At 38.7% G+C, this 72089-nt stretch overlaps 2 protein-coding genes and 1 long non-coding RNA gene across 3 annotated transcripts; 1 reads left to right on the forward strand and 2 right to left on the reverse strand.

Moving 5' to 3' along the window:
- Nucleotides 1–29771: 29771 nt before the first annotated feature.
- LOC141353178 (uncharacterized) lies at nucleotides 29772–36105 on the reverse strand. The gene is made up of 2 exons (XM_073859659.1): nucleotides 34811–36105; nucleotides 29772–32600 (listed from the first exon to the last, which is right to left on the reverse strand). Exons 1-2 carry the CDS (start codon nucleotides 35952–35954, stop codon nucleotides 31552–31554), a joined length of 2193 nt encoding a protein of 730 aa, XP_073715760.1. The 5' UTR covers nucleotides 35955–36105; the 3' UTR covers nucleotides 29772–31551.
- A 5510-nt stretch (nucleotides 36106–41615) lies between these two features.
- Nucleotides 41616–44543, forward strand: LOC141353292 (uncharacterized). The gene is made up of 2 exons (XM_073859765.1): nucleotides 41616–42330; nucleotides 44191–44543. Exons 1-2 carry the CDS (start codon nucleotides 41617–41619, stop codon nucleotides 44404–44406), a joined length of 930 nt encoding a protein of 309 aa, XP_073715866.1. The 5' UTR covers nucleotide 41616; the 3' UTR covers nucleotides 44407–44543.
- Nucleotides 44544–66819: 22276 nt separating this feature from the next.
- On the reverse strand, nucleotides 66820–67758 carry LOC141353160 (uncharacterized). Its single transcript, XR_012360184.1, has 3 exons — nucleotides 67377–67758; nucleotides 67246–67289; nucleotides 66820–67094 (listed from the first exon to the last, which is right to left on the reverse strand). It is a non-coding gene; the product is annotated as an uncharacterized lncRNA (long non-coding RNA).
- Nucleotides 67759–72089: the final 4331 nt, after the last annotated feature.

Below are 72089 nucleotides of genomic sequence, written 5' to 3' on the forward strand. Positions count from 1 at the left end.
AGCGGTGGCCAAGCATATGATTGGCTCAACGTACTGAATGAATACGCCCTTCACTGACCGAGCCGCTGTTTTGAGTCTGAACGAACGAGAGAGAGAGACAGGGATCGCGTTCTTAAACAAACTGAATGACTGTACAAGTTACAACCTAATGAATGAGATGAATGAGAGGGATCGTATAGAAAGCGAGAGCAACGTAAACAATCTTGTGAAAGAATCATGTGGTTTTATTTTAGTAAAGTTATAGTAACCATGTTTAGGCGGACTATTTACCTTAATACAAATGATAATCAAGGTAATTATTGTTGAAAATTTTGGTATTTCTGTTTAATATAGTTTTATATATCTATATAGTTTAATCCACCCTTTCACTGAACTTAAATCAGTCATCTGCGTCTGAACGAAGTCTTGAACGACATGACCCGAAATTATATGATTCGTGAACGAGGATCTGATGACTGACTGAACTAGAGGAGACATGCACGGGAGTCTTTATTTACAACAAATCCAGATTAGATGTACTGTAAATGTATGTGTGTCTTAATATATTCTGTGGCTTGATAAAATTATGCTTAGTGTTTCACAATTTGAGCTTTATTTAAAACTAATGAGTTTTTGCAAGTCTTTCATTGTCTTATAACACATAATGACACACATCTTCGCCACCTATTGGCGTATTTATGTAAAATTAAGAAATGGTCACTGAACGAATCAGTGAACGAGTCTGAACGAATCATTTTGGTGAACGAACTGAAAATGAACGAGTCACCTAAATGAACGAAAATTTCCATCACTAATAAACCTGAAAGTCAGGGAGGGTTTAAAACACATCCAGGGGGTTGTGACAAAAGTAAAAACTATTGTTGAGCACTTTCACAGGAGCACAACTGCATCAGAGCGTCTCAGAGCAACTCAGAGAGATGGGCCTTGAAGAGTTAAAGCTCAAGCAGGATGTAGTAACCAGGTGGAACTCTACCTTTTGGATGCTGCAAAGATTTTGGCAGCAAAAAGATTTATTGCATAAAATCCATCATTGCAACACTTGCCCTTGTCAGCCCCAGTTTGCTAACGCTGACCCCTAATAAGTGGAAGATTGTGAACAATGCCTGCAAGTTACTACAACCTTTTGAAGAAGTTATAGTTGAAATCAGTGCAGAAAGGTTAGTATATTTTATTAAAAATTCAGCTTAACATTTTATATATACACACACATATATATATATATATATATATATATATATATATATATATATATATATATATATATATATATAAGGGATGCCACAATTCTCAATATAATATTGAATTGTTCAGTTCAACCCCCACAGTCCAAAACGTGCATGAAAATTGCGGTTGTTCGGTTTATCTATCCAAATCTGTCTTTTTTATATTCCCTGCAATTCAGTTACTGTGTGCGCGCCCGCATGATCTGCGTGCTGTGATATAAAACTTAAAGCAACACTAAAGAACTCTGGCTCTTTGCTCCCCCTACTGGTTAGAAGCGTAATTGTTCATTACCACTGTCGTAAATACTGCAGCATAGCTGGCTCTGATTGGATTGTAGGTCTGCCGTAAAGCAAGTTTTTGTAGTTTTCACTCGAACTACAGGACCACTACCCGACGGTTGGAAACTTCTTTAGTGCGGTTTTGTCCTATAGAGGGCTGCAAAGCGAATGTGAAAGTGCCATTCACCCTGTTTTGTGTGGATGAACCACTGAAACTTTTTTGGAAACGTTATTTTAAGGTAAAAAAAACTCTTTGGTGTTGCTTTAAAGCCTACGGGTTGATCTTCAGTCACTATGCTCTAGTGTAACCCCACCGATCTGGTTCTTTAATTGTTCCGACCCCTCTGGAAAGGACCACTAGGAGACATAGGTTGAGCTCACTTATCTCATTTACTGGAATATATGAAATAACACCGCACAGGCGTGAATTATAACTCATCTACCAGCTAAACCTTTTTTTCAGCAGGGATTGCTGCCAAAATAAATATACAGTGAATAAAATATACATGAAATAAACAATGAGAAAATACAGACTGAAACACAACAAATACCATGTGCTCCTAAAGCACTCAATAGTGAGTTCAGTGCAGATTTTCATCAACTTTATCTCTTGTGACTTAACTATAATATGAAATACCCTTTTAAAGATAATATTGAACCTTAGCAGAAATAAAATAATCTCTGACAACATTTTACTTGTATTTGACCAGGAGAGAAATTTTAAACCTACCATCCTCCCAACAGCTTACTATGACTGAGGAGAAAATGGCAGACACAATTCACAAATTACTTTAGCCTCCTGGGGGTGTCATTATATCCCATCAGGTGCACTTAATACATTGTGTTTAATCAACATTTTAGACTTAATATACAAGATTAATAAACATTTTGGCACAATTCATCATACATTTATTTTCCCTGTTACATTCTCACCCACAGAATTTGCCAAAAATGTGGTAAACATAAGAAACAAAACACAAACCAAAACCTTTGCTCTTTCGAAAACACAGAAACAAACTAGAATTGCTATACTTAGCATAAGGTTTTGATCAGTAATAACTGTTCATCCAATGAATTGACAGGAAAAAGTGCTGCGCATATCACTCCTCTTTAATCATGACCCAAATGAAGTGCCTTTTACATTTCATCTCAGCAATTCTTACATAGACACACAGATTCACATCATAAACTGAATATGAAGAGTTTCATTGCAAGAGTTTTTTTTTTTACATTTTTGTCAAAACATGTTTATTATTATGTTATCATGTGATTATTTTGTTTTATGGTGCTACTTAGCTGTATTTTTTAAGTTATGAAGGTTTAAATCAAAACAAACTAACTGCAGTTGAATTGAAATTAATTGGAATGCACAACCTAAAAATGAGATTTCTGAACAATTAAAAAATGGTGGTTATCTCGTTTTGTAACGAAACTCTTCATATAATAAAACAATGTTTCAGGCTAAGAACTGAAATTTTTCTTCTCCAAAATGAATCGCATTTTTAAGGCCTAAATATGCTTGAAAACTCATGAAACTTTGCACAAGCGTCAGAAGTGACGAAAATGTACATGTGTTATAGGTATCAGAAGTGGGCGTATAGAAATGACTCAATAGCGCCACCTGCAAAATTTCAACAAAACAGCTCTACAGCTATGAAAAACGTACAGATATGAAATTTGGTAGGGTCATCTATCACCCCAAGACCTACAAAAAGTCCCTCGGAACCAAGCTCTAAGCCCTACAGGAAGTCTGCCATTTTTAATTTTCACTGTGATTTCTGTGCAAATTTTGGCATTTTTAGGCTTCGGACTTTAACAAACTCCTCCTAGAGATTTTATCAGATCATCATCATATTTGGTCAATCTCTGTTGTGTATGTAGTAGAAAACAAAACAGTCACAGTCCAGGTTAACTATACTCTCTTTACTCAACTTCCTCACACACGGTTCTCTTCATCTCTCTCATACATACGTATTCTGTTGAATAACATGGGCGCATAGCGCCACTAACTGGGCAGGAGGTGTATTGCACTATACCACATATTCCTCTCTTGTAAGAAATAAAACTCTGTACTGTAGCACCACAATATCAGTACTTCATGAACAATATATGTAAACTGAAACAACAAAAATTGTAGAAAATAATAATCTCACATGAAGAACAGAATCCACAGGTATTATCAGATCTAGCCTAGCATGTAAATGGAAAGTCTAATCAGTAAGTCAAAATTCAAACTTATGACAAATATACTAGTAAATGAACTGTAGATACAATCTTCAGGGAACAGAGACAAAATAAACATGTTCACATCACTTTTTTTTTTTTTTAAATCACATAGTCTCTGGACCATACCGGGGCATGTCGCATCCTTGGAACTCTTGGAGAGAGGGGAAGGGATTGCACAGTTTCGGGTGGTTCAGAGGTGCTTGGCAGCAAACAAGCATTATCAGGCTGTGATGTAGGAACACTTAAAGTGGTGGGGGGTGTAGGTGCAAGGTGGATGGCATTCCACACTTTTCCATCTGATAACAGATAAGTAGCAGGACCTTTCTGGGCTACCACTTTAAAAGGTTGGGTGAACTTAGAACAACCTTTCGCAATGAACCCAGGCTTGCGGACACGAACAGAAGAACCAACTTGGAAAGTGGATGGTTTTGCACTACGTCGTTTGTCTGTATACCGTTTTGTTTTCAGTTGCTTCATCTGGATGTTTTGTTTCAGGTTTGTATGCTCTGAAAGAGGCAATGTGGAGTGGAGACCTCTGATATGCAACTTTGTATTGAGTGGTCTACCATGCAGCAGCTCGGCAGGAGACACTGAGGTCATGGCATGAGGAGTGGCTCTGTATGTGTGCAAAAACTCAGTGACAAAGCCTTTCACAGGTTTACCTTCGATGTTGGCTGTCTGTAAGCAGTCCTTAAATACTCTGTTGAAGCGTTCTATTTCCCCATTTGCTTGTGGGTAATACACGGAGCTGCGGCAATGCTTGATATCTCTGTCAGCAAGGAAGGATTCAAACTGAGCTGAAACAAACTGAGGGCCATTGTCAGTGACCAGTTCGAGTGGATTTCCTTCTCTACTAAACACAGTGGCAAGAAAGTTCATAACAGTAATTGAGGTAATACCTGAGCTGAAGGCAATCTCAGGCCATCGGCTATAGTAGTCAATGAGAGTTATTGCAAATGGCAGTCAGAAGGTGCAGCTTGAATAGGTCCCACGATATCCACAGCTACCTTTTCCCAGGCTGCAGACGGAGTAGGCACAGGTTGTAGCGGGGCAGCACGGGTGATAGCAGTTTTGTCATGCTGCAGGCAGGTAGAGCATGACTTAATGGCAGACTCAACCTGTGAATCTATGCCAGGCCACCAATACAAGTCTCGCAGTCTTTGTTTTGTGCGAACAATCCCTTGGTGTGTGTCATGAGCTAACTGAATGAGCTTTGATTGCAGAGCTTGTGGTACAATCACACGATGAGTGCCGCGAATTATGTAACTATCCTGCACAGCCAGTTCATTCTGGATACGAAAGTAAGGTGTGATGACAGGGTCTAGGTTTTTTGCACTCCTAGGCCATCCTTTAGAAATGTAGAATCTCACCTTCTGTAGCACAGGGCATGCATCACAGGCTCTTGAGAGCTCTTCAGCAGTGACAGCTGCAAAGTCAGCTGACACAACAGCCACCATCTCCAGCTCAGGATCTTGATGTTCTTCTGTAATGGGAAGAGGCAGACGTGACAAGCAATCGGCTGTAACATTCTCTCGCCCTGGTTTGTATTCAATGTTGTAATTAAAACACAACAAGCGAGCAGACCATCGGGCTATTCTCATGCCTGCACGTCCAAGGCCTTTGGTTGAGAGTAAGGTAGTCAGAGGGCTGTGGTCCGTTCTTAAAGTAAAGTGACGACCCCACAAGTAAGTGCGCCACTTTTCAGTCGCCCAGACACACGCTAAGGCCTCTTTTTCAATTGTAGAGTACCTGCGTTCACACTCGGTCAGTGCTCTAGAAGCGAATGCAACTGTCTGTTCTGTATGGCCCTGGATCTGTGTCAGCACAGCACCAATGCCGTAATCTGATGCGTCGGTGGTGACGACTGTCGGCAAGGAAGGGATGAACAAGGCAAGAGCAGGGCTTGTAGCTATTATGTCTTTAACACGGGAGAAGTTTTCCTGAGCCTCATCAGTCCAATGGAAACCAGTAGACTTACGAAGTAGAGCACGAAGAGGTTCAACAAGTGTGGCATAATTGGGAATGAACTTTGAATACCACGCAGTCAGGCCAAGAAAAGAACGTAGTGACTGAGCGTCATGAGGAGGGGGAGCTTGAACCACAGCTTGGACATGGTCAGGGTCGGGTTGTAGGCCAGAGGCAGAAATGAGATGCCCCAGAAAGGACAACTCAGACTTTCTGAAGTGGCATTTAGCGGTGTTCAGCTTCAACCCACTCTCTTGTAGGCAGTGAAGGACAGCTTTCAGTCTCGTGTCATGAAGTTCAGGCGTCTCAGAATATACTATGATGTCGTCTAGATAGCATTGCACACCTTTTTTATCTGTCAGAATCTGAGACATCATCCGTTGGAAGGCACTAGGTGCTGAGGCCAAGCCGTATGGGACCCTTGTAAAACGAAAAAGTCCGTCATGCGTTATAAACGCTGTAAGGTCTCTGCTGCTTGGGTGTAACTGGACTTGATGGTAGGCATTTTGCAAATCGATTGTGGAGAACATTGTTGCACCACGGAGCTCAGTAAAGACTTCTTCGATGTGTGGCAAAGGGTGACTGTCTATCACCACCGCTCTGTTTGGCTCACGTAAATCCACACAAAGACGAATGCCACCAGTCTTTTTCTTCACAACCACCAGAGGAGACACCCAGGCAGACGAGTCAACTCTCTCTATGACGCCTTCTGCTTCGAGTCTTTTCAACTCCTCTGAAACAGCATTACGAACAGCAAATGGCAGTCTGCGAAGTTTCTGCTGAACTGGGGGCACATCAGAACGCATTTTAACTTTGTGGGTAAATCCAGTAGCAATGCCTAAAGCTTCAGTGTTGTTAACAGCAGTTCGATCCTCTGCTGGTGAGGCAGGTGGTTCAATATGTCCATCTTGAATTTGAAGGCGCAGAGCAGTGAAAAGATCCATTCCGAGCAAAGATGTCCCATCACGGACAATGTAGAAGTCTGTTTGTGTGCTATGGTTGCAGTATGTAACAGTAAGGTTAAGGCATCCAAGGACAGGAATAGGTTTCTTCATGTAGGTCACTAGACGTATTGTAGGCTTTTTAAGGGGCATATGCAGGAACGTCTGGCGGTAAACGTGCTCTGGAAGGATGGAAACTGCTGACCCTGTGTCTACAAGCAAATCTGTGTTAAGTAACTGTCCATCTTTTACATGAAGAGACACAGTACAGGTAAGGCGTTTTGTCTGTGACACAGTGGAAGTAGGAGTAATATTTAAGACCGTAAGATCTGGCACAGTAACTTCTTGCACATTGCATGTGGAAGCTGAACTGCGACACACTTTGGCAAAGTGTCCTATTTTTCCACAATGGTTGCATTTTGCATGTTTAGCAGGACATGTTGGGTTGTTGGCTAGATGTGAACTGGATCCACAACGGTAACAAGTCTTGCGTTGGGCAGTGTGAGTAGGGCCATTGTGTGTGCGTGTTGCATTTGATTTCGTTGTCGTTCTACGTTTATGTGTGGCAGCACCACCTCTTGATTGAACGAATTTGACTGTAGCCTCAGCTGCGGGAGCTATCGCTTTCGCTTCAGCCACTGCATTTTCAATTTGGGACGCAATTGTAATTGCTTTCTGCAGTGTGAGATCTGTTTCTAAAAGTAGACGTTCTCTAATACGTCCGGAGGACGTTTTTTCTATAATTTGATCCCTAATCATGTCATCAGCGAGAGCGCCAAAATCACAGTTCAGAAGCAAATCCCGTAATGCAGCAACGTATTGAATTGTAGATTCGCCGTGCATCTGCGCACGCTGACGAAATTTATTCCTCTCCACAACCACGTTCACTTTCGGAACAAAAAAGGCTTGTAAAGCATCACACGCAGACTTGTAAGTTGTACCGACATCCGGAAGTGTAAGAAAAATCCGCTGGCCTTCTGTGCCCAAACAATGAAGCAGCAGCGCACGTTTTCGCTTGTCTGGCATGTCGTTTGCAGTGAGCGCAAGGAGGTAATTCTCAAACATTTGTATCCAAGACTTATAGAAAATTGTCGGCTCACCAGGAGTGTCCAGGAAAGCTGGGGGTTGTGAAATTCCAAGAAAAGCCATTCCTCGTCGCCAATATGTTGTGTATGTAGTAGAAAACAAAGCAGTCACAGTCCAGGTTAACTATATTCTCTTTACTCAACTTCCTCACACACGGTTCTCTTCATCTCTCTCATACATACGTATTCTGTTGAATAACATGGGTGCATAGCGCCACTAACTGGGCAGGAGGTGTATTGCACTATACCACAATCTCATCTAAAGGTCTTTGCGATGTTAAATTGTGGATCTTTTGACTTTTCATTGGAGGGTGTGTCCGTGGCGGCCTGACAAATTTTGGCGTCTTCCCCATGAAACAGGATGTTGTTCTAAATCAGGCATACAATGTCCAATCTGACCCACGCTTCACATGTTTGATAAGGGTCTTGGCCTGAACACATTTCAATGCCAATATTCAGCTTCAGTCATAGCGCCACCTAGAGGTAGCAAAAAAATGCCATGTTTTACGCTGTGACTTACTGCTCTTAGACATTTAATCAAATCATCATTATATTTGGTCAGACTGATCTTAAGCCCTTTGCGATGATAAATAGCGAAGATCTTGACTTTTCGTTGAAGGGTATGTCTGTGGCAGCCTGGCAAAGTGTGATGTTTCGCCATGAAACAGGAAGCTGTTGTAATTCAGGCATACATTGTCCGATCTGCCCCAGACTTCACACGTTTGATAAGGGGTCTGGCCTGAACACATCAACATGGCATAATTCAGTAACAGTCATAGCGCCACCTAGAGGCAGCAGGAAATACCATGTTTAACGGTGTGACTTACTGCTCTTAGAGATTTAACCATATCAACATCATATTTCATCAGTCTAATCTCAAGACCTTGTGTGACGATAAATAGCGACGACCTTGACTTTTCATTAAAGGGCTTGTCCGTGGCGACCTTGCAAAGTATCGCTAAATGAATCACATTTTTGACAGCCTAAACAAGCTCAAAAAGTCATGAAACTTTGCACACGTGTCAAATGTGGCAATTTTTTTTGTTTGTTGGAATAGGCTTCAGAACTGGGGGTGTAAAATTCAATTCAATTTTATTTATATAGCGCTTTTCACAATTGTTAATTGTTGCAAAGCAGCTTTACATGAGTAGATGTAGAGGAGAACACAGAAAACCAATAGATAATATAAGAAGTAGAATATAGCGTCTAAGGTTAAACCGTACAAGCGAGCGTATTAATAATGTAATTTATACAGTAAAGTGCTAAGTTAAACCAAAGTTGGCTAACTCTCCCTGGGGCAAAAAAAAACCCTAGGAGAAAACCCGGTGGGAAAAACTCCTAGAAGGACAAAAACCCTTGGGAGAAATTAATATATATTTATAGATACGGTAGGGATAGGAAGCAGGTAAGTGGATTAAACTGGTTCAGTCGTTGATCGCCAATCGGCTGGGCATCACGTTGAAGGACAGCCAGTAGATCAGTGGTGCGATGACCTTCACAGCAACAGGAACTGGGTCCGTTTGTCTCATTGTCCTCGGGGTCGAGGACGAGACAGGGAGACAAAAACAAAGTTCTATTAGCGTAGGGGCCGTTTGCGTGTAATGCAAGTGTCATACATTATAGTGGTTTAAGTCAGCTCGGTTCCAGACAGGCTAACTATTGCGGCAATAGTATATTACCCATATGAGGTATGGCAGTGCTTTGTTCTAGACAAAATAACTACTGCGGGAAAAGTACATTTACTGGACATTTTATGTGAATGCTTTGTTAAAGAAGAATGTCTTAAGTTTAGATTTAAATTGATCGACTGTGTCTGATACTTGAACGTTATTTGGTAAATCATTCCAGAGCATAGGGGCCAAGTAGGAAAAAGATCTACCACCTTTAGACACTTTTGATATTCTAGGGATAATTAAGTGAAAAGAATTTTGTGATCGCAGCTTACGTGGTGGATTGTATTCTGATAGTAGTTCATTAATATACGAGGGCGCTAGGCCATTAAAGGCTTTGTAGGTGATTAGTAATATTTTAAATTGTATGCGATATTTAACTGGTAGCCAGTGTAAAGATGCCAGAATTGGACTATTGGACTAATGTGGTAATACTTTTTAGAACGAGTAAGCACTCTTGCGGCAGCGTTTTGATCCAGCTGTAGCTTGTTTACCTGATTTAAATGGCATCCCCCGAGTAACGAGTTACAATAGTCTATTCTAGATAGTCGTGTGTCGTTCATGAACGATTCGTTCATTTTGACCAAATCTTTAATATGACTCGGGACTACCGAGTTGTTTCAGAGAGTGATTCGTTCATTTTGTGTTGACCGCGCATGCGCATTGTGCAACATATGGGTTCTGAATCTGAAACAGAAATGATTAGTTCATCATTCTCTTGAGTCTCGAGTTCGGGACAGGTTCGAGTCTTTTGTTCTTCCTGTCAGTCCCATAGAGGCATGCTACCAGTACCGGAAAGAGAAATGATTAGTTCACCTTTCGAGTTCGGGTTCGGTCGGGTCCGAGTCTTTCGTTCTTCAATAAGATGGAACTTTTATTTTTCAAATAATGTTTTTGCACATATTTTGTATTTTAATTACTAAATATAAAACAATATAGGATACATTCAGACGCAATCAATAATACGAATCTAATGTTGTATTGTGATATACCAGCGGTCACGTGACATAAGGACTCGAACCCGGCCGAACCCGAACTCAAGACTTGAATGAACTAATCATTTCTTTTTCCGGTACTGACAGCATAGCCTCTATGGGACTGACAGGAAGAACAAAAGACACGGAACCGAAAGATGAACTAATCATTTATCTTTCCGGTCCTGAAAGCATAGCCAGACTGACAGGAAGAACGAAAGACTCGAACCCGTCCCGAACTCGAGAGAATGATGAACTAATCATTTCTCTTTCCGGTCCTGTGCTGTATATCACACGGCACAGCCTGGCCGAACACAGAGAGTCAGTAAGACAGTGACGAGTTGACAACTAACGTCTGTAGACACGAGAGGAGGCGTACAAATGTGATAAATATGAAGTTCAGTTTCTTTTAATTTGGCTTTGGCTGCATTACCCTGACTTGTACACGAGGACTGACAGGAGGTAAGCTAATCATTTCTATCTCTTGTGCAGGTTTCAGAGCTTGTGTCAAAAAATAATGAAATAAGGATTTTTTATTTCTCATAACTTGTTAGAAATGTCATAGTTGTTTGCATAAGTGGATATTTTGGAGTAATTTGTGAAATTATAGGTATGAACGAAAAGACTCAAAAAAAGATTCGTTCATTTTGTTAGATCTGGTCTCCACACCACAGAAAAAATATAACGATCCAGCCCCGGACACCAGATCACGTCAGAAAATATAAGTTTACTTTGTTAAAGTATCTGTCAGATACAAGGCTGATCAATTGTTGCTAGAAAAGAGCATAAACAGAGTCGTAAACAGAGGCGTGAGACGGAGGTTTTAGATGATAAAATAGAACAGAGTTTTATTGATGGACAATAGTTTCAGTTGCATATGCCTCAATGTTCAAACCTCGTCCACCCCCGTCTATCCAGGAATACAGCATGCACTTGTTATATCCAAAATTGCTCAGCTGCATCATCCCTTAGACCTTGGGCTTTCATAAACATTCTCTTTATCTATCTTGTTTACACACAGACAGAACCAGCTCTATGAAACTTCCCAAATGTGAAACTGAACCACCAAGAGACATATAAAATATAGAAATACAATGAATTAATGAATGATATAATAAAATACAGAAATATAATAATGAATAAATGAATAAAAACAATAATGAATAAATGAATTAATAAACAATAATGTAATAATAAAAATGATAATAATGAAATTGATAATGATAAAATAATATAAAATAATTAAATAAACAATTATATGGATAACTAATGATTATAAAATGATTATGTAAATAAATGATTAGGAATAAACTAAAAAAAACCCAATAAAAACATTCTGCACGTGAGGATCTAAGGTAGGATCCTTCACTCCCCCCTCTTAATCATATATGACAAAATTAAATGATTATAGATAGCAAACTTTCATAATCTTTATCAAAACACATCTTTAAAAAGCTTAGATGGCCAGTCCTCACTTTTCCTTTCTACATGCTCTTAAAAGAACAGGTAATTTCTGTGTTTCCGCGTACCAGCGTCGGATGGGGGAGTATGTCTTATACTGAACAATAGCCTTGATGGGCCTGTCACAGTCAAGTGTCTAATAAGACAAAACAACACTTTTATGGCAATGTACAAGAGCAAGATGACAAACACTTTTGAAATTGCGACTAAGATGGTTTTTAAATGTTTCCAAAGTGGTCCTAATATTGATGTATCCCAGTCAGATGAGAAAAGACCATGGTTTTTCATTAAGTTTAGCTATTTGTTCGTGTAAAACTTTAGCCAGATTATCAACCACTTTCCCAGAATCATCTGGAATGTATAGGCAACATAACATTCGGTCGCAATTACAATTACATGTGCCCTCCTTGAGAAGCCAACAGCATGTCAAGCGACATTTGATTTTGCAAAACAACTTTTCTAATTGCATTTACTTCATCCGAAATATTAGCAATAAAAATGAAAGTGACATTCGCTGTAACCTCAAATGCTTCGTGCAATGCTTGTACTTCGTTTTGTAAATCAGTTACTTCTCAGAATGGAATTTGTCTTCCTAACCATTTCTTAGTATCAGAAATCAAACGTTAAGTATGTCTTATGATTAAGTGCATAATCCTCTGACACTAATCACATCGCTGATAAAAGGTACAAATATCAGGTAACCTTTCAGCCCATAGGAAGTAATGGATAAGCTTTTTTACCACAAACGAAGTGTGTACCATTAGGAGCAAATAGTATTTCATTTGTCATTATCAGAAGAGCTTTGTCACATCTGGAAAACTGGAAACGCATTTCTAGTTTGTAATGTTTACCCCGTTTCCTTCAATATCATAAAGAATTCCCTTCAAATTTACTTTTATAGCAAATCGATGGTTTGATTCAGTACTGTTGTACGCAGGCAAATACTAGGTATTACTTGGATAAGATAACTTTTTGTAGTGGCAAACACTGCTTGTGAATAGCAGACTACTTTCCCATGAATAATCGACAACCTTAAAAACACATCTGTAAGGATTTGACATTATCAGTGGTTCAATAATAATACACTTGACCAATGTTCCCTCTAAGCTGCGCGCGCGCGCAATCGCGCAGGCCAGTCAAAGTGGTCGCGCAATAGATTTGTCAGACCGCGCACATTTTTCAGACCGCACATAAACATTGATGCATTTGCTGTTGTAAAAGAATTAAGAGAGAGAGAAAGCGAGTGTTCTAGAAGGAGAAGAAACTTTCAACCAATCGCTGATCTTGCTACGGTGACAGACACTTTTATGAGCCAATGGTAGCAGCGCACTCAGTTCACACAGGTGCCAGCACGAGCACAGAGTGAGAGCGAGTCAGATGAGCAGCTGCACGGGGCGATCTCAAGAAACTAAAATATTTATTAAGAGGAAAAAATGATTCAAAACAGTGATTTAAAACAAATTATTGGATTCCTGAAGTGATGCGATAACGTGGAAAAGATGTCGCTAGAGTGAGAAGAGAGCAAAATAGAGAATTAGAACGGAGGCAGATGCAGAATCACAGAGCATCAAAACACTGCGAATGAACTTCTTCTTTTAAATAAGAAGTTAAAATTTATGCTTTGGTGAGTTATATTCTAAATATTAACTTGACATTATGGCATAAGTGTTGCAAATTTGGCAGCAAACAATGAGTTTTATTAGTTTGTTTACATTGGCCGTTGGTATATAACGAACGAGCCGAAGCTAACTTATTTACATTTGAAAGTTAACAGTCAAGTAACGTAAATGTGATTAAAAAATAACATTTTAAGTGTCAATATGTTCAATAAGTGTTGAAACCCTGAGTTATGTTGTTATTTGAAATGTTTACATGATGCTTATTGATAAATCTGTTGAATTGAAGATTAATTACTGTTCTGCCTTGTGTTTTTACAAGGCTGGGTTTTTTTGTGAGAATTGCCAACATCTGTGAAGTTCTCCTGCTCCATCTTGGACACGCGAGACAATTAAGTATATACTGAAGGTGTATACAAAAAGGCGAGCTAACCAGAACTGTGCTTTGAACTCATCAGAACTGGTAGGAGGATATTTTTTTCTTTTTGTTTCGGACAACTACTAGGACGTGAAGTCGCTGAAACTTCATTTTCCGTATTTTCTTGGATTTTCTTCAAAGGACACTGACTTTGAACTGAACTATTTGAACTATTTAAAGACACAAACGGTCCTTTGAACCGAATCAATTGATTCATGAATTCAACCCAACTGAGTCATTTAAGTGAATCAAGAATTTGGATTACAAACAAAATGAAAGTATTTTATTTATTTATTTGCACTGTAGTATATGAGAACTGATTTTCAGCTTGAGTTGAACGGTTCAATCTGCTAAACCCAGGTACCTGGTAAATTCAAAGAGAGTGTTAATTACATGTATTGGGATTTATACACAGGCCACATTGAACATTATACGTGTGTATACACTAAACCCCGTTACACGCTACACTTTCATCTCTTTGAATCTCCTATGGTTAACGCAGGCTCATGGTCATTTTCGGCAGGTCGTGTGGTTGCGAATTGCTCACAGTACTGAAATGTGTGCTCAGAAAAAAAAGAATTTGCTCAGTGCTGAAAAAAATTAGAGGGAACATTGCACTTGACACCAACTTCGCCTTGTGATTTGGTACAATTAGAATCCCCCCAAAGATCATGCCTATGCTATGGCCATTTCCAACTTTAACAATTTCAGCCATTTTCAGCATCTCTTCCCAGCAATAGGGCATAGTAAGATAAACAAATTGTCTGGTAAGGTTGCAACTTTGATACCAAAACCAACAACTGGTGACTACCAAAACCATCAACTGTGGAAACCATCAACTGTGGATCACTACTTGGAGTGTTCAAAGATGGAATAGAGGTGTCGATTATCAAATCAATTAAAATTTTACAAATGTTACCCATGCTACTTTGTTCAATGATGGAGATTAAATCAGAAAGCGGTAATGGACGTACATACAAATGTAGATTTTTGAAGAAAGATTGACATACCAAACAATTGGAAATATTAGGCATCTTAGCGTATGTATGAGCTAGAGTTATTGCCGAATTAAGATTACTGTGATTTCTAACCATAGATGGAATAATGGATCTGAATTGTGAATCAGAATAGAAATCAACACAGCAAATAACATTGTGCTTGTGGTAATTTGGCTCATACACTTCAAAATGACTCATTGGCCTGGTTTAAATCTGGATAAAAATTGTATAACACAGCCAAGTGGCTTAAATTTCAAAACAAAACCCCTGTACATATGTTAATTAATAGCCAATACAAATACTGAGTGCATACAGTTAGGGTGAATCCATGAATCATTCTGAACAGATGTGAAACACACATCACATCTAATACATCTCTGACTCTGTGTCATGTCATGAAGACAACACTTGCAACCATGTCAGTTGCGACTCTTAAAAATCAGAATGTCTCTGTTCATGGAATCAACCGGAATCCACGAAGTCTTGCCAGTCCGTCCTTCCGGCAGAATCTCGAAATACAGCGGAGTTCCAACTGCTGTCTGCTGGAGGTTGGCACCAAAGAGACTCGTAAACATGATAAGGCTTAATTTTTCAGCGAATTTCTTGAAGGCCGTCGACATATATCTCTGCAAAAACATAAAAACAAAAGAGAGGAAAACAAGAGAGCTCCATGGCCAAAAAACAACTTTGTATAAACAGATTTGTTAGGAAATATCTTGTTCTGACTATTGCTAGGAAACAACTAGTTTTGACTATTGCTAGTAAATAACTAGCTTTGACTCCCATAGAAACTATAGACACCCTCAAACGACTAGGCTGGTTCTGGAGGAGCTAAACATTTGCCCCCCACCCCATATCTTCAACATGAGGTTGGCCCCCCCGTCCTAAAAAACGGAGTTCTTCTCATGCACTACTCCATCCCACAGCATTTCGTCTGTCTAAGATTTGGGGAGTATAAGCTAATTTTGCATCTAGGTTTACCTAGCAACTTCACTGCTGAGTTTTACTGTTGAATTTTATTCGCTGAATTTTACTGTTGAATTTTATTGTTTTATTGCTGAAGGGGTACCTAGTAGGACCGCATAAGGATCGTCCCATCTTGGTTTTAGACCTGAGTTGAGTGTTGTAATCTTTATAAATTATTTGCCCTGGCACAATATTATGTTGTCCATAATTTTTACAGCACCCTGAACCTAATTTTGCTTTTTTGTACCACTTCAGTCAAAGTCATACAAAATGTAAAAAGAGAATCTGATATTAAATGTAAGTTTACTTCTGCAAGGTCTGAAGTTCATGGCAGCTATGCCATTGAATCCTCAAAAGCCTACAGACTTCCTGACATACCTGACCAGTAAAGTATTTACCCTGATCAGAATCAATAATGTTTCATTTCATCTGGAATGATGTTTCGAACCAGCATATTAGCCATAAAGGCAGCAAAGCCTTTCTTTGTGAGGAAAACCTTTACACCAAACGAGAAAATTATCAGTTATAATTGTAATATCTTGACAACCCTCGCACTTAGGTAAGGTTATAAAGTCACTCTGCAATTCACCAAACAGCCCTAAGGTGTTCTGCTTATAACTGATAGAATTTGGGTGCTGAATTGTGTTTTGAGAAGTTACGCATCCGCAAACAATTTCTTTTGCTTGTTTACTAAAACCCCTCACCCACCAATTTGCCTTAAAATGTGAACACATTTGAAAAACGCCTAAGCGTCCGACACTGTGTATCTGTGTGACCAAATAAGGAAAAGACTTTTGCATTTACAAATTGGTGTTAAAATTTCCAAATATCGTAATTTGCCAATTTGCAACCATTTTCAAACATTCTCCTTTCTGGAGCATTGAATTTGAAAATCATCTTCTCAGCTATGTCTGTGAGCTGTTTGTCACCATAGATGACACTTCTGAGCAGTAAGAGTTCCTCTGCCGTTCATGCGGCTGGCAACCGTAGCTGCCTGGTCAGCAAGGTATTCCCTTTAATCTCACTAGAATCTCCCTTCAGGTGGGCTTTTACCGCAACCTGTTCCCGGGACATCTCAGGAAACCTCTCTGCTGCCAACCTGCTCGAGATTTATGCACAGCTCCACAGGCATAACAAAATATTAAAAATATAAATGTTAGTTTTGTTACTAGCCAATTCACATGTTTTTCAATTTCTGAATTGCAAATCTGAATTCAAATTAATCAACACATCCAAACCATGTAATGGCTGAATTACGTCACCTACTAAATTGCAACAGTGACTACATGTGGGACAATCTGAAAAATGAGAGGAAGATCTAAATATCATGGATGAGTTCACATTTATGTTACGAACCCCTGTTTAAAATATGCTTGTTGGAAAAGGGTTAAGCAACATAAATGACACGTGACAATTAAGTATATACTGAAGGTGTATACAAAAAGGCGAGCTAACCAGAACTGTGCTTTGAACTCATCAGAACTGGTAGGAGGATATTTTTTTCTTTTTGTTTCGGACAACTACTAGGACGTGAATTCGCTGAAACTTCATTTTCCGTATTTTCTTGGATTTTCTTCAAAGGACACTGACTTTGAACTGAACTATTTGAACTATTTAAAGACACAAACGGTCCTTTGAACCGAATCAATTGATTCATGAATTCAACCCAACTGAGTCATTTAAGTGAATCAAGAATTTGGATTACAAACAAAATGAAAGTATTTTATTTATTTATTTGCACTGTAGTATATGAGAACTGATTTTCAGCTTGAGTTGAACGGTTCAATCTGCTAAACCCAGGTACCTGGTAAATTCAAAGAGAGTGTTAATTACATGTATTGGGATTTATACACAGGCCACATTGAACATTATACGTGTGTATACACTAAACCCCGTTACACGCTACACTTTCATCTCTTTGAATCTCCTATGGTTAACGCAGGCTCATGGTCATTTTCGCCTGGTCAGCAAGGTATTCCCTTTAATCTCACTAGAAACTCCCTTCAGGTGGGCTTTTACCGCAACCTGTTCCCGGGACATCTCAGGAAACCTCTCTGCTGCCAACCTGCTCGAGATTTATGCACAGCTCCACAGGCATAACAAAATATTAACTATAAATGTTAGTTTTGTTACTAGCCAATTCACATGTTTTTTGTGATTTTGCCTTTCATTTCCTTTTTGTCCACAAAAGATAAACATCATTGTAACAATCAAATCGGAATTCTTAAGTGGCAAATTGTCTAAGAACACTTAATATTTGTATAATATCTATACAGTCACAATCATGGCTGTTTGGAATTGCTTCCGACAGACCAAGTAATTTAGCTGGATTTGATGGTGTGCCTTCTTCAATGTCATACGAGCAGCTCTCTCTAAAGAGATAATAAAGCATAAACAGAATATGGCAGATAATGGTTATCTTTTGACCAAGCAAGGCCAAATGCACTGCCTGAATCGCTCGTAAACAAGACCCCAGCTTTGTAAAACAAAGTCAAGTTATTGTGAATAATACCCATACAGTACAGGCTTATTTCTATCTTCTTGTATTAAAACAGATGTCATATAACCCCTTTGTTCGTTTACATACAATGTAATCATGCCAAGTGCAGGAGCTTCGCATAAGGCTTCTTTAAATCCCTCAAAAGCTATGTTAGCTTCAGGAGTCTAGTTAACTGAGTCTTGGGCCTTTGGATTACCTTTTAACAAATTGTTTAAGGGTTGTGATTTTTCTGCATGCCCTTCAATCCAATTATGACTGTAATTACATAAACCCAAAAAAGAAAGAGATCTCAGCTCTTTAATAGTTGTTAATAGATGTTTTTTTTTAATTGCCTCACAGCGACTAGGTGTTCTTTGTCTTTTACCCTGCGATACACTTTGAATTTGGGTCAAAGATTACTACTGTTACTTCTTTATTGTACAAGAAATCAAACAGCCTGATGTCTCTCTCATGTTCAGGTTTGTCTTCTGAACAAATCAAAATATAATCAATATATTGAATGATGACTGATGTTAAATGTCTTAAAAGTCTTAAATGTATTTTGCAAAGACTGCTGATATCAGGTTGACCTTAAATTGTAAAAGCAAATAATGATGGAATTTCTTTTACAATAGGTACAGACCAAAATCCATTAGTCATATCAAACACTGTAAACCATTTGTGTTCCGGTTTAATCAAGCTTAAAATGATTGATGAGTCAGACACAAAAGGTCTTATCTTATCAATGTATTGGTTTGCTTAGCTACTCTATAATCAACTATGCGTCTCCATGATCCATAACTGCCATATTACATTTCAATTTCTGAATTGCAAATCTGAATTCGAATTAATCAACACATCCAAACCATGTTATGGCTGAATTACGTCACCTACTAAATTGTAACAGTGACTACATGTGGGACAAACTGAAAAATGAGAGGAAGATCTAAATATCATGGATGAGTTCACATTTATGTTACGAACCCCTGTTTAAAATATGCTTGTTGGAAAAGGGTTAAGCAACATAAATGACACGTGACACTCACTCACTCACATATCTCATTTCCCCTATTCTCGACAGGTGATTAAACTTAAATTATACTTAAACCAAAAAAACTTAACACAGAGAAACATCAAAATAAAACTCAAGTTATTTCGATTGGCCATCATGACGTACACAGAATTCACAGCTGCGTACCGCACAGCAAAGCTGCTGCCTAGGCCATAACACAGAGTTTCACCGTTTCTCTGAGAAATGTCAAAACAAACTTTCTCCTGTTGCATGAATAGTTTAGTTTCTGATGTTAAAGGTGCAGTGTGTAATTTTTAGAAGGATCTCTTGACAGAAATTCAAAATAATAAACAAAACTATATTATCAGGGGTGTATAAAGACCTTTCATAATGAACAGTTAAGTGTTTATTACCTTAGAATTATACGTTTTATCTACATACACAGAAGGTCCCCTTAAATGGATTTCGCCATTTTGTGCTGCCATTTTTCTACAGAAGCCCTTAACGGACACTTTTTTTACTACGTTTTTTTACTACGATGATATGTTTGTCCGGTGGCGGCTACCGTAGCTTCTCTATGTGATTCAAAAGCGAGGGGTGAGCCGTGGACTAAGCCGTTTGGTTGCAATTCGCAACCTCACCACTAGATGCCGTTAAAATTTACACACTGTACCTTTAAAGAAACTTCTGTAAGAAAATCAGATTGAAAGATTGTTATCTCTGCTTTTTATCAATGAGAAAATAAAATATGTATTTAAAATATGGACCCTAACAAATAGAGTAGGCCACACATAAGCACTCTCAAAGCTTTAAAGAGAGAAGAGAAAAGCTTATCGTTGTTTTGTTTTTGCTTCAGCAATTGCTGGAAGAACAGATACAGCGCCTCTCAAACCCCCTCCTTTGCTCACACAAACATTCAGTGATTCTCAACACTTTCATTTATCTTTCATTTACAACTTGCAAATTCATTCCAAACTACTTACTGTTGTACCTTCCTACATCAAACCAAACTTAAAGGTTTATTCAAATATCTCTTTTAGCTCTATCGTCAGTTAAACGTTCACTACTTAAAGTTTCACCAAGAACTTCTTAAAACTTTTTCTGTCTGCTCATGACAAATTGACTGAAACTATGTTGAACCCGTCTCTGACCAATAAAGAAAAATAAATCTCTTTCAGAGCTTCCAAACAGTTAAAACTGATCATGGATTTAACATTCCCTACTTCCTTTGACCATCATAAACTTACTCCACTTACTCTAACCTTCATACACTTACTTTGAGCCCTCAGCTCTATGAAAAACAGCACACTGTCTTTCACACACACCATTCGTATCTGAACATAAATTTACTGAGCATATTTTATTTAGTTAACAAAATGAGAGTTGTACGCTCCTGTGGACCTTAATCCTTTTTACAGACAGTTGATAGCAGCTGTAATCTTAACAAAAATTTGGAAGATTCAACCACAAAATTATAATCCTGTCCCTTAACTGTTATGTTTATACATGTCAAATTTCGAAAAGCAACTTCCTTAAACATTGTAGAATTAAATGGCATATATCATGTATATCATGGTATATTAACATTTGTAAAGGCAGATCTTCATTGCCAAGCACAGTATAGAAGTAGCAAAACCAAAATACTCATCTGAACTCACGAAGGACATGATTTACCTCCTTTACAAACATCATTTTCTGTGTCAAAATCTGAAACTGGTTGTATCGATGTCACTACCAGTGTTGCATGCATTTAAAATCTGGTAAAACCGACGTAATTTGCTTTTGATCAATAAAGAGTTGTAACTTAAACATAAGCCATTTTAGATTTTTGTTTATTTTCAAACTGAGCTTTTAACTTTTGACTATCTATCTTATAACACCTTCAGCATTCCCTCCATAACTTCTTTATCTCTGTTATGTTTGTCTTGATTTTACATTTTCACTTTTCGATTTCTACATTTAGGCAAAGTGACAAAAATCCAAGGGATACGCTTCTTTTCTCGGGTTCTCATTTTTTTTTTTTTGAATTTTACACATGTTTTTTTAACTCTTTATATACGTCTTTAATATGTCTTTACTTTTTTCTTGGAAACTTAAAGACCGCCCAACAAACTTTTGATGTTATATTTATATTTGATGTTATATTTTCAACTGAATTTTTCTTTTTCCTCTTGTTTGATCTTAAAGTGCTCTTTCAGCTGTAGTTTTAGCTTTTTAATTATATCATCTAGCTTGATTTCAGTCTCTGACTGCTCCATTATCAAAGTAATATAATCTGACCAGTAGATGTCAGAACAGAACACACTCACTTTTGCTTTTGCTTAAGTGGATGAGTCAGGAGAGAGGACATTGGACCAGCCGAGGTTAACCCCCATCATCACTCGCGGCTTGGAGTCAGAAGCCAGTGGTCTGGAAACATTTACATCTGGATGTGCGAGACAAAATCCAGACTCCTCGTTCGGATAGAGACAACAAAAATGTTATTCTATCCTGCCGACTACGCCAAAACTGTTAGATCTGGTCTCCACACCACAGAAAAAATATAACGATCCTGCCCCGGACACCAGATCACATCAGAAAATATAAGTTTACTTTGTTAAAGTATCTGTCAGATACAAGGCTGATCAATTGTTGCTAGAAAAGAGCATAAACAGAGTCGTAAACAGAGGCGGGAGACGGAGGTTTTAGATGATAAAATAGAACAGAGTTTTATTGATGGACAATAGTTTCAGTTGCATATGCCTCAATGTTCAAACCTCGTCCACCCCCGTCTATCCAGGAATACAGCATGCACTTGTTATATCCAAAATTGCTCAGCTGCATCATCCCTTAGACCTTGGGCTTTCATAAACATTCTCTTTATCTATCTTGTTTACACACAGACAGAACAGCTCTATGAAACTTCCCAAATGTGAAACTGAACCACCAAGAGACATATAAAATATAGAAATACAATGAATTAATGAATGATATAATAAAATACAGAAATATAATAATGAATAAATGAATAAAAACAATAATGAATAAATGAATTAATAAACAATAATGTAATAATAAAAATGATAATAATGAAATTGATAATGATAAAATAATATAAAATAATTAAATAAACAATTATATGGATAACTAATGATTATAAAATGATTATATAAATAAATTATTAGGAATAAACTAAAAAAACACAATAATAAAATCATTCTGCACGTGAGGATCTAAGGTAGGATCCTTCACTTTTGATGAACGAGATTCAAAGATCCGAATCAGAAAAATGATCCGAACTTCCTATCACTAATTCTAGAGCTCATAAAAGCATGGATAAGCTTTTCTGCATCTGATGCAGACAACATATGGCGTATTTTTGAGATATTTATAAGATGGAAGAATGCTGTGCAGCAGACGTTGGAGATATGACTACACTGTAAAAAGTCATTCTGCAGGCTTGTAGATTTTATGAAATTGAATATGTAAACTTTATTTAATAAAATTAATTTCATGTAGTTTATTTTTTTGTGTTAAAATTCTTTAAAAATGACTGGAATAAAAACAACTTATTGTTTTTGTGAAGGATTTAGCTATTCTTATTGTGTATCTGCGCATGTAGCGAATACTGAATAAATCCAACGTAATATTAATCAGCTGTTTTAAATTAAAAACCATTCCGGGTTGTATTGCAGGTCGTGAGCGCTGAGCAGACGGATTTAGGAAATATTTCTGTTATTGTGCCAAAATTCAAAGTTTTGAAAGCATTTCAGTCGAGAATGTATGTTTTTTAAACAAGAATCTGCAGTAGGTTCATAAAGATATCGCCTATTTAAACATTTCCTTTGAGTTTTGTGGCGATGGGAGCTCCAGATAATCAGCCGGCACTCCGCGCGTAAATATACCGGACAACGTCGCCTCACCTCGGCCAGTGTCGCTGAAAATCTCCGCTGGCTGTGACGTCAATGTAGTGTTACTTTAAACTGTGGATAAAATTCACTTCGGGTAAATTTAACGGGCAATCTTTAGTCTTATAAGTCTATAAGCAGGGTTTTTTTGTATAATTTGTTTGTAATTTGTAAATATTAATTACAATAAGGATTAATATGAACTGCGTTTGGACGTAACTTCAGCTTTAGGACCCAGGAGGTCGCATATCTAGGATGCATTCGTCGAGTCGCATGCTGCGATTGGTGGTCCAGATGCAACTCATTTTGAGTGACAGAAAAACTGACCAATCATACTGTTCCTCTGAATGGGTGGGTTCTCTTATCACTAACCCTCATAGATATGTATCATGTATCTATTATGACAAATTCTGCTCGCTCGCTCGCTTGGTTCGTGTTATAAAAATAAATGTGACTTTACTGCGGTCTTTTTCGGTTTATTTAGTTTTGTGTTAACTATGTCCACAAAGTATTCGCAGGCATGAAAATCCCTCACCTTTCGGCGAAATTCGCCGTTTTGAAGCCAAAAAAGGTGACCCACGTGAATCATGTAGATTTGATGAGAAAACATTTTTGGGGGGAAGGGGGGTATGCACAAGTTGTTTGAAGACACGCCCTTCGCCGTCATCCAAACATGTATCCCAGACATTAGATTTGTTTGAGTTCATGCTGCGCTGAAAGTTTACCGTTTACAGTAACATTTAAGCGATTTTAGACTATTTGAGCAACAAAGATGCTAAAGTAAACTGTTTTCAGTGCGCATACGCGCACAAACTCAAAAGCCCACGCCCAATGCGCGTTTCAAAAATCACGCAAAGCAAACGCATATTTTTTTGGGCTTGACAGGAGATATACGCACAAACTTTATTGTAATACCACAGTCTCTGCAAGTATTATCATTAAAACAGTCGTTTATTATAAGTGAGCAGTTGATCAGATGTGTGAGTATCAGCGCTTCGCCGTTGTTAAAGGGACAGTTCGTCTTATAAGAAATGCTTATGTTTGAGCATAATGTTAATCAAACTACAAAAGACAAAAGGAAAATCACTTTTATAGCTTTAAAAAGATTAATCATATTTAATTTATAGTATGAAAACAGTGTTATGTTAATTTGATACTGTTTTTCTACCTAATCAATAATGTTAGATCTTACTTTATTTGTAACTTTGTTCTTTTCTATTTTATATGCTTGTAATGTCTTGATTTGTTCTTATTTTATTTTCCCACATCACTTTTTTGCTTATCTGAAAATTATTCAACCCATGACTCTAAAACCATAATGTAATTCATTTAACCAGTACTATATTGTAAAATTAATTCATTTTAAATTAGATGTAGGCCTTCAGGTTCACCCTATTGCAAGGCCAACTTAAAATTGTATGGCCTTGTGACTGATGGTCTGATTATGGCAAAATAAAATTATTGCAGATGTAAAATAGTAAGGGAATTCTACTTGTTACAGCTTTCCACATTTATCAACCCATTTAATTAAACATGGTTTCTGTTACTAGTCAAATGTCTACATTTTAAATCTAAATTGTCGGTCAGAATTAAATAATTGATAATGGATATGTATGTAATGGTGGGAATTTTGTTTCTGCGCACGTGGAGGGATGTTGAGTTCCTTACTTCTTTGTCCTTGGCCAATCACATGCCTGAAGAATAAATAAGTTAAGTTACAGCATGTTCCCTAATGAGCCCATAATATTTATTCTGGGGGGGTCCCATCAGAGGCCACATCGCCCCCCGAGCGCCCTTCTCACCTTTTTCACCCCTGACCCGTTTTCATGCCTGTATTCGAATAAATTGGTAATATAAAACTATTCTTCGCTGTAAATTAATTGTGTGCTCAATTGCGACGCCCTGTGTTGAATTTTTCCGCGAGTATAGTATCATTACTGAGGGGAAATATAACATTATTCATTTAATTCCACAAAAGGTGAGTAAGATATTAAATGTATAAGTTGTCTTTTTAAAATGTTTAAGCTTTCTACATAATGTAAATTGAACATTCGCTATTATTATTATTAATTTCGCGACCTATTATCTAAATTGTGTGTTCATGAAAGCCTGTAACGTACTGCAGCTTCCTGCAGGCAACGTGAAACATTGCTGAGGGAGAACTTTATTCACAACAAAAGGTGAGGAATATTATTAAATGAATATATTGTACATATTATATTGTGTATATAGTGTATGTGTGTGTATATACACATGTGAGTAACTTGGTTAGCAAATAAATATGTGACTGTCGTGTGACAGAAAAAAATGGGAAAAGATTTGCCCTAATTATAAATATAGATTATATATCTTTTCAAACATTTTTTGATATTATTTGTAATTCCAATGAGAATTTATTATCAGTTTTCAATATTACTGCACATTTCAAACACAAACTCGGATGAACTCCATTGCACATATCTTCCAGTTTTCTTTAAACCATTTTAATATACAAGTTTAATGTGTGGATTATTTCAATATTCAAGTTGTATACATTTATAAAGGTTTTAAGACATATTTGCTGTTTAATGTTGCAGGATAAAGATGAAGAGGCGGGACTTGAGCAGCTTGTGATGGCTGTAATTGTAAAGAATGGATCTTCTAGGAGTGGAAGCCCAAAGGATGCTGGAATTGTTATTGAGGCCTTAAAGGTGTTCACAGGGCATGCTTTATCCTTGGATCTATGCATTGAATCTCCAGTATCCCAGGCATCTTTTCAGGTGTTTCAGAAACTTGGAGCTGGATTCTTCAAAGTTTATGAACTGATTACAGTACAGTAAGTCTAAACTGCTGTCTGATTTTCTGGGTGTGAATCAATGTAACAGAACACAAACATGGAACCTTTTGTCGGGAAATGTGGACGGTTTTCTTTAAAGACTGTAAAATACTTTTTGGAGTTTACACTGTTACAAATACATCATTAAGATGAGATGCTTTCCTGTTCTTTTGACTGCAATAAAATAAGAATTGATTCATCTTTGTCTGTCATTCTGAAATCAGATATAATACTCATTACTAATAAAAATATTAATGGATGATGTTAAATTAAAATAGTATAATTGAATAGAATTTATTGTATAGTGCTAGGTCTTTGTCCTGTATACCCAATATTTTGTTTAAATTTAAATTAATTTCTAATTGCAAATTGCAGATTACCTTTTTGAATGGGTTACTATTAAGGAGTTTATGGAGTGATTCTAACACAATTTTTATTTGTTGAATTTAATTAATGATATTGCTTGTAATCTGTTGCCACACTTTTATTGAGTAGATATGGCATAATATTTTTTATTGTATAGTGCTAGATCTTTGTCTAGTATACACAATATTTTTGTTTAAATTTTAATAAAAATTTTAATTGCAAATTGCAGTTTGGCTTTTTGAATATGTAAATATTAAGGAGTTTATAGAGTAAATCTAAATCAATTTTGATTTGTTGAATGTAATTAATGATATTGCTTGTAATCTGTTGCCACAATTTTATTGAGTAGATGGGGCATATTATTTTTTACAGTGTATCGAAAGATAGATTGCTGTCGAACATTACGCCTAAATTCTTAACCGTGGAAGATGGCACCACCGTGCAGCCATCTATGGGCAACTTGTAATCTGACATATTATGTTTGGAGCGATTTGGTTCAATAATAAGTATCTCAGTCTTATTGGAGTTTAGCATAAGAAAGTTATGTGCCATCCAGTCCCTAATATCACTAATGCAGTCTGTTGATGAGAGGAGATGTAAAGCTGGGTATCATCCGCATAGCAGTGAAAACTTATGTTATGTTTCCTGATAATATCTTGGAGCCAGGCTGTAAACCACACAGGAAGTCGGCCACTTTGAATTTTCTCTGTAATTTGAGTGCAAATTTTGCCATTTCTGGGCTTCGTACTTTAACAAACTCCTCCTCGAAATTTAATCAGGTCATCACCATATTTGGTCTGTCTCATTGAAAGCCCTTTGCGATGCTAAATTGTAGAGATCTTGACGTTTTGATTTAGGGTGTTCGTGGTTGCCTGCCAAATTTCTGTGTTTCACAATGAAACAGGAAGTTGTTCTAACTCAGGCTTAAACCGTCCAATATGACACACGCTTCACATGTTTGATAAGGCTCCGTTCACACGGTACCATAATACGGTTGTCAAACCCGTATTTGAGTCCTTAAGACGGTTCCGTTCACTAGCAGTTCGGCGTCACGTTTGGTATCAGCTCGGGTCGCTTGGAACCCCAACCGAGGTGGTACGAAAAAAAGTATCGGGTACTACGAAGTGATCCCAATGGAAAAGCTCCCAAAAGTGAGCTGACCCGACCCAAACTAAACTAAACCGTGGGGTACTATGCAATGGAAAAGCGCCATTACTTGCCATTCTGCTAAAGTTTTCATGAGGAGACTTCGCTTAGTAAATTAATTATTTACTTTTAACTACTGACCTGATATAATACTGATTTTGGCAGTAACTCATTTTTTTCAAAAATGGCGTTTATTGCGTTTTGGAACCAAACTCTTCATATATATATATATATATATATATATATATATATATATATATATATATATATATATATATATATATATATATATATTAATTTTAATTAAAATACATTGTTTTCAAAGCATGTTTAACAAACATGTGTTCTTGTCAATTGAGAATTTCAGTTAGACATCTAGTTCCCAAGATCGCGCCATTTTCCGCCTTAAAAACGATAAAAATTACTGTACGCCATCACCGTATAAATCTTCAAAATATGGTCTGAAAAGTAAATATTTTTTTACTTTTACCCTTATTGAGAATATTTTTAATGGAAATTGTGCTTTTACGTTACACTGTGCGGCGTTCCTTCGTTAATGTTTTTAGTTCATGACGAAATGTGTATTTTATTTTAAAATTGCAGTCTCGTGTAGGGTATTTGCGAATTAATGACTCGTTTAAGTAGATTCCTTACAAAGTATTGCAAATAAAGGAGTCTTTTGAATCGATTCTTTACGAAGCAAATAGACCAAAAACTTTTGAATTGGTTCGCGAATCAGTTTGATTTGTTCAGATCGCTTCAGAAACTGAATCGTCTGATGCGGCTTCATCAAGAAACACGCAGAACATTGGATGACGTGAATATCAATCTACTATTAAAAGCCAAAACTTCACACGTGTACTCGCCATATGCTCATGCTGTTTGCCGTCATACACACGTGCGCAACCTCCACGTGACTGTAGCACAAAATGACGAAAATCCACCAATGATTGACGTCTGATTCGCTGCATACTTTACTGTATAATGTAAGTGCTTCTCACACGTGACATGAGATTCACAGCATCTAAAATCAGTTTGAATTTCATGTAACTGTAAACCGTCAATGTACTTAGACCATCTTAGGATATTCTCTGAGTTTACTTTATATGCATTCCATAGTAAATGCAAAACTCGGCAGGTTTATTTGTCTAATATTTCAGCTATAAGCTGTAAACATTAAAATTGAGACTAAAGTTAATTTCATAGAAATGCTTTTCTATTATGTGTTTGTCTAAAGTATTCTTTAATATTTATTGTTTGTTTATGTTGCAGTGTCACACATACTGTAATAGTGACTTTTTTATAAGTATTGGGACAATACAGACAAAATTTATCTGTTTGCTGTGGAGTCAAGAAATGTCTAAACATTAAAATATGAACGTGAGAAAAGTACAGAATGTCACATTTATTTATTTTTTACTTCTTAACATACACAATATACCAACTAAATGGAACAACAACACAATTGTATTTTACTCTTATCTAATGTGGGCATATTGAGAGCATTGGCTCAGAAGTGTTGAACTGTGTCCTCATGCATTAATTGTTCACACATGAAAATCAGACAATGTGCAAGATCAGTTTGACCTTAATCTTGCATTTGGGTAAAACACATATAAGTCACCATTTAAGGTTGTTGTTCTTTGTGATAAAGCATGCATGTTTTGTTGAAACACAAACAAAGGTTACCAAACAGGGAAGCCACCAAACACTTACGTGTTTTCTCTATTTAAAGACTGTTACCAGTAAGTATGGTACCACAAAATAAAACTTTTTTTTTGGTACCATAGGAATGAATGGGGCTAGGCTAAATGCATAAACACATTCAAGACGCACTGTACAGTGCACGCATTCAAAAAAAATAGGTATGTATTAATTCGTCTAGGTTGAGGTAATAACATCGTTTAATATGGCAAAAGGGTAGACTATTCCTTTAATCGGTTCTTGTTATTTAATAGTAGTTCCTGAAATGTTATGTACATCCATTCAGTTATTATCTTAGAATAAACCCAGAAAGGGTCTTGTATCAGCCTGAAGGGGTTTATTCAGAGATAATAACCGAATAGATCTATGTTATCCCGCTTATTACATGGCTACTTGTAAATAATTTGACACGTAAATAAATAAATATATAACACAAAATATTGATCTGAGGTGATCTCAGTCAGTTTCCGCGGAGAGAGCTTAAACTGATTTTGTACCTGTTTGTTATCTTAGGGTGCTTTCACATATACACTGTTTCACGAGTTCGCCCTTACATCTAATCTGATTGCGAAAGTAAGCATATTTTGGCGTGCTGTCCTGGGGGAGGGCTCAGGATCCGGAGTGAAGCTCGAACTCCGAATCCGGGATATGGCCCGAACCCGGAGAACTCCCCCATCCCAAACTGGGATGGAACAGATTAGAGTGGCGAGTTGGGGTGGTGGAGGGATATCCGAAAACAATCACGATAGACTGAGGTAGGTAGGAAGTCTGTATATGTAGTGTTTGGCTGATTACCAAATTAGATGCACCTGTGCTTGATTAGTTAATTATCTGATCGTGCTCCTCCCGAACCTTGTTAATAAAACATCATTTCACGAGTTCGCCCTTACATCTAATCTGATTGCGAAAGTAAGCATATTTTGGCGTGCTGTCCTGGGGGAGGGCTCAGGATCCGGAGTGAAGCTCGAACTCCGAATCCGGGATATGGCCCGAACCCGGAGAACTCCCCAAAGGAAGCTTGATGCATAGGACAGCAGCCAGAGAGAAAAATATTTCTGCACCCCCCCAAAATATGCGTGTTGAGAAATATGCCGGCCGACCGGGAGTGCTTAGTGGTTCTTAATAGGAACTGAAGCTTGCAGCTTCGGCCTGATGAGCCCTGTGAGGGCTAGAAAATGAGCACGAATATGATGCGCATAAATGCTGTGGGTGAATTAGCGCGTCGAACGGAGGGCTCCTGCTGCGCCCGGAGGGAGCCAGCGGCTCTGCTGCACCGGGCAGGGGGATCCCCATCCATCGCAGAACATGGTATAGCTCAGGCGACAGACGGGGGGTTCGCCCTGCGACCGAAGGGAGCCGTGGGTCTGCTGCACCGGAAGGGGAGCCCTGTCCGATGCTGAATAGGCATAAAATTAAATCGGGGCTGACGCGTCAGACGGAGGGCTCCTGCTGCGCCCGAAGGGAGCCAGCGGCTCTGCTGCACCGGGCAGGGGGATCCCCATCCATCGCAGAACATGGTATAGTTCAGGCGACAGACGGGGTGTTCACCCTGCGACCGAAGGGAGCCGTGGGTCTGCTGCACCGGGAGGGGAGCCCTGTCTGATGCTGCATAGGCATATTATTAAAGCGAGGTTGACGCGTCGGACGGAGGGCTCCTGCTGCGCCCGAAGGGAGCCAGCGGCTCTGCTGCACCGGGCAGGGGGATCCCCATCCATCGCAGAACATGGTATAGCTCAGGCGACAGACGGGGGGTTCGCCCTGCGACCGAAGGGAGCCGTGGGTCTGCTGCACCGGAAGGGGAGCCCTGTCCGATGCTGAATAGGCATAAAATTGAAGCGCGGTTGACGCGTCGGACGGAGGGCTCCTGCTGCGCCCGAAGGGAGCCAGCGGCTCTGCTGCACCGGGCAGGGGATCCCTATCCATCGCAGAACATGGTATAGCTCAGGCGACAGACAGGGGGTTCGCCCTGCGACCGAAGGGAGCCGTGGGTCTGCTGCACCGGAAGGGGAGCCCTGTCCGACGCTGAATAGGCATGTAATTAAAGCGGGGTTGACGCGTCGGACGGAGGGCTCCTGCTGCGCCTGAAGGGAGCCAGCGGCTCTGCTGCACCGGGCAGGGGGATCCCCATCCGTCGCAGAACATGGCATAGCTCAGACGACAGACGGGGGGTTCGCCCTGCGACCGAAGGGAGCCGTGGGTCTGCTGCACCAGGAGGGGAGCCCTGTCCGATGCTGAAAGATTTACAAAAATAATGGAATGATAATGAGATGAGTTATGACTTATGTATATGAATTTATGGGCTGTTGAACGGAATACATGTTTAACCGATCAGGGCTGCATGTGCTTCTTTAATGTGAAGATGATTATACCTGATGTAGCTTTTGAAAGCGTCTGATGACCATCGACCGAGGGCTTGTATCTGATTTTGTGATAGACCTTTTTGAGCTGCGGTAGTTGCTGCTCCAATGCGAAATGAGTGGCTGGAAAAATGCTCCACGGGTAAACCTGTCAGAGCTATGATTTGTTTTAAGTGTTTTTGGAACCAAAAACGTGTAACGGGATGGTTGGAGTCGTCGACGAATAGAGGGTCTATTGCGGATTTAGACTGGGCATTCCTGAGTTTTAAATAAGACAAAAGAGACTGATACGGTTGAATTGGGGATGGGAGATTAAAAATGTATATATAATGGCCTTTCTTCTCTTGGTCCGTCTTACTTTGTTTGATGAAGTAAGCGATTGTTTCACTATCGAGAATGGACAAGTCGGAGATAGTCGGGTGGATTTTCGGGTTGAATTTTGAGTTTATTGCAATTTCGGAGCATCTCAGGAAACCGAAAAAAGACAATAAAAACATGGCATCGAGGGTATGAGCTGTATGGATCGAATGATAACCAGTGCGGAGAATTTGGAGACATTTTGTGAGGATGTCCAGGGTTATAGGTTGTCTTGAATCTATTTTTGAAGGACGAGAGCGCTGGATTCCTTTAATTAGAAGAGAAGTTTGAGAATTATTTAATTCGGGGGAGGGGAAACCGTAGATTAATTTATGAAAAAATTGGATGCCGCTTAAATATCCTTTAATAGACCCTGCTTGGAGGTTCTTAACGGAATTGAGGTAGGAAATAAATGAAGTAATTGTGAGGAGAGAAAAATCTGGAAATTGCAGGTTAAAAGAAAGGTGAAATGTTTTGAAACATCTCCATGCTGTTAGATATGAATTAATGGTTCTAGGTGAAACTGCTTGGAGAATAGAATCGAGTGACGCGTCGAGGAGCGCTTTTAAAGGATGCGTTATGGGAATATGAGTTGTGAATAATGAGGTACTGGGGTTGGTGATGGGTCTGCCTCCGGAGCCAGCATTCTGAATTTCTGGAACATAAAACGAGAGAGAGAATCAGCTATTTGATTTTTGGATCCGGGAATATGTTTAGCTGTTATGATAAATTGATCACAAGCTGAAATCCAAAATAGACGTCTTATTAGTGGCATCAGAGCGATGGAATGAGAGCGGCCTTTATTTATACAATGTACGGTTGCTTCATTATCGCAGTATACCAGAATATTACTCGTTGACCAGTTTTTTCCCCATAGAAAAGCAGCAACGACTATTGGGTAGAGTTCAAACAGTGCGGAGGACTGGGGAGAGTTGAGCATTTGAGGGGGCCATGTAGACGCGAACCAGTGCCCCCGAAAAAATCCACCGAAACCGACGGATGGGGCTGCGTCGGTAAATAATTGAATGTCTCCGGGAAGAGAAAGCAGATCGTTGTAGAAAAAGGATAAACCATTCCATTGTTTCAGGAAAGTAATCCATAATTCGAGTTCGTTCCGAATTGCTTGATTAATGTCAATTTGGTCATCTAATGCATGCACGGAAGATGCCAGTGCGAGGAGGTGAGAGATGAAAGAGCGGCCTTGCGGAATTATGCGCATTGCGAAATTAAGATGACCGAGCACGGATAGGAGATCGCGTTTGGAGCAGTTTTGGCTTTCTGCCAGAGAGGTGGCTATTAAGATTATCCTATCGACTTTTTCCTTTGGCAGAGAAGCTTGGAATTTGACTGAATCTAAATTGATGCCCAAAAATTCGATATATTGGGTTGGTCCTAAGGACTTCTCTTGCGCGATGGGAATTCCCAATTCAGAAAAAACCCTGTGAACTTTTGTAATGTTTTCAGCTGGAATGGCATCGGGAGGAGATATGACAAGAAAGTCATCAAGCAGGTGTATAATGTGAGGAATTGCGTAGTTGTTGGACAGGATCCAACAGATTGCTTCTGACAACATGTCGAAAATTTTTGGACTACTTTTACATCCGAAGGTAAGGCGTACTGAGAAATAAAACTTCCCGTGCCAACGTATCCCGAATAAGTGCCATGAGTCTGGGTGAATAGGCATCACTTTGAATGCAGAAGTGATGTCTACTTTAGCCAGCCACGCGCCGCGACCTACATTTTTAATCATAGAGATCGCTTGGTCTATATCATGGTAGCGCAAAGAATACTCTTCGCTGGGTATGAGGCTATTTATGCTGGATACCAGGCAATTATGTGGAGCTGATAAATCGATTATCAAGCGCTTTTTCCCTGAAAATTTCCTGGTAGCCACTCCTATTGGACTGATGCGAAAAATGTTAAAGGGGGGGGTCTCGAAAGGGCCGATCATGAAGCCCGAGTCGACTTCTTTTTTGATTAATTCATCTACTGTATCTGGTTCTGCGAGCGCGGATTGTAGATTGTCGCAAATAAAACTATGAGCCAGCGGACAATTAGTACCGGGATTGAACCCCTGTTGGAGACCGGATAAAAGAAAATTAGCAAAGTTGGTATCTGGGTGAAGTGCAAGTTCAGAGGAAAGACGCAAATAATTGACTGGAGTCGATAAGTAATTTCTAGATTTTTTATTTGAAGCTTTCATGACAGGGCATATTGTACGGGCATGAGCCCCACCACAATAATTGCATACGTGAAGATATTTGCAGTGTTGTCTCACGCACTTCCCTCTGTTAAAATTCCCACAAACTTGTTGGTTGTTGGAAAATGGATTATCTGATGATGAGTTAGAGGTTGCGGGGCGAGGGACGTAGCTGGTGGATTTTACTTGCGTTGGTTCTGGGCAGGGTATGATGGCTGGGTTAATTTGTGGGCATGAGGTAGTGGAGTGAGAAACTGACCTGCATACTGCACAGGAAATATTGCGGCAACTGAAAAATACCTTATTATGCAGATCGGGGTCCAGCGCGCCCCAATAGGGGCACTGGTTCCACTGGGCGACGCGAACTGCACATTTAGCCGAAAATAACTTGTGGTATGTGAAAAAATGGGTTCCGCCATAAGACAACGCGAGATCCGCGATTAACGCCAGATAATCATTGAGTTCGCGTCGTCTATGGGGAAAAGCGGTGCAGATTACTTCGGTGTAGCGGCCAAATGCAATGGTGAATTCCGAAAATGAAAGGGGACGGGATGAATTGTGAGATGCATTTTTTAACGTTACGGAAAAATCTCCGCAATCTATTTGCCGGTGAGATTCGGCGGGAGGTAATAAAGAGAGGAGAGATGATAAATCGATGTCTGCACCTGTCAGAATCTGCGTTTTGATGGAGTTAGGCACGGGAGGTGGTTCCAGAGCGGCAGCATTCACTGGGGTAGGTAGGGGGGTTGCTGTGAAAAGAGTGTAGCGAGGTTTGTCTTGTAAAGATGAGTTGGAAGGAAGATAAAGAGGTGCTGGAACCGTTTGCGGAGGCAGCCTCACGCACGGATTAGCGCCTGGGTCTTGGGGAAGCCCGTAGAAAGGAGTAGGAGGAAATTGAGAAAATAGGGGGGGCGTAGCCGTTTGCGGAGGCAGCCTCACGCACGGATTGACCCCTGGAGCTTGGAGAAGCCCGTAGGATGGAAAAGAGGGAGAAGGTCGGTGCGCTGTAGCAGGCTGATGGTGTGCTGCTTGTGCACCCCCAGCAGGGGCTGCTGGCCATTGGTAGGGAAAAGTAGCAGAAGGAAAAGGTAGAAGAGGCTGAGTTTGAGGGGCTGGCGGAGGCATCCTCACGCCAGCGTCTGCAGCCGGGGAAAAAATAAAGGGTTGAGAAACCAAGCCTGCTGTAGCCGATTGGCTCGCTGCAGCGATTGGTTGAGAGGAGGAGGGAGGCAGAGCAGTGTGAGAGACGGCTGAGTCTGGGGCGTGGCCTAGACTCGCTGACGGTCTGTTGCGTCTAGGTGCTTGAGGTGAACCGGAACTTGATCTGGAAGAAGATGACGTTAGAATGAAATGTTGACTTTTGGTTTTGCGAGATTTTGTTACCTTTTTTGGGGTGGGTGAATCATTTCCCAAAGAAATATAAAGCTCGTAAAGTTGGGCTTTGCTCAACTTGCGAGAGAACTTAACTTCAGAGTTTGTCAGAGCTTGTCTCAAACCCGCGACGGTCCATTTCGAGATGGGAGGGATGGATGGAGAAGCTGAGGCATAAGAAGATGTTGGAGATTGTACAGGCTGTCTAGAAGGTGGAGGTGAACGGAGATTGCGCTGTGTAGGAGTGCGGGTGGTGGGCCTTTTGGACTTCCGGCCGCGAGCCGAGACGTGTGGTTCGGCAGAAGATCCGGGTTGGCTCGGGAGTTCCTTAGAGCCGGTCGGAGGAATTGCCATGAAGCCAGCTGCTTGTTTTGAGCCGGTGGCATGCGGTGGAGCGTAGAACTCGTCGTCAGAAGGGTAAAGCTCGACTTCAGACATGTTGGCAGTTCGAAGCAGTATATCCGAAAACAATCACGATAGACTGAGGTAGGTAGGAAGTCTGTATATGTAGTGTTTGGCTGATTACCAAATTAGATGCACCTGTGCTTGATTAGTTAATTATCTGATCGTGCTCCTCCCGAACCTTGTTAATAAAACATCATTTAGGTTGGTCAAAATTACGTTTCGCTCCGAGTACGGTTCGTTTGGGTCAGTGTGAACACAACAGCCGCACTCGGGTGCGCACTAAACGACTACTCCGAGACCGCTCTAAACAGGTGGTCTCGGAGCGGCTGTCGTCAAACTCTGGTGCGACCCACCTGTGGTGTGAACACTGCTGGACCTCGCGCCGAACCAAATACAGGAAGATATCCACATGTTTGAGCCACTGGGCTTCCGTCGTGACGTGAGCCGGGTGTTTTATTGTGGGTTAACAACAAACAAAGCAATATTGGTCCGTTGCAGAGATTCGCTGTCTCCTGGACGTTTGAGCTGATGATTTTATAAATGCATAGCTGTCCTCCACACACACAAATAGTGACATTAAGGGGTTTTTAGCAAACGGCTCCGCGAGAAAGGCTTTAATAGAACAGCTGCACAATTTCGCGTTAAAGCAAAGAAACTTCACAAAGACGTGCATCGTTTATCTCAATATCTTGATAGCTGCGCTCTTCCTGTCAGGCTGGATGTCGTGGAAACGGCGGGGGGGGGTAATGAGACGGTAAGAGCGGTCAAAGACCAATGACAGCGCCGACCGTTGTCACGTGGTGTACGGTGCGGCGCTTGGAGTACAGTAAAAAAAAAACATATGTGAACAAGGACCGCACTAACTGAAAAATGATACAATGTATTTTGGTGCGCTCCGAGGCCGCTCCACGGTGCGCACCAACATATGAGAAAACACCCTTAATCTATTTGTCATCTAGTGTTTTGAGTAATTCGCTGTATGTTGATGATAATGCAATGGAGAGAGCGAGTTTGGTGTGCACTTCTTGTGCTGTAATGTTTAGCTTTTGTGGTGATTTGTTTGGAGTGAAAATGGATGCAATTAACTTTATAAAACATCAGGTTTGGTCATCATTCAGATGGGGTCCGCTACACTTATATTGGCAGCCCTTTACATCGGTGCATCCCTATTTATTATGCAAGCAGGTTTTTCTGCCTTTTGTAAATGTGCATCAGCTTGCAGTCAGGTGTTACAAACATTTACAAATACTTATTGTGATCATACAAATGATTTTACCTAAATTAGAATTGTTACCTTTTAGGGTTTAGAGTGTCATACCCCTTCCTTTTTCTTACAGAAAGCTATGGAGCATTCTCAGAGGACAAAAAAGGAGGAAAATAGCTGCGAAAGTTGCTGAGCATTTTCGTGTTGTTTCACAACAATTTGAACAACCACTAGATTTCAATTTGCAATCTGAACCATTGGAGGATTCTGTCTATTATGACTGTGTCGAACATGTAGCAGAGGATGAAGTAAATGAATATCCCAGAGACATGTTTTATGATGCTTTGGACAATAACTTCTTTTACAATGATTTTGACAATGGGATGTCTGATGATTCCAGGAACTTTGACCTGGACTCTGAATGTGATTCAGAAGATTCAGCTTCTGGCAGACTAGATGACACAAATGGTCTTGCAGACTGGGCTGCAGAATACAACATTTCTCAAAATGCATTGTCTGCTCTTCTGAAAATTCTCAGAAAAAAAGGCCTTAAAGTGCCATTGGATGCTAGAACCATAATGTCCACAGACCGCAAATGTGATGTTAAAAATGTAGCAGGAGGATCATATTATCATTTTGGAATAAAAAATTCAGTTCTAGCAGAATTGTCATCTTTAGATTTCAATCTGACAGATCTAACTGACACTCTAACAATTAGAGTAAATATCGATGGTCTTCCATTATTCCGCAGCAACAATGTAAGTCTGTGGCCTATTTTGGGTAGGATTAAGGAGATCCCAAATTCAAACGTTTTTATGATTGGCTTATACTCAGGTGTGACAAAACCATCAAATGTGCAAGAGTATTTAAAGGAATTTATTCAAGATGTTAAAGTTGTTGTTCAAGAGGGTCTTCATTATAATGATGTACATTTCACAGTTGCTGCTCCTGATGCATTTATATGTGATGCTCCAGCACGTGCATTCCTCAAATGTGTAAAGGGCAACACTGGGTACTACGCATGTGAACGCTGCACTCAAAAAGGTGTCCATGTAAATAGGAGAATGTCTTTTCCTGAGTTGTCTGCAGAGATAAGGACTGATCAGACATTTAGGGAAATGGGCTATAAAGAGCACCAAGGAGGAGTTTCACCACTGTCTGAGCTAGGTGTGGGATTAGTTACAAGTTTTGTCCTTGATTATATGCACCTTGTGTGTTTGGGGGCGATGCGCCAGTTAATTTATCTTTGGTTAAAAGGGCCTTTGAAATGCAGGCAGTCCGTTCAAAATCTCACCACTATTTCAGCATACATGGCTTCTGTCAGACAGTATTTACCAAGGAATTTTGCTAGGAAACCAAGGTCTCTCCTTGAAATTAGCATGTGGAAGGCAACTGAATTGAGGCAGTTTTTGCTTTATACGGGTCCTGTTGTTCTTCTTAAACATATTCCCAATACAATGTATAGAAACTTTCTACTTTTGTCTGTATCTATACGAATTCTTCTTAGTCCTGATTTGTGTACTGAAAACTGCGACTATGCTGAAGATATTTTGAAACTTTTTGTCCAAGATTTTGGCTTGATTTACGGCATTGAATTTGTTGGATACAACATCCATTCATTGATACACATTGCCCAAGATGCACGTAACTTTGGTCCGTTGGATAACATTTCCTGCTTCCCATTCGAAACATATTTAGGTAAACTTAAAAAGATGGTACGGAGGCCCCAAAATCCTGTCCAGCAAATTGTCAGGCGCATCCATGAGAAACAGAAAGTGGCGAAACGGAAGAAAATGTCTATTTACTCACCCCTCAAACAGCTCCATTTCTCTGGACCAGTGACTGATGAACTTGGAACATGCCAGCAGTACAGGCAGTACAATGATGGACAGACATTAATTTCTTGCTGTAAAGGCGATAACTGTTTTTCCTTAAGGGGGAAAATTCTCATTGTGAGAAATATTTTGCTTTCTTCTTGTAAAACTGTCAAGGTACTCTGTCACTTCTTTGAAAACTATGAAACTTTTTTCAGCTACCCAATTGACTCGGCATGCCTTGGAATTTACTATGTTTCAAATTTATCCAAAGACTTGCATGTGGTATCCATTGAGGAACTAAGGAGAAAAATAGTGCTCTTGCCATTTAAATCTGGATATGTGGCATTGCCACAGCTGCACTAGCCTGCTTGTTTTCATTTTTTCAGCATGCTACAATTCGCAATCGTGGATTTTTTGGATGGTGGAGGTGTAGCAATTGTTCCTTGCAAATGGTTTACTGGACCAGAAGAAGATGCTTGTTACTGGCCACCAGGGCGAATAAACATCACCAAGGCAGTAAAGGAAGAACTTGTTCCAGACTCTGACTGGCCGAAGTTTAAAGTGCGTGTTTTGGGAAAAGCAGGTAATATGACTGTTTTTGAAGGTGATTGGTGATAATAATAATGTAAATTTTTAAATAATACAAATAAGGCATGCGGCTGAAATACTAGTTGCTATTTTTTTGTTACATGTCTATTTAGGAAACTATGCCCACGCCACAGCAAAACTTTTGATGTCTGAGGCAACCTCAGACTTGCAGACTGAGGCCCAATCCCAATTCTATTTTATACCCCTCCCCCTTGCCCTTACCCTTACCCCTACCCCATTCCCCTTGCCCCTTGAAACAGAGTGTCAAGGGGTAGGGCTGAAAATATTCCCCTAAGAAATGGGACACCACTACTAGACCGTTACATGTCATCATAAGTCGTTGCTGCTCCTACATCATAGATGCTCAGATGAAATAATACAATAAAATTTTATATTTAATGAAATTATTAAAAAATATATGTTGTGCAACTATCACAAGGTCAATAACATTAGCAAACTTTTTTCATGGCGATTTTTACAAATCTTTTTTCTGAGAACATAACCGTATACATAAAACTAGTTATTATTTGTTATTAAAATACTTTTTAATGTCCAAAAATACTTAAATTTATGGGCCATATTGGAAATTTATCATACCCCTTCGTCTGAAGTGTGGTCCTGAAAAATCTTCGTTTGAAGGGCTATCTGGCCCTTACCCCTACCCCTTCCCCTTCAGCCAAAAGAGAATTGAGACACCACTACCCCTTCACGTGAATGCGCAAAACAAAGGGGAAGGGGAAAGGGCTAAGGGGTAGAATTGGGATTGGGCCTGAGTCTGATTCTGGAAGAAAGTTGGGAAAAGGGAAGCGCAAAAAAAGGTAAGATATATTTCTTGAATATATAGCTTTTAAAAGCAACAATACTTCTCAAAAGGATCATTATCATTTAAGCACAAGAGAAACGAGAATGTGTTGTCTGTGTATCTCATGTGTATGTGAAAAACCTGTTTGCACAGGAAGAGATGCACCAGTTGTATTTTTCATGCTTGTACAAAAATTAACACATAATTATGCCAAAATGTTTTTTCCCCGAGTATTCTCATATGAGCAGTCTTAATTAACCCTTAATCAGTGCTCAAAAAGGATAATATTTATAGTGTTTGGGGTCAAATAGACCCCAAACATTTAAAGAGCGATTGCATAAGGATTTTTTTTTTTTTAATTTTAATATGAAAAACTATATATAATTTTTTTAACTTCTCAACTATACATTTATGCTGTGTTTTTGTGGAAATTTGGAAGTGTTTTACCTATTTACTGCACAATTACTTAACTAGGCCTTAAATGGGCTCATAAATATTTTTTTGAAATGAATTGAGTCCCTATGGAGCTCTATTGGATATATGTGCTTACTGCACTTTCTTTCTTTAATTATCATTACTAAATCATTTCTGGTTTGTGGTTTTTCCACAAACCAGCAGATTTCAGTATTCTATCCCTAACACATAGAGCAATGTCCAAAAACTATTTAGATTAAATGAAGATCCACATTCCGTGATTTCTTTCTTAAAAAAATCATTTTCATGAGCCAATTTATGTCCTAGTTAAGTAATTGTGCAGTAAATAGGTAAAAAACTTCCAAAATTCAATAAAAACACAGCATAAATGTTTAGTTGAGAAGTAAATAAAAAAGATGTAGTTTTCCATATAAAAAAATTATATTTCCTTATGCAATCACTCTTTAAAAGTTGGGGTCTATCAGACCTCAAACACTATAAACGGTAAAAAAATTCACACACCTTTAGAACAACCAAATCAAGCCCATTTTTTGTTCATGTTTAGATAGACTATTTAGGAACGGTCACAGAGTTTCATGCCCCTGACAGGGAACTACACTGCGACCAAAATGACCGAAACGTCTAGTGGGGTCCCCTGGGGCCCCAAACACTGATTAAGGGTTAAGTTAAAAATCATCTTAAATGAAGTGCCAAGTGCATGCTTCAAAAGGGACCCATTAATGTTATTCAAACAAGTCAAAGAGAACATCACTTCCTGCTTGACTAAATAACTTCAGCTTTAATAAGAATCAATGCATATTATATTAAAACAGTAAATTTAAAGTATTGCCTCTTTAATGCAACCAAAAAATGTTATCCTTTGCTTTTCATGCATTACTATTCATTATCCTACATTGCACATATACTTATGTAATTTTAAACTTGTACAACTACTTAATTATGCTCTACATTTTGTGCATATCAAGGGCAGTATGTCTGTCAAGCTCAGATAAGGATAGTGCCGGACAGGATCATGCATCTAGTGGGCCTTTATCTTCCCCAATTCCAAACAACCTTCAACCAAAGGCTCCCCACTCACTCAAGACCCGTCCATTTATCCAACCCCCTCCACTTTCAGCTCCTTTAATGTCTGTTACTTCAGAACGACCCAGTACAATTCTTCAAGATCCCAGTTCTGTGGTTCGAGATCAGCATTTACCTCCCCGAGTGCCAGAGAACCGCCAACCGGAGACTCCCCACTTACACAGGGCCCATCCATGTATTCAGCCCTCTCCACCTTCAACACCTTTAATGGCTGTTACACCAGAGCACCCCAGTAGAGTTCTGCAAGGTGCTAGTCCTTCATTTAGAGATAGCATGTTTGCCCGGCTCTTAACTGTCCTGGAGGAAATAAAGGAGACGCAGAAGGTCCATGGGAGGATGCTACAATCACTTCTCACACAACGGGATGCAACTACAGTTAGAGCTGCTCTTCCAGAGGACACCGTTTTCCCCCTGAGGACAGTCTCGGATGTTGATGCAATGGAGCAGAAATTGTCAGACCCCACCTTTCTCAACCAAGTGGTATGTTCTAATGTGAATAATTTACCAGGTTCACAGGTCTTAATTTTAAATTTTTTCAAATACAGTACTGTGCAGAAGTCACAATTAAGATATTTCTGATTAAATCTAATGGCTCAGTGAGGCCTCTAGAGACAGTAATGTCTTTCTCAAGATTCAAACATATTTAAAACGATTAATGCAAGTTCAGTGGTCTTATGTTAATATAATAAAGTGATGAGAATAGTTATGTGCGCCAAAAAAACTAAATAATGAATAATTTCAAAACACTGCTTTGGAGCTGTAATGAATCGAATCAGCGACTCGGATCGAATAATAAATTCATGCCAGTCTATGATGGCCATGTTTTGTCAGGTGTTTTTCTTTCCAAATATGATTGTAAATGGCAAGTATGGTCTAAAACCTGTCTGTACTTTTAAGCATTTATGATGCTTTTTTAATACTGCCTATAAATTTACTGTATTTCTTGGTTTTATTTAAAAAACTATAGTTATAATTATATATATGGTCATTATACCTTTTCTTAATCCACAAATCTAATGGTGGTCTAAGATGTTTGCACAGTACTGTAGCTTTTTTGCTACAAAGAAACAATTCTTTTGTAGCACAGGCAACACAAGTTTTACTACAATTAAAAAACGTGTGTCACAGAGGCTGTTTCTCAATATGCGTTCTTCAGCGATCTTGCGTCCTCGTGTCCTCGCTCTACGTCATCATTAACGGTCGAAGTTCATTCCCATTCTCCAGAACGCAAGGACAGAGGATGCATGAAAATACCCGGATGTGTTCTTGATATCGAGGATGCATCAAGTGCAGACTAGCTGAAAGCGCTTTACGCCCCAGAAGTCATTGCGGCAAAACTTCCGAGTTCGTTCTTCCAAGGTCGCCTGGCAAGACCGATCTCCACGAGGATGCAAGTCCGTTCTTTGCGTTCTTGGAATTGAGAAACAGCCAGTGTTAACTGCTTAGGAATTCTCTAGGAATTATGAGAAATAGACTTGTATTCATTGACTTGTATTCAAACTACTTCCTATGTAAAGTAGCAGTGCGCTATCGATTAATTTGTGGCTGCACTATTTTGGTAGAAATGTAATTGATTAATCAGGTTTGTTTTTGTGTAGTCTGCAAATAGACCCTTTTACTGTTTGTACTCAGTGATGACGTAGCAAGTATGTGTGCGATTTTTGGCAACGGAAGTATACATAGACCCTTTTACAGCCCATGTCATCAAATAGCTATGTACGCATTTTGGGAATGGAAGTGGTGTTGTTCCCCAGTGGTTATAACGTGTTAGCAACTTGGTTTCCTCAGTTATCAAAGTGTCTGGTTGTTGCGTTTACAGTTAATATATTAGTATATATATCTGGTCATTGTATATCTGCTAACGTCTTCTATCCACTCGACAAAGTACACAGATCTGGTAGCTGTGTGGAAAAAGTTGAGAAAGTCAACTTTTTAAAGTAACCTTGTCTGTGTTGCTTCACTGCTGATTCTCGCCTTACTTCTGTTGCCAAAATGCGCACACATACGTTGCCGAGCATCATTGTGTACAAACAGCAAAAGGGTCTTATAGAGTACAGACGCAAGCATTTTTTTATTATGTCCTCACTCAAATCAACACGTTTAATCGCCTGCCATCACAGCCGTGATCCTGTCGAAACCCTATAAAACGTAAGCCTCTTGGTGGAATATTGATTAGTGCACCCGTAAATGCAACAACCAGACATTTTGATGCTGGGAAACCGTTGCTAACACGTTAAAACCAATGGGGAACAACACCATTTCCGTTGCCAAAATGCATACGCAACTATTTGATCACGTGGCCTGTAAAAGGGTCTATAATGATAATCTTGTTTTCCATAGGTTGCTGTGGTGGCAGATATTGGAGGGAGTACTGTGGATGAAGCCATAAGAAGGATGATGGCTTTTCTTTTAGATCCTGCTCTATCTAGGCAGTATAACTTTGTTGGCCGCCATGGAAAGCGAGAGTTTGGGAGGCTCAAACTGTTTGAGGTGGTATATGGTATGTATATTTACTCACTGTTTAACATATTCATGTGCAAACTGAGGTTATTCTGAGTTCAGTTGTTCTTCATAAATCAGTGGTAATAGATCCATATTGATTGTCAATCAAAATAATTGTCAATACTTACACTGAGACAGGGCTGTAGTCAAGACCACCTTTGTCGAATCCAAGACCAGGACTAGTCGAGACCGAGTCAAAAGAGGTTTGAGTCCAAGACAAGACCGAGTCCAAAAAGATTCGAGTCCGAGTCCAGGAAAGACTCAAGTCGTATGTATGACAGTATCAAGACAATCATTTTGGGTTATTATTTGGGTTATAATTTATTGATCTAAATGCTCTGGGCCGTTGAATTATTAGAAAAATACTGCACACCCGAGGTGTAACGGCATCACCACCTTGGGTATGCATTATTTTTCTAATAATTCAATGGCCCGTTGTCAATTATTCCTTACATAATAGACAACTGGACTCGGTCGAGACCAAAAGCCATATTTGGCAAGACCAGTGGCAGAGACCGAGACAAGTCCAAATACCAGCGAGTCCAAGACCATAGAAAAACGTAAGAAAAACTGAGAATACCCAGAATAATGACAATATGGACAAGGTATACTGCCAATTTCAGTGATTAATTAGTGTTAATTAGTGGTGTTCACAAAACTCACAGTTTCTAATAAATAATCAGTGATTTGTTGTAATCAGTGATTGTTATTTTTTCAGTAATGGATAATCAAACTAATAACTTTTTCTCCGATTACAACGCTGTTACCATTACTGACAAAAACATTTTGGCATTACTATATTGAGCTTGCTGAAGCAGTTTTCATCTATTTGTGAGAAGTAACTATAAATAATTACTTTTTAAAGTAACATGCCCAACACTGTAAATAATAAAATTAAAACATTATTAAAGAAAAGTGAGGTAATAAAATAAGAACAAATATACATGTTACTAGCATAGATAAATACAATAGAATGAAGTTAAATTAGGTCAAACAGTACTATTCAGCTACAAAAATATTTTATAAATGAAAAATAAAACATAGTGTTAACTGTATCATTACAAATATAGATTAATCTTTGTAAAATTATTTTTGTTTGATTAACACCAATGACAGCAGCAGGTTTTTATAGGCTGTTGTCCATTTTAAGACCTAATACATCGATTTCAAATAATGAAACAAATCCGATTTCTTTTATGTTCACTTTAGATATAACCAACTATGTTTATCTGAATCCTTGCTGAGATGAGTATTTTGACATTGTTGACATATTTATGACATTATGTATAAATAATAACACAAATTTCTGTTTCTGTGTTTGTTCAGTTAATAAACATTTGCACTAAAAATGTTGCTCTTGTTGCTTTTGTAAAAATACAGAAAAAACATTTGTGTATGACAGAATATTATATCCGATACCATTATTGTATCTCCTGAAAAATGTGGAGATAACTGCTTCTTTCTTGCAAGAGCTCAGATTAAATTTAATCTCACTTTAATGCTTTTTTATGTATTTTACAGGAAGTTTGAAAAAAAAATGCCCTAACGAATACAACAACAAGAAGAGAGGCAGAGAAGGCAGTGTCCAAGTGGCTAATCGGTGCCAGGGACAGGGGAGGTTATCGCACTGCCAGGGCACGAGTTGGACAACAAGATGGGTAAATGTCTTAAGATTTACATTTTAAATTAGGGATGCACCGAATCCAGATTTTTTAGGTTCGGCCGAATCCCGAATCCACCGTTTAAGATTCGGCCGAATCCGAATCCTACTCGCATCCTTATTCCATTAACACAGTAAAACACATTAATGAAGTAAACAACGTCCACAGCAATGTATTTTTTCATTTTATTTAATTTTAACTGTACATTATGCCAGGATGACAAGTTGGAAAAACTATTTTGACAATAACCATAAGCCTATGCATAATGAAAGCGATGCGTTGCGACACGCTCGTTTTTCCAATAAGCAAGCAGCTCCGCGCTGAAAACTATATTTAACTTTGAGTGAGAAGCTCCGCTCGTCAATGTCAGTTTTCACACGGCCGCCAAATTACAGTGGAGGAGGGGCGGGACATTACCACAGCAACCAACCGGCTCACAGCTGAAGCGTCACAGCTACCAAGCGCTCAGCTGAAAAACAGCTGGCATTTGGCGTCCTCAAGGCGTTTTCAGCCGTGTTTAAAAGTTTTGGTGTGTCCAGCCCCTAAGGCTCACCGAAAGAAAAAGCTCATCTCCACGTCAGCACCCGATGTGTGTAATCAACGGCCGCGTGACGTCGACCAGCGTAGCGCAAGCCTAGGGTTCGGTTCGGTGTAAAAAAAATCTAGGATTCGGCCGAACCCGAACCCCGTCAAAAAGCCCAGTATTCGGCCGAATCCGAATCCTGGATTCGGTGCATCCCTATTTTAAATGGAAATACAAACTTTAATAAGACGAATAATCAATGCAAATTCAAAAATGTTTTACCATTTGTGTGCTATTACATACAGTGACCGGGAAGGGGACATGTTCTGTTAGCTTAGTTTTGTCTTGCAAATTTTAACTTGTGGGAACATGTGATCCTAATATTATCATAGCCAAAAGATATTGAATCATGGCTTTTCAAACATGCCCTGGGAACCCACAGAACTGTACACCTACTTCTGGTTGGGGTTGTAACGGTATGAGATTTTCACCGTATGATAATTGTCTCAGAAAGTTTTACGGTTTTAAAGGTATACACTTTGAAACAATGAGCTTTAAATAAATGCAAACACATAGGTTTTTTTGTTATACATATGGTTTATTATATCAAACTTTTTACGAAAAAGAAAACTTTTTATGGAAGTACGAGTCTACCATTTGAAAAAAATAAAGATAAAATAAAGCTGCACATCTCGCATTTTAACAAAATACACTGCAAAAAAATGAACGTCTTACTTAGTATTTTTGTCTTGTTTTCTAATATAAATATCTACAAATTCTTAAATTAAGATGTATTTTCTTGATGAGGAAAATGACCTAGGAAAACAAGTCTAGTTTTAGACAAAAAATAAAACTTTAAGTAAATTAGTGCTTAAAACAAGCAAAAAATGTTCTTGAAATAAGTTTTACTTTTGTCATAAACACTAAATATCAAATTTAAGTCAATTTGTGCATTAAACAAGCAAAAATGGGGTAAGCACATTTTTCTTAAATTTGTCTTGAATTTAGTGTTTAAAGAAAAATGTTCAAGATTACCCCATTGGCAGATTTTTTTGCTTGTTTTATGCACAAAATCACTTAAATTTGATATTTTTGGTCTAAAACTAGACTAATTTTCATAGGTAATTTTGCTCATCAAGAGAAAGCATCTTCATTTAAGAATTTTTTAATATTTTTACTGAAAACAAGACAAAAATATTAAGTAATTTTTTTATTGAAAGTCATTTTTTTGCAGTGTATGTGCAGCAGTGCATGCTAAGATCTGCTTTCATTTTTTCCCTAAACCTTTGATAAGCAAATGTTGACAGTACGATAACGGTACATGGCAATATTGCGGTATACCGCCATACCGGAATACCGTTACAACCCTACTTCTGGTCTTGCAATTTGTACTCAGGCACAAACATATCAGGCAGTGTTTACACACTAATGGCGAGTTCTTACTGGACAATTTTAGGCCTTATTGTCACCCACCGACAGGTTTTGCAAAGTCGCAAATGCCCGAAATCATAGGTAAATTGCTGCTCATTGCGAGTGACAATCACTGTGTGAATTATCAAAGATTGTCAAGAAAATGGTGTGATATTTAGAAGCATGCTAAATATTTTGACCTGTCTGTGAATTAAAAGGGTTAGTTCACCCTAAAATGTAAATAATGTCATTAATTACTCACCCTCGTGTCATTCTACACCCAACCTTCATTCATCATCAGAACACAAATTAAGATATTTTTGATTAAATACAGTGCCTCACTGAGGCCTGCATTGACCAGTCCTTCCAGAAAAATTCAGTTTTTTTGTGATTGTTGCGGGCAAAAATCCTTGATCTGGCGGCACGTTTTCTTAAAAAATGCGAATGAATATGTGGGATATTTATGTAATTTTATGCTATGAAATTCCGGGTACTTCGACTCGCCTGAAAAGTCCGCTTCCCTCTCTACCTCTCATAATGGGAGAGGGAGGGTGTTACACCGCCGAGTCGAAGTACTCCCATAAGTGCTATTACGCCATACAATATAGTTCCTCTTTTAAATCCGCTTAGAAAAGCGCTACGTTTTATTTTGTACCACCAAACTTGCTCGTTTAACTACTCGTCTTAAATAGGAAAAACGTTGATGTGTTTGGTCACTTCTAACTTTATCTCTAAATGGTACCATTGAATGAATGGGGCTAAGCTAAATGCTATCGAAGCGTCGCAGCGCGCTCCAGCGCTTACGTGCACGCACACAGATGATAGAGGGATGTATCAACAATTCTTAGTTAAGGTAATAACATATTTTAATATTGAAAATGAGTAGACTATTCCTTTAACCATTGTACTCACATGAACTGTTTTAAATATATGTTTAGTACATTAATGGATCCTGAGAGATGAAGTGTCATTGCTGACTATGCATATCTTAATTTGTGTTCTAAAGATTAACGAGGGTCTTACGGGTGTGGAACGACATGAGGGGGAGTAAAAAACTACATTATTTTAATTTTTGGGTGAACTAACCCTTTTAAATCATGATATGTCATGAAGGGTAACCTGACACATCTGTTTGAACTGTGAAAAGTGGAATTTATGAAGAAAAGTGGCACAACGGTTAATTTATTTTCTTTTTCTGTTCAAAGGGCCATTGGTACAGTAACAACAGAGGAGTGAGGAGCTGCCCTAATGTTGTTTCGTTTGTATTGTTCTATGCAGTTAATAAGTTGAAGTTAATTAAACTTTTTAAAGAGTTAATTAAAGGGTTGCTCCACAAAAAAAGAAAAAATTGTCATAAATTACTTTTCCTCATGTCGTTCCACACCTGCAAGATCTTTGTTCATCTTCAAAACACAAATTAAGATATTTTTTATGAGATCAGTAGGCTTAATTTGTGTTCTGAAGATGATTGAAGCTCTTATGGGTTTGAAACGACATGAGGGTGAGTAATTAACCCTGTAAGTTTAACTTTTCTTTTTTTTTCAATTTTTAATGTTGTGTTTTATAAAGTTTTAAATGTAATTTTAAGTCAAGATCAAATTGTTAATAAATTGTAAAAGTAAAGCATGAACTACTGTTTTCTGTTCATTGAATAACTTTAAGATTTTATTGTAGTGTATTGCATGGAATTTTTGTATTTAGGGGTTTATTGTAAAATAAGGTAACCCAAAACAATATAGCCCAAGGGTATAGCCCATAAATATACCAGTTGTGACCCATAAGTGCCCTATATAAGTCCTATCTGGGCCCCATCATTAACCCATGTGGGTATTTCCATGTGGGTCCCAAATGGGATTTACCTGGTCTACCCATATGGGCCTGATAAGGTGCCCACCAAGAGCCCATCATTAACCCATGTGGGTAGTCCCATGTGGGTCCCAAATGGGATTAACCTGGTCTACCCATATGGGCCCGATAAAGTGCCCACCAAGAGCCCATCATTAACCCATGTGGGTAGTCCCATGTGGGTCCCAAATGGGATTAACCTGGTCTACCCATATGGGCCCCATAAGGTTCCCACCAAGAACCCATCATGAACCCATCTGGGCAAACCCATGTGGGGGCTCCATGGAAACTGAGGACAAAATTAGCTGGGTCCCAGTTGGGTAGCCCAGGTGGGCCCCAGATATCAGCCCAGGTGCAACCCATTTGGGCCCCACATGGGTGTGTTTGCTGGGCAGCCAACATTGCAAGGTGGGGCCCATGTGGGCCCCATATGGGCTTCCTATGTGGGCCCTATATGGAGATGGGTATAAACGGAGGTCGGAGCCAGCTGCAAATGGGTGGGTTAGCAGCAAGTGGGTGGAGCTTTACCCACAAGTGGGCTGTACAAACTTCCAGAGGATTTTGATTGGTTTATTTATATCACCTGTAACAGCTATTGGTTTATGCTCCACAGTTGGTGGCGCTAATGTGTAAGTTTTGTTGCGATCGATCAGAAAACAAAGAAGAAACCCGCTTTCACATGTTAGCGTGTCGTTGAAATGAAGGTGTAAGCTTGCTTTACAGTTTTTAGTTTTGTAAAAAAGCATTATAAGTTCTGAAGAAGTTTGTAGGCTGTTTTTAGTCTTAATGTATTAAAAAAGATAAGGGTAAAGTGTATCCAGATACATTTCTGTAGTTTTTTTATTAGCACACAAATTACAAAATCTGTAACGTGGATGACAAAATCTTTTCTCCATTCCATTTCTACAATTTGCTCTCCAGATTATGGATTCTCAGACCTGCAAACTTGTCGCTTTTCGGCGACAATCGCCGTTTTCTTGGTCAATTGGGTCATTCACGTGAATCGCGTAGAACCGGAGAGTTTTTTTTTTAGGTGGTGGTGGGGGGTTGGGAGGCTGCCTTTATCTGAATGCCATGCGGGCTAGAATTGCCAAACATTATTGGATAATTCTTATAATTGACACTTCTCTGGGCCAATCGGAATCTTGGCATTTGCTTTTCTCTGGGCCAATCGGAATCTTAGCACTTCCTTCAGAATCTTGAAGACAGCGCGCGAGCGCGGTCCTTTGGATGAGAGACACACCTGGCTACCACGCGAGTCTGATGGACACTTTTAACGTGAAGGAACCATCTTATTCAAGGTAAGTCAACTTCTTGGACCAAAAACAACAACTATTTGTTTGCTTGATTTAAATTAGCGTTAGCTACCGCTTATATTGTATTTTTAGGAACGAGTCTACGCCGAGTAATGCACAAACGTAGACCTTGCATAAAGTTTGCCTATGCCTCGAGCAAAATGACTAATGTTAGCTAACTTAGCAGGACGATTGTTAGCTAGGCTTATCGTTACCCGGGTGCTCTGCCCTGAGTTCCGAGATATACGGCTACTACTCTAATTCTGAGCTAACGTTACCCTGAATAACTTCATTACAGTGGCTGGCGTGCGCGCTTGCGCAGGCAGTCAATCGTGATGTGGGTAAATGTGACTGTTTACACAATACCTGATGCGAGAGTAATGTTAAAGGAAAAACCACCGTTTTTCAATATTTTACGATGTTTTACCTCAACTTAGACTAATTAATACATGCCTATCTTTTTTCAATGCATGCACTTAATCTTTGTACATCGCGTTGTGAATGTGATTTAGCCTAGCCCCGTTCATTCCTGGTGGCTGTATACCTGGTAAACAGTAATTTTTAACAATAGGGCTGTTTAGACAAAACAATCTGGCGAGCGTGTTGTCCTAGGCTAATACACCAACAGCAAATTTCTGTATAATAAAGGGCTACATTTTGCATCAAAGTCTGTCAATGAAATCTTTACATTGTGTTGTAAGTTGAATTTACATTATGAACACTAGCACTTTGAGATTGTTTATTCAATTTAAGGAGCCCTACATATAAAATGCATTATTATTATAATTTTTAAACAGAAATGTTGGTTGATATTCACTGCATATCAGCCATACAGTATGGAGACACGTTGTTTTATCATATTAGTCCTATGTATGATAGTTTACAAGGTTATATTTTAATGATTTTAATTTACTTTCAGGCAATGGTTCTGGGCACTTTGGTGGAGCACTCACTGCCATTCACAATGGCCCGTCATCGTCATCCTTGCACAGATGCCGGCTGAGGACAAAGTGGCTCTGTCGCACGAACATCGTCAAAATATATATATATTTTTTTTATTTCTGTCTGTCTCTTGTTATTTTTTATTTCAGTGTCATGCTTCACAACACTTCCAGGCGTTTCCGTGAGTTGTAAATAAAAACATTTGTAAAATATTAAATGTGTCATTCTCCTTAAGCTTCAAGGATGTTTTAACATTGATTTTTGATTAAAGTATGGTGATTTTTGTTAAGTCACGTCCAGAATCATATTAAAATCACACAAAAAGTACCCCCCCCCCCCCGGGCGCGTGACACTGTCACCTTTTTTACTCTGAGGAGTTTGCAGGTCTGGATTCTGAAGACCATAATAATAAGGTATTGTGGTTGTGTAATTTTTGTACGTTTTAGGTCTGCATTGATTTTCAAATTGTAAATGTCTTAATCGTTTTATAAATGGAGTTGATATTAAAATAACGTTACAACTCCTAATTTAATTGTACAATGCCTGCAATTCTTTTAAAACTTTTAATTTTTAAAAGTTTTCATTGTAGTTATGCTTTTTTTCTGCGTAATCCATAATGTTATGTAATGTAATGTAATTGAAACATTTGTTTTCATATCATAATTATTTTATAAAATGTATTACTCATAACCATCAGTGAAATAAATGTGAAACGCATGTTATTGTGTTTTAAGTTCACTTATCAGTAAAAGATATTTTTTTATGTTCCACATGACTATGATCACAGCTTCTGCTGTAATGTATAAAGTTCTTAATTTACAAGTTGTTGTGTGTTTATCACATCAATTAATAATTTATGGTGTGTCTGATTTCATTACTAGGACAATGCAGGACAAATAACTGGAGTGTTTGTCTTGATGGCAAGTACGTACTGTAAATAAGGAACATCAAGGTGTAATCAATTGCTGTTACCATTTAACTTTTTTTGGTGTGTCTTTCCATATTATAGTATGCACTGTATGTTATTCTGAGACAGAAGTTTGACTTCACTGAAGTAAGTATTTATTTTTGTAGCTATATGCATTTTAATATAATTGAAAATTGTACTAATTCATTACTTTATGTACACAGCTAAACATGAAGAACATAGGAAAGTGGTGGTGTGCCATCTTGCTTGAAAATTAAGTAAGTGTGAAAAAATTAGCTGTACTTTTAACGTGGTGTTTTAAGAAACTCTTAAAGAAGTGAAGAAATCTTGTTCAGTCTGTAAACTGTTTTGGGAAGACATGGAACGGAATGATTTAGTGACTCGCTCATAACACTATTTCAGTAAAAATATATTCTGCAGACACTTTGAGTGAAAAGAGTGTTTCAGTGATGATGAAAATCAGCAGGTGTAAACACTACTTGCTCTATCAAACTCCTTTAATAGCTGTTCTTAATACTATTAGGGGTTGGCAAGATTTTGAAATGTTGTTGTATTCATTGGTGAATAATTTAAAATTGGACCATTAATTCGATTGTTTCTATATTTACAAAAGTCTTTACTGTAATTTGTAATCAATGTAATGCATCCTTGCATTTAATTAATTTTGATATTGAACTTGTTCTATTTCTTACTTTATTTGTTTTTGTTGCATGACAATCAAATTGTGGAAGACATGGGAGAAAGAGAAAATGAGCTGTTGTAGCTGGTATTGTCAGCTTTTTATATTTTGCTGATATTTTGTCAAATAAAAAATTAATGGATAATTTTATCACGTTTTTATTCTAATTCTCTTTCAGAAGAAGAAGAAGAAGAAGAATTCTCTGCACTCCCTGAAACCTAGGGGAAGAAAAAACTGAACTTGCATATGAAAGTAAGAACATTGCTATAAAACAAAATACTTATACTTTGCTGGTTTTCAAATTATGTAACTATAATTCATTTCAGCAGAACAAACCCCAGTTGTGCCCTCTGTTTTGCTTAATCAATTGCAATGATGATTTATAATGTGTATCATAGAACAATTTTAATCCACTTATATTTTTCTTTAAGGATGAACTGTTAAAAGATGATGACCGTCCATCATGCTTCATCTTCAAAGTAGTTGAATGTTATATAATGTGCTTTTAAAAAAAAATGTAACAGCCTGTGCTAACTTTTCAGTTATCAGGAGCGTTGCTGAAGAACATACTGCTTGAAGTTGTTCTTCAAGAAGAAGATGCTGCCTACACGACCCTGTCATTGGCTTGCTCAAGGTTCAGGGACATAGTTGGGGATGACAAGTTCAAGAATCAGGCACACTTCTTATGGCTAGAAAGTAAATATTGACATTAAAAAATAAAATGCATAACAAGAACATCATTGATAATGTTAAATGTTATGTGAATTTTTTTTCACCTCAGGTGTTACATGCTGGAAAAAAGTCATCTCACTACAAACAGCTCTTCTGGAAGATGTACTCATTCTCCACGTGTTTGCTGCACACCTGGTACTTTTTGTGTAAATTGGTGATGAATAAACTAGTTGTTAGTCTAAAGGAAAACTAAAAATCTAATTTACTTATATCATCCCTTGGAGTTTAAAAGTTCTGGACACCATTCACTTGCATGGCATGGACCTACAGAGCTGAGAAATTGTTCCTAATGTTTGTAAATGTTCACTGTCAACTATAAACCCTAGTTCTTATTGTGCTTCTTGTGTATCCATCAGGTTATGCTGGGAAGGGAAAGCGAGATGAACTCCAGGGCATTTATTCAAAAACCTTCCATCCTGGATTTTGCAGATTTAACTGCATGCAGATCAGTTCTAGTGAGCTGATATAGTTTCCTTACAAAGACTAAAAATAATAAAATAAAACAAACACTTTTGCAAACAATTCTGAGTGACTTGTACATGATTTTATTCATTGAAAAAATAATTTAAATGTAATATATGTGTAACACGTTCAGAAAAACATTAGTCTGCTATTTAAAAAAAATGCAGTAAATATGGATGGTAACTTTATTTTACATTAGCCACATGTTTTTCATGTATTTACACATTCACTTCACTAAGTCCAGTTGCATCACATTTTAATATGTTCATTTACTTGATATTGATATATGGAGCTTCAGAAATGTGTTTGAATTCATTTCATTTATTCATTTTATTCATTCATTCATTTCACACACATCATCATTCTAAAGGCAATATAGTAATTATATAATGCTAGTGTGCGAAAAGGGAAAACCCCAAAGAAGCTACTGAAAGCTTTTAGTAGGGGACCCAAAAGTATCATACAACATATAACATACAGTAACAAATAAATGAAGAGTTTGGTTCCAAAACGCAATAAACGCCATTTTTGAAAAAAATGAGTTACTGCCAAAATCAGCATTATATCAGGTCAGTAGTTAAAAGTAAATTCTTAATTTTACGCAAAATCCAATATCCGCCGTGTTATTCTGTCATCTTTTCTCCCTTTTTTCCCAAAATGCGACAAACGCCACTCCCACTTTTTTACAGAACGCAATAACTCCATTTCTGATATTACAGCCCACCGTTCACGCAATGTAAACAAACAATGGCGGACGCGCTGAGTACACGGAGTCCTGGTTTTCCTCATCTACTTTGTACTACGTGATCAACAAACAAAACAAAATAATACTTTAATGGCATCGCTAAACCTGTGATGGTTTTCTGTGATGGGAAAGAAACGTAAGCCATCAACAGCTAATATTTTCCCTGAGAGGCACTCGGGAGACGGGTGCTTGCTCTCCCGACAGCATCAAGCTTCTCATGCTAACACATTGACCCCAGAGGATCTTATGAAAAACTTTACATAATTTTACTCAAAGTCAACGAAAATCGAGCAGGACCAAAAACATTTTACAGCTGATCGGTGTGAAAGACGTTAAGCGAGGACGTCAAGTAACCGCAATGACAGTGATCTTAATATGACAAAGTAAGTGTTTTGATTAATGACATTAATGTTTATATTTTTAATTAGTGTGTACAACTAGTCAACTAAATGAATATAACATGGCAAAGATGAATGCACATTTATAGGCTATTGATTCAATAGATTTATAGCATTTTGAATAAAAACTTGTCATGGATTTATTGCATTTTGTGGAAAAAATAATCCGTTTTTATAATAAATCTTTGAAAATCAACTTATGGATTTGAATTTTTTATGTTTTTATATCCTAAAGATGCTGTGTGAAAGTTTGTAACAGAAAATAGTTGTTTTCATCTTGTCACTTTCTTGGTATAGAAAACACGTTTTTACCAAAATTTGTCAAAATGGATTTATTGCGTTTTGGAACCAAACTCTTCAAATACATCAAAACACATTCACTACAACAACAAACGACAGACGATCCCAGCACAAATATAACACTTATAAATGATCAAGAAGTATACGTAAACAACAGTTTTCCCTTGAGTTTTCCCTTAAAAACGGAGACAGGATGTAACATTTTAAGGTTTTCCTCCAGCTCGTTCCAAATCTGCGGGCCTCTACACACTACACTCAGGCTCGTACATTTTAATCGTCTTATTTTACCAGTAATTAAATGTTTATCCCTTGTGTGATAAATGTGCTGGGGTCGGCTGATTGGAACAAGTTCACACAATCTATAATTTAGCTTATGTACAACCTGGAAAATCATACAGGCATTCTGAAAAATATTATATTCGGCAAGTCTTAATAGACCAAGGCTTAATGAATAAGGCAGGGCTATTCAATTAGTTTGTCATGGGGGCCAGTTCATAAAAAGTATCTTAAATGAGGGGCCGGAGATATAACAGTGATGATGACTACATTTTTCTACATTTAAACATATTCATGTTGTATTTTAAAACTGCATAACAACAAAATCAGTGCATTGTACAATAGGCTTTTTCTACAAACATGTATTTTGAAACTGCATTCAACAACATTAGTGCATTGTTAGATGTCAAAGTAGGCTTTTTCTACATCCAGACATGTTCGTTGTATTTTAAAATTGCATAACAACATAAGATGCCCAAGTAAGCTTTATTCTACATTTAAATAGGTAAATAAGATCCATATCACACTCATTGAGAATTTAACTCATTTACTCACTTCAGTGCACATAACAAAAAAGTTTATAATATGGAACATAATTGTTTTATGCTGTTTTTGTCAAAATATAATTACAGTAGCCCTTTTTAAACTACAACAGCCATCTTAATAACTGGCAAACATTAGGCTACCTTCTAATAAACAGAATATGTTTTTAGATTTCGCAAGAGCAGTAAAATCAGGTGTATGTTTGTCAGCATGATACGCATACAGTGGTGCAGGTGCTGTGCTGTGCGCGATGGGCGACTAATGTTACTCGTTGTAATTGCATTCTTGTGTGAGAACGATGACTCGCATAATATTTGAGTCTTTGTCTGCTTTGAATTTTGGAGAAACGGCAGGATCTTTTTGTCTAGTTCACAAAATCGTTTCAACGAGTTTCCTTTATCTAACGTTAATGTCATTGTAGATAAGCATAAACATATCAGACAACAATTGTCGGAAAAGGCAGTGTTTTAAGCTGAAAATACAACAAATAAAGTTAAAACAACCATAGAGTCCGGTCTTTTAACTCACCACTGTCTGTCAGCTATCGCGTCTTGAGGCGCGAGCGGGGGAGGCGATCGCTTTGAACTTGTGGACAAAAGCGCGAATATAATCACGTGACACAGCTGCTCGCACCAGTCACGTGACTCGGGCTCTGCAGCTCATGCTGCATGAAACAGACGCACGCGCATCAACTCGTAACTGTACGGCCCGATGTCTAACTTACTAAATTTATTTTAGAGATGTCTTTTTTACAGACTACATAAAGGGCCGGATCAAATTACCTTGGGGGCCGGGTTTGGCCCGCGGGCCGCCAATTGAATAGCCCTGGAATAAGGCCTACAGCCTGATGAATTTAAAACACCATCACTTTAAGTGTAAAAAAAGGTGTAAAACGTGACCTCATCATTGACAGTGAGTGGTATTGGACACACAATAATAACAAAGCTGTAAGAAATCAGACCATGATGAGGAACGTGATATTTGATCGTTTATTTTCATTACTTTCGCTACTTCCTGTCATTCTCATTCACCGCCGTCCCATTTGCGGCGTAAACTCCTCCTAATTGCACATTTCTGAAATCCCTCCCACTTGCGGTGTTAGCTCCTCCCATTTGTGGCGTAAGCTCCTCCCACTTGCAGTCTCCGGGCTGCAGCGATACATACATGCCTATATGGGTTTGTCCATGGGTTCCACTATGGCCCCACCTGGGTTGCCATTTTAGTGTATGCACCCTTTATTTTTATCAGAAAATTGTGAAAAAATATTTTTTCCCTCAAATCCTTAGTGGGTTGGGTAAGCTGTCAATAAATGCATTCCAGATACACAGAACACATGTGCTGACAACATCCACTGAAAAAATAACTTAAAACACATTTCTACATGATTTTGCATGAGTTTAATTTTAAAAAAGTAGGCGTTTTCTCACATTTTTCAATATTTTTGTAACAGATGGCGTGGAGTCAGATCGAGGCCATTTGGCGTCTGGATCGTAACAGCCCTAAAATTGTGATAATAAGATAACCCTGTCTCCTTTTGTGACAATCGTCGAGATCTCTATCACCTATCAAGGTTGTAAAATGGTTGACAATTAAAACAAATGCAGTCGTCAAAGGAGGTTCAAAGGAATACCACCAGAGAAACCTGAGAGCCAATCGAACGACAATCGCCAGAGACACAGCAGGGGGCTGATTCCATGTTTAAAGATCACAATGAGATGTTTAAATGTATATATATTTTATATTCCTTTACTGCATGATGGTGTATACGTGATGTAACTGTGTGTTAACACTTTAGGGGCTGTCCACACGGAGACGCATATCACTGTATACGTATAAATTTGTTATCGTATTGCCGCTTCGTCCACACGGATCCAGCGATTTCAGAGCGTGAAACCGCTATTTTTTGAAACCTGGTCCTAAAGTGGATAAATCTGAAACCGACACCCTTGCGGTTTCGTCTGTACAGCCAATCCGTATATTTTGTGAAGCGAAAACGTCATCACATCACGTGTCGGAAGCGTCACACGTAACAGCAACAACAATAACGGCGGACTATGTGATTGTGTTTGTGCTACAGAAGCAACTAAAGCCTACTAGCTTTATTACAGCAAAATCTATTGCTTCTATGCAATTGTGGTGACCAACAAGCGATAATGGACAACACCATCCGTTGGTTATGCGCATGCTCCAAGTCTTCTTCTTCGTGTATAGTGTATATATGTGGCAGAATTACAGCGCCACATACTGGTCCGGCATATATACTACACCGCTTTCAGACGGTTTCAGTGGTTTCGTGTTTACGGATTATTTTTTTAGAACAAGGAAAAAAATGAACGGATAGGGAATGCACCGGCTTCATGTGGACAAAGCCTTAGTTAAGTTTTGTTCACTGTAGCATGGTTCATATCTTAGGTATGAAATTATTATGCAATGTGATCTTAAACCCATGTCTTAGTATCAAATTAATCTACCTTTTATTTCCTAATCATTGCTATGTATCATATTACCATAAGCAGCATCGATTTCATTTAATATTGATTTGAAGACTTATGGAAACAAACTTTTATCATTATGCAATTACGCAAATGTGATGTCTGAAAGAACAAAGGCTTGTTTCCCGCACGATCGAACACTTCGCACATTGGTCATTCACCTAAAATGGGCTGGGCACGTGAAAGGTCAAAAAGGCCTATCGCCTAATTAATCATAGCTCAGTAGCTCAGTCGCCCGGTGGCTCAGTAGCGCTCAGTCGCTCAGTTACTCAGGTAATCCGTCAGTGCAGTTTGGAAACTCGCTGAGTCTCACCCAGAGTCCCTCAGATTCTTCATCTTTTCTCTGAGCCCTGTCTCACTCTTCGGGACAGTCTTTCCTGGCTTTGCACTAGAGTTCGGACTAACTACGCGGACCAATCCGCCCTACGAAGCAACTTAACGGACTCCGTCATCTTACGAACACACCTGGATTCTCTCTCTCCCTCCCTACTCGCACCCACGCGCATCAGAAACTTCGCACCACATCACAAAGAGCCAAATGCAAGTATACGCTTGTTTTACTTGCTGATGTTTAAGCATTACCCCTTATGAAAATTAAGGCAATCCTTAGAGATTTTCCGATGGTTTGTGCAGATGTTAAAGCTGACATAACACAAGACATTTTTGCCAATCTAATGTTAATCTTGCTTATATATAGAGTAGTATTTCATCATTCAAAGAGTCTTTCAATTAGTCAGATTTATAAAAGAAAAAACAGCCTTTCCGATTTTTGGCGTAAAAGGTTGAACACTTGAAGGTGTGGTAGGCGGAGCTGAAAAGTTACGAGTACGCGCAGCTTCGGATACTGCTTTTGGATTTACAGCCGACATAAACAGAAATCAAACTTTAAAAAATATATTATTATTTTTTTTGTTGTTAAATAACCAGCCTTATATTATAAATATGATCCAGAATCAGATACTAAGTCAGTAATGGACGAACAGGAACAATAGCAGCAACGATTACACCAGGACGTCTCTATCAGGTAATTAATCCTTGCTTGTTTATCCGCTATTTTAATAAAAAAAGCAACATAATACAGTTTTTAACTGCATTTGCCCGTTTTAAAATGTGTAAATGCAGTACAAAGTGTTGTTGTTGGTGTTGTTTACATTACATGCACGTATGCGCGATTGCAAACAAAACACGTGAGATTTTGAATTACTTACGCCTGTGGTTGTGACTCTAAACGGGGTCTTTTAAAGTTTTGACCGCTCCAATAGTTGTAAAAAAGTGGAAATTCCGGCGTCAAACTGAGCCTTGTTTGTAAAGCAGTCCTCTCCAAAATGCAGCCAGGGAACAAACACTCATTCGCAATTACGTTGCTATCCGGGAAAAACGAACTGCATCCACTGTTGTCTTACGACAGGGAAAGCTAAATAATGTTTTCTTCTCCTTACATCCAAAAACACACTTCTTTTGTCGAACTATCTTGCTAAAACAAAGTTGTCGCGTGCTGTGCAATGATACCAGTGACTTCTACTCGACGGAGCAATGCTAATGAGCGTTCGCGCTCTCACTTGATGGGTAAAGGCCCATCAGTGTTGGGCAAGTTACTTCCAAAGTGTAATACATTATATATTACAAATTACTGTCATTTGAAAGTAATTAGTTACATTACAATATTACTGTCTCTGAACTGTAATGAGTTACACTACTTTTGCGTTACATTTGAGTTACTTTCATCGAAGTATGACTTTATAAAATGTTAAAATGTAGTTTATTGCTGTTTATAAATTTAGAAATTATGTGTTGGCCCTCGAGCTTTGAATAGGCACAGTGAAGACTTATGGCAAAATACAGTAACAATCACTGTCAGAATCATAAACATAGACAAATGATCTGGTAAAAGTCTGGTAAATTATGGTACACATACCAAACACAATAGAGCCCACTGTAATGCAACCTATAGCCTAATAACATGGCAAGACACACAACCTCTTTTCATTTCTATTCTTTAATTCACTTTTAATTCAGATTCACAGCACAAACCTGGCATGCACTTTGTTGACACAACTTATCAAAAAGTGCTATTGGAGGAACAGGTCTCAAGGAATACTGCTCATTTCAGTCCAATATAAGGATTACATGTAGACTAACATATAAAACACAGACAAACAGAGGAACACTGCTTTTTGCCAAGCAATAGGCTCCCATACAAAGGCTGGTAAAAACTTTAAACACGGATGTTTAAATGTACTATTTAGATAACCATGTTTATGTCTTCACTAATGTTATGTTGTAGTTTAGGTTGCTGTTTGTAATAAAACTGTAGATAGCATAGGAATAGCCTAGCAATCTATTATGTATATGGACTGTAATCATAGCAAAGCTTACCTTGTCATTGCTGGTGTGATATGGATTTTACTGGCAAGATTTCTAAAAGTCTCTTTACTTCTGAGGTTCAAGCAGCACATAGTGCTCTTATTCGCAAAGTATGCGTGTGCGGCGCTACCGGACCTGATTGCGACCACTTTAGTCAATGCTTAAACAGCCGCGGACTTCCCAGATTCGGCTCTATATCTATATTTGACGCGCACCGCGTCCAAATCGCATTTCAAATACAAAGTTAAAGTAAAAATAATGAACATGTTGCATACAGCACATGGAAACAGACATACGCTGCGTCCCAAACCACCTACTTCCATACTATATAGTAGGTAAAGAGTGCGAGACGTAGTGCTTTTCGCCCACTATATGGAAGTATGCGGTTTGGGACGCAGCCATAACTATTTTACACGCAGCCTTTTCATGTGTGGATGCTGGTTGCGCGCATTGGTCAAAAATAAAAAAAATAAAAATAACACGGTCTAATTTTGAAAAATGCATTGTTGTAACACGCTCGTTACTAAGACTGTAACGAGTAAAATATTACCGAAATGTTATTAGTAATGCGTTATATTACTGCGTTACAGCAAAAACTAATATATTACTGTAATATATTATATTTTGTAATGCGTTACTCCCAACACTGAGGCCCATAAAAGGAATATGGGGTCAATCAGTCGTAACGGATACCCCCATTTGAAAAAAACTTTCCGAAACTTGTAGGAAAAAGGAGGCGTGAGTTTGGCTCAGAAATACTCGTGTTACAAGCTCAACTGCTTTTTTGACACTTTGCTTATGTTTAGCATGATGACTACAACTCTTAAACTGTGTTAATAAGTCAGAATGCATGAAATAGAATTAAACCTCCCCTTTAAGTAATAGTGCTATTGCCAATCTTTTACTCTCTCTCTCTAGCTTTTTCAATCTTTTCTTTCTCATCTATGTTTTATGTTATTGTATGTGTATGTTTAGTTAGTCATTGTGTGTCCTTCGTTTTGTAGTTAATAAACCGGTTTTGCATTTTCACAATTGAATTGTTTCTGTGTTCAATGCTCATGAAATTAAAGTCACTATTTCTGCCTTTTGATCCAGCTACAAGCTGCGAGTAGCACTGTATATCAGTAAGAAAGTTAATTTTAAAGGCCATGAAATTAACATTTCTTAGACGTTAATATACGATTATGGATATATGTCTTCGGTGGACGAACATATTAATTAATTGTTATTATTAATTCTGCAACGCCAGGTAAAACCTGATAAATTTGTATAGTTAATTACAGTTAATTATACATAATATTCCCTTTTGAGCAAAAATCTAAGATTCCCTTAGGAATCCCCGTAGTGTTTCGGCCGGAGGTTCATAGTGTTTGAAATAACGTTATTCCCCTCCTCCCGCTGAATCGCTACATTTTCATCTTTACTTCATTGGCAATCAACTTTTCTCCCAAGTTATGACATCAGTCAATATGGCATTCTTTTTACCAAACAGTATACTCATTCCGCAGAAAAAATTATAAAAATCCAACCAAAATCAATGGATCTGTGATGATTTCACTACTAGTTGGTGATCAACAGGCTCAGAACTTTAATATAATTTTTGCCTACTCTCTCAAAATTCCAAAAGACACACTGGATAACATGGTTGTTAATGTCCACATTATTAAACATCATGGCCTAGGGATCTTTTTAATTTCAACATAACCCTGTTCTCCCAATGGAAATGTGTCACACATAGGGCTGCCGATAAACGATATCACATCGAATCGCGATGAAATTCAAAAAGATTACGATAATAAGCTCCGGACATTTTTGAGTCATTCTCTGAGATGGGTGCCTTTTGGGTCATACTTTTTTTTAAATATATACCTTAAATAGTTATATTTTTGATAATTTCATGTGATTGTGGATTAGTCAAACCTTTAAGAAAATACATTTTCCCACCTCAGGCATGAAATTCTAATCAATATTTAGTGTTTTTTCCGCTTGGACTTGGACCCTGTTTAAATATGATTTAAAAAGATTTTCAAGTAAATTCTTGTAGAAGCTTTTCAATGAGATGTCCCTTGTTTGATATCATTTATTGCATGTAGGGTTGGACTCAGCATAACGGGGTTGAAAATGATAACAGGGTTGAAGTGATGATCATTATTTAATATAGCATGGATTTCTTACCTGTAAAATTAATGATATCACATTCAATAAAATTGTATTTTATTAAAGTTGGCAAAAACATTGAGACATCTTGTACCAAAAGACGGATGAGCAGGGACATTCATAGAATAAGTGTACAATAGACTCTTTTTCACAACTACAAAAAGAACATTTGTTTTCAATGTCCAAATGAAAACGCTCCAAAGTTTCTTTCACAGGATATACTCTGTAAACAATTTTAAATGATACTTCTTTAGTCTTATTTGAAATACAATAACGATTAAGAACTCTCCTAAAGTTTTCCCACACACAAGAAGGAAACATATTTAACCAAACAAATTTTGAAGGAGGGGAAGAAATATTAATAAAAAGAGATCTAATTGCTTGGTTACAGCACTTATCATTAATTAGATCAAATTGATCTAAAAACAAATGTTTGGAGACTTTACACACAAACAGTGTTACACCAATCACTCTGATTTCGGAATAAAGACAGTGTTTTAACGGATATAGAATTGACAATAGTACAGTATTCTTTAACAGAAATAAGGCAATTAAATTTATGACACAGATCATTGATATTCAGAATTTGACCATTAGCATCTAACAGTTGAGCAACTAATAATATATTAGAATCAAACCACTGTCTAAAAAAACAAAGATTTGCTCTGGTGTGTAATATATTTATTATTCCAAATAAAAAAAGAGTGAGGAGAAAAGTTATGTTTAAAGATTAAACACCATGTCAAAAGAACTTGCCTGTGAAAATTTGATAATTTAAGAGGTATTTTGTTTACATCAAAACTACATCTAAGAAAAAATATTTTTAATAAATATTTTCAGCCAATTTATTTTAAAAGTGCAATACAAAGTTGTGAAATCCACAACATTCAAACCTCCCTGATCCTGAGGATTGCATATTATACTTTTCTTTAAATAATGAGGTTTGTTTTTCCAAATAAAATCATATAGCAATCTGTCAAACTCTTTAGTAAATGTTTTAGGTACAAATAAAGCTTGGGAGATATATGCTGACCTTGATAAACCTTCAGATTTAGACAATAAGACCCGACCATAAATGGATAGATCCAGTGCCGGGTTAAGCCTTTGTGAGGGGCGGAGCCAGACATTGTAGACATTGGGGGCTTAGCCCAAATCTAGGGGTTTCAAAGCTTGGTCCCCTGTTGACATTTTTTCTCCATTTACGGCAGCTTTATAAACTATTTTTTAATCTAAGTGTTCTCTGTATTGTCCAGTGTTGGGTGTAACTAGTTACTAAGTAATTTGTTACTGTAATTTAATTACTAAAAAAAGTAATGTAAGGGATTACTCTTATTTTTCTTGTAATCGAATTACAGTTACTTCTGATGTAACTAAATACTGTCTATGGACTGTAGAACAATTATGTATACTATAATAAATAGTGGATTTAACATGGTTTTAGTTTACAATTCTCACTATTAACTGGTTGATTATTAGCATTAACTCATTCACCGCCAGCCTTTTTGAGAAAAGTTGCCAACCTGCATTTTTGTGATTTTAACAAAATTTTCACAAAATTCCTTGCAGGAAAAATCATTTTCTATAAATATATAAACATACAAATTATATTAAATTAAAGAACACACCCTCTGCTTTCAAACAAACAATAAACAAACAAACAAACAAACAAACAAAATGGGGAAAAAACGTTTCATTATATATTTACTTTTTCTACTTAATTTAACCACTGAAATATGGATATTTCTCTTCAAAAATACAACATTTTGAGCAAAAAGCTTAAAGAATTGCGTTTTTGTAAAGGAATTTATGTTAGAGATCAGACTCAGAATGACTATCAAACATAAAGGCAGTTAAAATAACCATTAAATCTTTTTAACTTCCGTTTTTGATAAATTTGATTTGGCCATCTGGTGGATAAAAGCGGTATTACACTTTCACTTTAAAATTCGTCCAAAAAGGCTATTTATTAGTTAAATATGAACTCATAAATGACGAGATAACTCGTCAATGGCGGTGAATGAGTTAATATTACTGAGATGTTGACTGTTTTTTAGTAGGCCTACTTAAATAGCACATATTAATGCCTGATTCTGCAAAACCTTATTCTACACCCTTAATCCTCCCCATTTCTACAAATACTTAAAATAAACAACTACTTTAGTATTAATAAGCAGTAGTTGGAGTATATTGAGGCAAAAGTAGTTAATAGTTAAATAATAGAGAGAAATGAACCCTAAAGTGGGACCAGAATAATTGATGTACTTTTATATATTGTTTCTTCGAGCCATTTCAAGCCTATCCTTGTATCATGTACTAAATAGGATTTAGAAAGTAATTAGTAATAATTAAATACTTTTTGGAGTAATTTGTAAAGTAATTTAATTACATGATTGAAGATGTAATTAGTAACTATTATACCACGGGTCTGTTGAATGCTGCATTCTGATTGGCTGAGAAATGTTCTATGGGTGTTGATTATTTTTCTGTAAACCGCACACCTAACTTGTTAAATGTCTTAAAAATAGGCACCAGAGCAATTTTTGTGGTAACCGTGGTATAAGCGGAATAATTGACTCCGGTCCTTTGAATTATTTGAAAATAATGCACACCTACGGTGTAACAGCACTCCGCTTCGCGTCGTGCCGCATTACCACCTTGGTGTGCATTATTTTCTTATAATTCAATGGCCCGTCGTCAATTATTCCTTACGTAATTAATTACTTTTTTGAGTAACTTACCCAACACTGGTATTGTCATTTTGAAACTGCAACATAACAAATTTTGACAATGATACTTTAACTTCTCTTATCCAAAAATAGGCAAACATGTTTGCTGAAGGCTAATCCAGTAACTATAAAGCTACATAAGAATAACAATTTTTGACTTCATTGACAGAACAATTTCTCACCTGCTTATGGAAGCGTTTCTCTCTCTTTCTCTCTTTCTGTCTATCTGTGATCTCTCTCCACCCTCCTCTCTTCCTATGTGCACTGACAGTAATCACACATAAGGATATTTTAATGTAAGAGATTGGGGATTCACATTTTATAACTGTCTATCAATGTATTTCTGAGGTAAAATCATTGCGAATTTCAAATGCATATGGACAAAACATACTTAACTAACTATATACTTTCTCACCTTCTTACTTCTGACGTCTTTAAAAATATAAATCGTATATCCATCTATAAAAAAGTATATATGCAACAATGAGCAAGTTTTTTCAAAGTTTTATTTCACTGTTATTAAATGTACTTTAAATACAACGTTACCAATGACCAATGAGGCAGACTAGACCAGAGCATCACAGTAAGTTAGACGTTAGCCATGCAGATAATATATCAGTTGACGCTATTTAACAGTATTTACATCACATAACTATAAATATACACTTACAGTAATAACGAAGGCACTGTAATAATAAAGACACTTTGAAAATGCGTTTACTGTGGGGAGATTCAGAATGTTATTTTGCCTTCAACACAAGTACACGCATCTCTTATTCATTTTCAGTTGAGTGGGGGACCGGAGAGTTAAAGCTGAGTGCCGCCACCTAGCGTCCTGGATGAATTCATTTTACAGATCTGAAAAGATTCGGGGCTTTTGACAAAACATTCGGGGCTCGTGCCCCAAAAGCCACCCCCCGCTCCGCCCCTCGCTGGTTTGAGGCCCCCCCCCCCAATATACACTGAAAAAAATAAAGGCTGGATTTACTAAGTGCCCCATTGCGTAATTTTTTTTAGTAAAACTTACTAAAAAAAGGGGATGCAAAAACGATGCACTGTCTATTTTTTTAGTAAATCCAGTGTTTTTTACAGCATATGTGCAACATTAAATGGCTAAAATTATTTAAATAAATTAAACAATATTATCAAATAATTTTACAATCAGAAATAGCCCAGAAAATAACATTTATTAAATGCAACTCACAACTAAAAGTGCTTCTGTCTGTTCTTCTTTAAATATAATTCCTCAAATAAATTATTAAAATCAAGTTGACGCAAAAGTAGTAGAGCCCAGAATCTAACCCGAGTCCGAACTTTTTAATTCTCCCCATTAGGAATCTGTGTCCGCAGATATAGTTACTGCATCGCGTATGTTTGTGAGTAGAAGTCTGTGCTGTCTGCTGTAAGGTTTTTATAAGAGAAGCACAAACTTTTTAATAGTCTATTTAATATGTAAAACTTGAATTTGAAATAAAACTTACTGCGGAGAAGTTAATGAGATCTCTATCGTCTCTCTTGCTACGTGACGCGACAATTATTTATTATTTCAAATCCGTTTACAAGATAAATATATATACATTGTGTTGTTAAACTGATGAAATTATCTTGCTATATACGCTACATTTATTATGAGAAGCCTTTTCTTTTCACTTTTACACTGTAGACAGTAATATATGTATATTATATAAAACTCTATGGTCGTGAAAGCACATTATCCATTATCTGTTGGTTCATGTTGGTCTAGTTTAATTCAGGGTAATCCTTTAATAAAATATATGTTATAAAAAATTTTTTTTTTTTTGTAATATTCACAGCGCACATTCTCTCAGATCGTTTTAAAACATTTTAAATCATTCTGCAAAATTCTGCATAGATTTTGCAAAAGAAATCTGCAGAAATAGCAAAACATAACTGTTTACACAGCTTGTACAGCTGTACTCTTGCAGCAATTAAAGCAGTTCAGTTTTGTTTTAAATTGCAAAATAGTTATATTTCTTTTTTATTTACATTTTAGAGCAGTTTTTGTTTGTTAAAGTTTTTATGATAACGTCTCGGTTACGTATGTAACCCTCGTTCCCTGAAGGAGGGAACGGAGACGTCACGTCGTGACCGACGAATTGGGAACTCGCTTAGAGAGACCAATCTGCTTCGAATACTACTAAAACGCCAATGAACTTGGCATTGAGATATTTGCATAATGCTGGCGCCGCCCCGCCAGGTGCGTATATAAGCCCCAGGTGCAAATATAGAAATCAGCTTCTTTTTCGCTGAGAAAGCCGGAAAGTGTGACCGGCCGATAAACAGCAGGGAGCAGCCCTGTGGCGACGGGACGTCTCCGTTCCCTCCTTCAGGGAACGAGGGTTACATACGTAACCGAGACGTTCCCTTTCAGTCGGTCACTACGACGTCACGTCGTGACCGACGAATTGGGAATCCCTACCAAAACGCCACTGAGGGCTGACCTCTTCCAGTGTCTGCGTAAAGCCCTCCGGTTCCACTTAAGGATAAGGAGAATTAGGTTTTAAGGCAGAAGGCCGGGCACTAGATGTTCCTTTAACCCACAGTAGTGCCAGCGACTCGGAAGCGCCCTATCTGAGCGGTATAGGGACGCTGCGGAAGCCACCGCCCCGTTAAGGGCTATTGGTGGGCGAAAGTCAACCGTAGTTGAGGTATAAATGACAGCCGTGGCTGTGTAAGCAAAGCAGTGCTCTGCTGAGGGAAACGTGGGCTAGTAGGATTAACCCCACGGAAAATACTCACAAAGGAACCCGGTGGGACGCAATGTGGATGCCCGAGCCAAACACAGGTTCGCGAGGATACAGCTAGTGAGAGGCTGGCAGCAGATGCTCCGCAACATCAGGCTGCCAAGGCAGCGGAGGAAGGCAAAACAAATTATTACGCGTTTTTGCCTCGATGGCCTTCCATACTGAGCTCAGTTTGGAGCAGCAGTCGGAGGCTGCAAGCCGACCTGCGAGCCTGTTCTCTGTGCTTCCCCTAACGAGGAAAGAACACGAGAGGAGACAGGCTCGACACGAACACTGTAAAATCTAGTGAACGTATTAGGTGTCGCCCAACCAGCAGCTCTGCAGATGTCTGTTAGCGAGGAACCACGAGCGAGTGCCCAAGATGAGGCAACACTTCTAGTAGAGTGAGCTCTCAAATTAAATGGACAAGGAATGCCCTGCAGATTATAAGCAAGGGCGATAGTATCAACTATCCAATGAGACATCCTCTGCTTAGTGACAGCTTTCCCTCTCTGCTGACCACCATAACAAACAAAGAGCTGATCTGAGGTCCTAAGGGTTTGTGTGCGATCCACGTAGATGCGTAACGCTCGTACGGGGCATAATAAAGCCATGGTCGGGTCTGCCGTCTCCGCAGGCAGAGCTTGTAGGCTCACCACTTGATCTCTGAAGGGAGTGGTGGGCACTTTGGGCACGTAGCCTGGTCTGGGTCTCAATGTAACACTCGAGACAGCAGGGCCAAACTGAAGGCACGAATCGTCGATAGAGAATGCATGAAGGTCACCTACCCTCTTAACAGAGGCCAATGCGAGTAGGGTCAGAGTTTTCATTGATAAAAACTTCAGACTCACAGACTGCAAAGGCTCGAATGGGTTTCCCTGCAGGGCTTTCAGCACCATGGACAGGTCCCAAGGAGGAATAGAGGGAGGGCGCGAGGGGTTTAGCCTACGAGCGCCTCTTAAAAACCTAATAACTAAGTCGTGCTGGCCGACTGATCTGCCGTTAATAAGTGAGTGATGAGCAGAAATAGCAGCGATATCAACTTTAATGGTGGAGGGTGACAGCCTACCATCTAACCGGTGTTGAAGGTATGAAAGCACAACATTAATGGGGCATTCTCGAGGGTCCTCGCGTTGCGAAGAGCACCAATCGACAAAAAGGTTCCACTTAAGCGCGTAAGCCCGTCTTGTGGACGGAGCTCGAGCAGCGGCGATGGTGTTAGATATCGCTTGCGATAAATCACCTAAACCTTGTGCGCGCTCAACGACCATACGTGGAGATCCCACAGGTCGGGGCGCGGGTGCCATAATGTGCCCCCTCCTTGAGAAAGAAGGTCCTTCCTCAGGGGAATCCGCCAGGGAGGGGCTGTCGCGAGGAGCATTAGTTCTGGAAACCAATTCCTGGTCGTCCAGTAAGGAGCGACCAGTAGAAGGCTCTCCTCGTCCTGCCTGACTTTGCACAGCGTCTGTGCGATTAAACTCACTGGTGGAAACGCGTATTTGCGCATCCCCCGCGGCCAGCTGTGTGTCAGCGCATCGGCTGCCCTCGGTTAGTGAATAAAACAGGCGACAGTGGGTATCGTCTGGCGACGGAAACAGATCTATCTGCGCACGACCGAACTTCTTCCAAATTAGCTGTACCGTCTGGGGGTGGAGTCGCCATTCTCCGGGGCGCGCAGCTCGGGAAAGCGCGTCTGCCGCTGTATTGAGCGAACCCGGAATATGAATGGCACGAAGGGACCTCAGATGCTTCTGACTCCAAAGGAGGAGATGACGGGCGAGATGCGACATGTGACGAGAGCGCAAACCGCCTTGACGGTTGATATACGCAACGGTCGCAGTGTTGTTGGTGCGTACTAGTACATCCTTCCCTCGCAGCTCCGTAGCAAAGCGTACGAGTCCCAGATATACAGCCCACAACTCGCGGCAATTGATATGCCAGTGCAGCTGGGGTGCTGTCCACACCCCCGAAGCTGCAAGCCCGTTGTACGTGGCTCCCCACCCCGTGTTGGATGCATCTGTGTGTACAACAGCATGCCAATAAATCTGTCTCATGGACACCCCTGCTCTCAGAAACGCAGGGTCTAACCACGGGGTGAATGTTAGACGACACGCAGGTGTAATGGTTACACGGTGAATGCCGGCGCGCCACGCTCTCCTCGGGACTCGACCGTGAAGCCAACGCTGAAGCGGTCTCATATGGAGCAGCCCGAGCGGTGTCACGGCTGCGGCTGCTGCCATATTTCCCAGGAGCTTCTGAAATTGTTTCAGAGGGACCGCGTTCTTCCCTCGGAAAGAACCAAGGCAAGTCAGAATTGATTGGACGCGCGCTTCTGTTAAACGTGCTGATAAATCGATCGAGTCCAGTTCTATCCCGAGAAAAGAGATCCTCTGCGTGGGGCAAAGTTTGCTCTTTTCCCAGTTGACCCGAAGACCCAGACGGGCGAGATGCCGAAGCGTTAAGTCTCTGTGCTCGCAAAGCGTCCGTCGAGAATGCGCTATTATAAGCCAATCGT

The sequence above is a fragment of the Misgurnus anguillicaudatus genome, chromosome 21 (genome assembly GCF_027580225.2).
Source record: "Misgurnus anguillicaudatus chromosome 21, ASM2758022v2, whole genome shotgun sequence".
In the NCBI taxonomy this organism is placed as follows: domain Eukaryota; kingdom Metazoa; phylum Chordata; class Actinopteri; order Cypriniformes; family Cobitidae; genus Misgurnus; species Misgurnus anguillicaudatus.

Bases quoted from the DNA above. Each gene is read 5' to 3' on its own strand.
- LOC141353178 (XM_073859659.1), bottom strand. From the start codon at position 35,954: ATGTCTGAAGTCGAGCTTTACCCTTCTGACGACGAGTTCTACGCTCCA. The intron at 32,601-34,810 runs GTGCAGACATCG...TTTATGTTCCAG, and splicing joins CAAAACGCAGATTCTGACAG to AAATTCAGAATGCTGGCTCC.
- LOC141353292 (XM_073859765.1), top strand. From the start codon at position 41,617: ATGTTATCCTTTGCTTTTCATGCATTACTATTCATTATCCTACATTGC. The intron at 42,331-44,190 runs GTATGTTCTAAT...TGTTTTCCATAG, and splicing joins CCACCTTTCTCAACCAAGTG to GTTGCTGTGGTGGCAGATAT.